The 71,053-nt window shown below is 39.1% G+C and overlaps 6 protein-coding genes and 1 pseudogene across 7 annotated transcripts; all 7 read right to left on the reverse strand.

Annotated features, from left to right (window-relative positions):
• Positions 1-14,598: 14,598 nt before the first annotated feature.
• On the reverse strand, positions 14,599-23,404 carry LOC104585711 (cysteine-rich receptor-like protein kinase 15; annotated as a pseudogene).
• Positions 23,405-27,388: 3,984 nt separating this feature from the next.
• LOC148803923 (receptor-like serine/threonine-protein kinase SD1-6) lies at positions 27,389-27,933 on the reverse strand. Its single transcript, XM_088894512.1, has 2 exons — positions 27,783-27,933; positions 27,389-27,697 (listed from the first exon to the last, which is right to left on the reverse strand). The coding sequence occupies exons 1-2, from the start codon at positions 27,924-27,926 to the stop codon at positions 27,389-27,391; spliced, it is 453 nt and encodes a 150-aa protein (XP_088750638.1). The 5' UTR covers positions 27,927-27,933.
• Positions 27,934-28,147: 214 nt separating this feature from the next.
• On the reverse strand, positions 28,148-32,505 carry LOC148803924 (antimicrobial ginkbilobin-2-like protein). Its single transcript, XM_088898486.1, has 5 exons — positions 31,728-32,505; positions 29,484-29,603; positions 29,206-29,391; positions 28,280-28,458; positions 28,148-28,186 (listed from the first exon to the last, which is right to left on the reverse strand). The coding sequence occupies exons 1-5, from the start codon at positions 32,503-32,505 to the stop codon at positions 28,148-28,150; spliced, it is 1,302 nt and encodes a 433-aa protein (XP_088754612.1).
• Positions 32,506-37,573: 5,068 nt separating this feature from the next.
• LOC148803925 (uncharacterized) lies at positions 37,574-38,080 on the reverse strand. The gene is made up of 2 exons (XM_088898493.1): positions 37,879-38,080; positions 37,574-37,794 (listed from the first exon to the last, which is right to left on the reverse strand). Exons 1-2 carry the CDS (start codon positions 38,078-38,080, stop codon positions 37,574-37,576), a joined length of 423 nt encoding a protein of 140 aa, XP_088754619.1.
• A 5,279-nt stretch (positions 38,081-43,359) lies between these two features.
• LOC104585710 (cysteine-rich receptor-like protein kinase 15) lies at positions 43,360-48,342 on the reverse strand. Its single transcript, XM_088894516.1, has 7 exons — positions 47,512-48,342; positions 46,218-46,331; positions 45,945-46,150; positions 45,309-45,519; positions 44,960-45,197; positions 44,704-44,854; positions 43,360-44,600 (listed from the first exon to the last, which is right to left on the reverse strand). Exons 1-7 carry the CDS (start codon positions 48,320-48,322, stop codon positions 44,292-44,294), a joined length of 2,040 nt encoding a protein of 679 aa, XP_088750642.1. The 5' UTR covers positions 48,323-48,342; the 3' UTR covers positions 43,360-44,291.
• Positions 48,343-64,731: 16,389 nt separating this feature from the next.
• Positions 64,732-66,165, reverse strand: LOC148803926 (cysteine-rich receptor-like protein kinase 15). 2 transcript variants are annotated; one of them, XM_088894518.1, is made up of 4 exons: positions 65,973-66,165; positions 65,576-65,813; positions 65,332-65,482; positions 64,732-65,242 (listed from the first exon to the last, which is right to left on the reverse strand). In XM_088894518.1, the coding sequence occupies exons 1-4, from the start codon at positions 66,022-66,024 to the stop codon at positions 64,931-64,933; spliced, it is 753 nt and encodes a 250-aa protein (XP_088750644.1). In that variant the 5' UTR covers positions 66,025-66,165; the 3' UTR covers positions 64,732-64,930. The 2 variants fall into 2 exon arrangements, with proteins under 2 accessions (XP_088750644.1, XP_088750645.1); XM_088894519.1 differs by having other exon boundaries at positions 65,576-65,817; positions 65,973-66,109.
• Positions 66,166-66,692: 527 nt separating this feature from the next.
• On the reverse strand, positions 66,693-67,575 carry LOC148803927 (cysteine-rich repeat secretory protein 38-like). Its single transcript, XM_088898499.1, has 2 exons — positions 66,861-67,575; positions 66,693-66,712 (listed from the first exon to the last, which is right to left on the reverse strand). The coding sequence occupies exons 1-2, from the start codon at positions 67,573-67,575 to the stop codon at positions 66,693-66,695; spliced, it is 735 nt and encodes a 244-aa protein (XP_088754625.1).
• Positions 67,576-71,053: the final 3,478 nt, after the last annotated feature.

Consider the following 71,053-nt stretch of genomic DNA (forward strand, 5'->3'; position numbering starts at 1 on the left):
ATAAGGAGTCTTAGGAACCGATTTGGTTGGAACCCGGTTCAGCACGTATAACACAGTCTCTAATGCGTATCCCCAAAAGGATGTGGGTAACTCTAAATGGGTGAGAAGTGACCGGACTATATCCAATAAGGTCCTATTCCTCCTCTCTGAAACACCGTTAAGTTGTGGTGTAGCAGGAGGAGCCAACTGTGATACTATCCCATTGTCCTTTAAGTAGTCCCTGAATTTGTCAGAGAGATACTCGCCACCTCGATCTGATCGAAGGGCCTTAATTTCTCTCCCTAACTGTTTCTCGACCTCTTGCCTGAACTCTTTGAACTTTTCAAAAGATTCAGACTTGTGTCTCATTAGGTATACGTAACCATATCATGAAAAATCATCAGTGAATGTAATGAAATACACGTGTTGGTTACGGGTCCTAACACTCAGGGGACCACATACATCAGTATGTATAAGGTCAAGCGTGCCTGTACATCTTTCAGGCTTACCGTTAAATGGCCTCTTTGTCATCTTACCCTGAAGGCAAGGCTCACAAGTGGGAAGATCTTCTACAGTTTGAAAATCCAAAGGACCATCCTTTACCAGTCTTGTGATTCGGTCAATACCAATATGGCCAAGTTGGTAATGCCACAGGCACGTGCGATTAACTGTATCACGTGCTCTTTTCTTGGGGATTTTGGCCGACGTAGTTTTGGCTATGTTAGTTTCTAGAGAAGGATGTAGAACATAGAGACCGTTCTCCAGTTCCCCATATGCGATGAACTTATTGTTTCTTTTAATAGTAATCATATTACTGAAAAAGACAGAATATCCATCCGCACATAGTTTTGAGACAGAAATCAAATTTCTTCTTAGATTTTGCACAAAAAGACAATCTTTAAGTACAATATTTCCTTCTCTAAATTTTATTTCTACGGTGCCTATTGCCGTAGCTGCAACGCTTACAGAAGTCCCCAAGTAGAGCATCACTTCTCCATCTTTTAGCCTTCTGCTTACCTTGAACCCCTGCAGTGAGTTACACGCATGAGTTGAAGCCCCAGAGTCAATACACCAGGACGCAGAAGTCACCAATAAGTTGGTTTCTATCACACAAGATTCGAAATTACCTTTCTTGGATTCCAGGTACTGAGGACAGTTCCTCTTCCAGTGGCCGGTTTGTTTGCAGAAGTGACATGCATCTGCTGTCCTGTCCTTCTTCTGCTTCTTGGGCTTGGTAGTCTTCTTCTGAGGCTTCTTTGCCTTCCTCTTTTTCTTGCCCGTTTTGTTAGCTTCAACAAGCATCACCATAGGCTCATCCTTCTTAAGTCAGTCCTTGGCCCTTTGCAACATATTGCTCAGCTCTTGGATGCTGACATTCAGCTTGTTCATATTGTAGTTTAATATGAACCCATTGAAGGAAGAGGGCAAGGAGTTCAGAATGGCATCTACTTGAGTTCCAAGATCTAGCCCGGATCCAAGGGCTTCTAGCTCGTTAATGTAACCCATCATCCGAAGATAATGGTCGTGAACTTTCTGCCCCTTGGATATCTGAGCGGTCATGAGCATCACCATAGGCTTATCCTCCCAATCTTGGAATTCTCTCCTACGGGCTTTAGAAGCCCTATCACCCGGACGTTCCGGGGCAGGAGACTTGACTACCTTGTCCAATTTTTCAAATGTTAAAACCAGCATTAGGTTACGGTACCAGTCGGCATAGTTTGGGCCCTTAAGCTTGTTGTCGTCAAGAAGCTTTGCAAATTGTCCGTTTGCCATTTTCTGATAAAACAGCAAATATCAGTCCACAACCTTATTTGATTCATGTTCAAGTCATAGATATGGATTTTAATCTATGCTCCATTCCCATTTTTCATCTCTGAGTTTTCCCTCCTGCTCAAGGACAGAGACAACGACTTGTCTCTGGAAATGTGGGAAACCACATAGGGTGCATAGAGCCAACTGTTTCAGCTGCAAAACTCCACCACCTTTCTGTGAATGATCACTTCCACTCCTCATATGAGTTTTCCCTTTGGCCTCTGCCAAACAAGGTTCAGAGCCGTTTTCAGGTAAACCTTTCTGTCCAGTGAGTGCTTACCCATCATATTCGGGAACGCCAAGGTACCGGGAGAGAGTTCCCATTTTCTGGTGAAGCCCCTCCCACATCGGTCTATGACGCCCCTATCATCTTATGAAACACTTAGACAAGCCCAACAGCAAATGGATAGCCCATTTTCTGGTGCATTTCCTCATTACTGAAGGACCCATCCTCATGCTAATGATGGAAGGCCTTTAGAAAGTTCATCATATGAATCTCCCTATCACATGCACTCATATTTACTGGAGGGAACAAGAATTATGCCCTAGTTTATTTTAGGTTAAACCAGAGTGGCTCCCACTGACTTTCATAAAGCCAGATTTCGGTGGGCCTAAATCGGCAAGGGTTCTGCACGTAACCTCTTTAGGAGGTGTGGGGCCTACCATTGAGGGAGGTCATCAAATGACCAGTAGGGACACCATGGCAATGATGTGTATTCAGCCATGGTGTGCGCAAGAGCCACTATCGAATCTGCATGGGCCAAGCACTTATGGCCCATGAACATAGCACATCACATACATCCATACATCACATGTAGGGAGGAATTGATCCAATCAATTAATTATCTGTAATAGCCCATTTGAAGCTCATTTTAATTCATAATATTAACAATTAACATCATCTAGGTATATGGGCTGAATCAGGGTTACCCTAGTTCTATCTTTAGGTCAAACCAAAGTGGCTCCCACTGACTTTCATAAAGCTAGATTTTGGTGGGCCTAAATCGGCTAGGGTTCCGCACGAGACCTCATGATGAGGTGTGGGGCCCACCACAGAGGGAGGTCATCCAATGACCAAAAGGGACACCATGGCAATGATGTGCATTCAGCCATGGTGTGCGAAAGAGCCACTGTCGATTGAGCATGGGCCAAGTACTTATGGCCCATGTACGTAGCACATCACACATCCATACATCACATGCAGGGATAAATTGATCCAATCAATTAATTATCTGTAAAGCCCATTTGAAGCCCATTTTCAATCCATAATATTAACCATTAACATTATCTAGGTATATGGGCCGAACGGTTCAACCCATATAGCTTTAAGGGTTAAGTGGGCTTTTAGCAGTTTTAACTGTTTAAAACTGGGCCTTTACAGGTTGGGCCGAATTAACCATTCAATTAAATATCAATCCTTAGGCCCATTAGTGGGAAAATTAGGGCTGACTTTCAGCCTTGATTAAACCCTAGATTTGGTCCAAACAGTTTGAACCAATCTTGGATCGAATGGATCTAGGGTTTGATTTTTAATTAAATCTTTAATTCAAGAAAATAATCTGAAATTAATTACTGATAAAAGAAAAGCAACAATCAGTAAATCAGGGCTGTTCGCATAATCCATCCTGCAAAACAAAGGTTAGATCACAGAATGCAGTTTCACAAACTGCAAATCGCAGATGGCGATTCCCCCATCTGCGAAATCTTCTTCTCTGCGAAATCTCCCTTTCTATTAATAATTACATCAGATCGAATACCTATACATTGAGTCTAGAAAATAAAAAAAAATTATTTACAGACCAAATGTAACAAATAAATCAAGAAACTGCAAATCTTGCAGGTTCCCTGCGCAAACCAAGATTTCGATCTCCTCTTGTACGAACAGCCCATAAATCAAGAAAATCATAAAGAACAATTCTAAATAATAATCAGATTTATATAAAATTAATTTCAGATTATTCGCCCATTAATTTTGGGAACAAAATTTCCCAAAACCCATATCTGCGCAAATCGGGTAGAACACCTTCTGCCCATTTGCGCAGGTTCAGATCTGAAACAAATTGGTTCAAGATTTGAACCATGGCTCTGATACCACTGAAGGGATGAGAGATCCATCCTATGGACGCCCAAAAGATTGCGGAATAAGGGGCGAATTTCAAAAATTTTTCTCTCCCTTCAACTGGGAATTGTATTCCCCATTTAGAAAATCATATTTTCAAGGATCAATTCTGAACCATAAACTGAACCAGATCTGAACCAAAAAGAAGTGGGAAGGATTATACCTGATACGGAGAAGTAATATCACCCAACAAAGGTGTTCACGCCCAAGGAAGGATCCAAAGACTGTTCCCACTGAAGATGGCGCAGTGCAGGTGGAGCAGAATCAGCAGTGTTCTTCTCTAAGAACTCTGTCCTTCGCAAGAATCAGCAAGATGGCACATGAGCACAGCTTCCTTTCAATCCTTTCTCAAAGGACTGATGTCAAGATCCAATCTTGACTTCTCCCACAAGTGGAGATCGAACTGGAAAGCAGGGCGGCAAGAACAGGGAGGCGTCAAGAGAGTATTTGCAGGGAGCAGAATTCTCTCTTCTGGATTTCAGCCCCAAAGAATCCTGATGATCTGTGTGTATTGTGTCTCTAAAGGCTGCCGCCCCCTTCTTCTTTTATAGTCTTAAAGGGATCAGCTCCTAATCAGATTAGGAGTTGCTAATCCAAATCATATTTGGTTTAGAAGTCCCTTTAAGTGATAAGGGATAATCCTTATCTTATCTGGAGATCAGATCAGCCATCTCCTAATCTGATTAGGAGGTTTCCAGATCTAAATCTTATTTAGATCTTGGACTCTCTAAGTGGATAGGGTCTAAGCCCAATCCTATTAGCTGATCCAGTTCAGATTTCGCCCCTTTATTAACTAAATAAGCAGCCCAGTTCGAAATGGGCTTTAGGCCCATTAAGCTTATGTGCTCACTTAACCCTCTTAACTGCTGCCCAGTTGGGCTTCCTTGTATGGCGTGGGACCCAAGCATTGATCTACACATCAGCCACATGGGTTCGGCCCAGCCTTTGTTACAAGGCCTGGCCGAATACACTGTTAAAGACAGTGCACCCCCTGAAACCCATCAAATGGGTTCTACGGGCCCAACATTTACCCTAAGAGGTCCCTGGGCCAACCCACCTTGTAACACCCAGGGACTGTGGGCAGATGCAAGATTAGCCCATCAGGTATTAACCTCAATGGTCTTACACTTAACCTCTCAGCCCATAATGATCATACACTGCCCGACAAGAGAGGACCTCTCCCTCGGCTGCAAGGAACAGTGTTGCACTCTCCACTTATATGGATCCCGGGAATTAAAACCTTCTTGCAAATAATTTAGAAACCATACATATATACTTTTATATCTTATATAAAATATATTTTGCAAAACAAATCTCAACGGTTGAAATCGGCTGCCAGCAGTCTTGGTTTCCATCAGTGAGAGTGCATCCCCGATCATTACCTTTGTCCGACAAAGGGGCTGATCCTGTCACTATGATCACCCACTCAGATGAATTCTCAGACTGTCCCGACATACCCAGGTTTTGACCCCCGCTAAGGATCTCACTGATTGGTACATCAAAGACAGCCCAATCCGACACCTAGTGTAGCATCATAATCGAGTCTAGGGGTCGGGTGTAACTTTCCAGTTTTGCCCATCAATCTCCAAGGTCTAGGGCAATACTGGAAATCTGGTCCAGTTCAAAGATTCAATTAATCCTACACTGTATGTGCCTAGGGTCTCACCCTAGCAGTTGAGACAGGCCACCCCAACTGACTTGGTGGCACTACAGTGTCAGCCTTGTCAGGATAGGTCTCCCCAGACCGATCCACTAGCTGTGAACATTCTAAACTAACACGAGTCTCATTAAGTGTCCAATTTAAGGGTATTACATAGAAACATACCAAGGGAACATGAATCAAATATGCACTTTTATTCATTTACAATAAACTCATAAAGTACATCATTCTTGATTGAAGCTAAGGGCATACAAAACTGTCTAACACTGAGCTGAGCAGGCGTTAACTCAGCCCAACTTGCTTCCTCCTCAGAGTACACAGACTCTTTGCTCTTTTGAAGGCTGTATTGCGGAGTCAGGATACTCCGAACTGTCTCTCCACTCCCCGAGGAAGCAACAGTCGTCGCAGTGGCAGGCCCCGAGGACGTCTCGGGTGCACAAGGTGGGACCTTCTCCGTCTCCACGTCAATCACCGGAGGCGCACGGGAAGGTTGTTCGGGCTCAAGGATGACAGGCTCTGGAGACTCACTACGAGCTCTTTTAGTAGCTCACTTCTTCTTTCCCTTCATCCGCCCAAGAAGCTTGTCCGCGCTGAGATGCATGGGAGCTACAACAAAACCTGGCGTTAGCAACATCAACAAGAATACCAACTATCAAAAATAACTCTAAACCAAAGACGACCTACCAGGACTCAAGCCGGATTGCACGAGCTTATCTTCGGCAAGGTAGTCCTTGTAGTGGAAGCCGAGCTCCACCCACGAATGGAGCGTCTCCCTTGTCTTCAGGTTTAGCCTAACATCGGAATCCTGAATAGTAGCCCTCCAATGGGTAGGGAAAGGCCACCCTGCGGGATTATGAACTACGAAATAACTTCGCTTCCAGGCTGGGATCCTATTGGGTAGTTCGTGTAAACGTTTAAAGCCTGGGCGAGGTGACAGGTAATAGGTTCGCCTATGCTTGGGAAGGACGCAGGAAGAATTTTTCTTGATCGATAAAATAGAAGAAAAAATTTCGTGGTCCAAAGGCAGACAGTACTCGTAAAAAAGGGAGATCGTTCCTACTACATTACGAATTGAGTTCGGGTGTAATTGGTCTATATTAATGTGGAAGAACTTCAGGACCTCAATGATCAAGGGATGCAAAGGTAAGCGAAGACCAGCCAGGAGCTGCTCTTCGAAGATTATGATCTCATTATGATCGTGTTCCCAGGGGAAGTTAGTTACGGGGAGACTATAGGTGTACTCATCCGGGAGGTGGTATTGACATATTAAAGCCCTAAGACTATCTACAGTCAGCGTCAAGGGATCGAACCTGTCCGGCGCCTGACCTCGAAGAGAAGTACACGTAGGGTTATTCGTGGCCTCTCGTGCCTCCCAGGATGACTCCACTTCAGGAGGACCAACCTGAGCTGAGGTACCTTCCTCGGGCTCATACAAGAGACTATCAAAACTACGTTGCGTCATAACTACGAACTAAACCAAACTGAAAAAAAAAAAGGCTAGGGGAGACTCACCAAGAAGAGAGACCGAACTGAAAGACTAACGAACAAGAAAACCCAAGCTGAGGACTTTAACCACGACCTCAAGGCGAATGCTAGTGAACTTATGGCGGAGAAAATGACTCGGGTCCCCCCATATTTATAGTCGCAAGGTCAAGGGATCAATGGTCGAGATCAAGAAGATCTGACGGTTCCTGAGAAAACTGGTTGCATGACCCTCGAGGTCGAAATCAGTTTAGCACATCTTTTGGCATCCGTATAGTCTATAGATCGCGTGACGTCCGCGCGTAAACCGCACGCGACCTGGGTTATACTTGGTTGAGCCGAGCAGCCGAACTGGTCCGACTAACAATTTATCTGACTGGACGGCCTGAACCTCGAGCCAAATCCACCCGTCACGCCGTGAACTCCTTGCACCAGGTCAGGACCCCTAGACCGGGGAATGGGGGGCAATTGATGGAGGGTGATTTGGCTCGACCTCAAAACGAGGGGACACATGGACGTGACTCGACATAAGTGACACTCAGCATAACGAGCTCGCTCCAACTCAGCGTAATGAGCTCGCTATGACCCAGCCTGACAGCTCGCCATGAATGGCAGCTCGCTACAAGATAATACTCCATTGCCCCAAGCTAAGACTCCCCCAAGTAGGGAGCACCCCGAGCTAAGATTCTTCCAAGTAGGGAGAGTCCCGAACTGAAGACACTTTGGGTTAAGCTCGTCAGCTCCCTAGCTAGAATAAGCTCGCTCCTGTCCAAACCTAAGTAGGCCACCTCGGCGACCTGCCTCAGATAGAAGCACCTTGGCATATCACCAGTAGCTCAGTGTAAGGTAGCTCGCTGCAGAGCAGCTCGGTGTATCGTAGGGGGTTTCCTACCTGACAACCGTACCTACCAATCCTGGAGACTGTGCCCACGTCTCTCGCCTGGCGGCGTCGCGCCTGCCAACCCTGGAGGCTGTTTTTTCTGGCAGGACTGTACTCTGCAGCGATCACCTTCGCCCACCAACTCAGCTCTAACAAATAACGGCCAGCCACTCCAAGCCATTATCTGACAGCAGATCGTCGCAGCAGAGATTCGGAGGCGGTTGCACCTGACATGTCGGGATACTAGTATATAAGGTCCCCGACCCCTTGAGAAGAGGGTATTGTGTGATCAACACTCTAGCTCTTTGATTTCTCTACAACTCTCTCTCTCTCTCTCTCCCAGATTTCAATCGGTTACTGACTTAACCATCGAAGTTTTCCCGCCGGGTGAGCCCCCCGGGTTCCTTCATCTTCTTCCTCATAGGTATCTCTCATCCGACGCGAGCTAGGAGTGCAGCCACTTCCAGCTAGGAGTGACCAGATCGTGCACCATCAATAATCATCATCAGGAAGTTATTCTTGATGAAGAGATCTCATGAGTAGTGAGAGATAACCCACTAATTCCAGATAATAATGTCCAGCTTAGAAGATCTACCCAAGTTTCTAGACCTATAATACATTACAGCTATGATAAAAAAGTTACTTGATGGAAGCTACAGATAGTGAGGAAGATCCTATGACTTGTATAGATGCTATGTTGGACATAGATTCCCTATAGTGGGTAGATGCCATGAAAGTTGAGATGGACTTGATGAAAACCAACGGAGTCAGGACTCTCGTAGACCCATCCCCTAGAGTGAAAGCAATCAGTTGTAAATGGATTTATAAGAGGAAGAATGACCCTAATTGAAAGGTTAAGACCTATAAAGCATGGCTTATAGTAAAAGGGTACACTCAGAAAGAATAAGTTGACTATAAGGAGACCTTTTTGCCGGTAGCCATGCTCAAATCCACAAGCATACTATTAGCTATAGCTGCACACTATGACTATAAAATTTGGCAAATGGATGTCAAAACTACATTCGTAAATGGAGATCTTACTGAAGATATTATATGTAGCAGCCACAAGGTTTGTACCCGATTGGACCTAAGTGCAAGTGAGAGTTGTTAGACAATGTATACCCTTAGCTCCAATCATATTGATGTATAGATACATTTATTATAAATGAATAAAAGTATATTATTGTTTCTTGTTGATATTGGTATGTTTTTGTGTAATTACCCCTTAAACTAGACACTTATGGGACTCATGTTAGTTTAGAATGTTCTCAGCTGTTGGATAGACTTGGGGAGTTTATCGTGTCAATGTTAACACTAATGTGCCAACAAAGATGTTGGGGCACCTTGTCTCAACACTAATGTGTTTGGATGAAACACTAAACCCGAACCATTTTCTAGTTATGCCCAAGACCTTAGAGATTGATGGGCAAAATTGAAAAGTTATACATAACCCCTAGACTTGATTATGGTACTACACTAGGTATTGGATTAGGTTGTCTTTGATATGCTAATCAGTGAGATCCATCAAGGATCACAACCTGGGTATTTTGGGGCAGTCTGAGAATTCACTTGAGTGGGGTGATCATAGTGATAGGATCAAACCCTTTATTGGACAAAGTAAATGATACGGATTATACTCTCTTTGATAGAAACCTAAACAACATGCAATGTATTTCATTTGTGCTTGAGATTTGGTTTTCGAAAAATATATATATATATATATATATATATATATAATGTTTTATGAAATATTTTTGCAAAAGGTTTTAATTTCCAGGATCCATCTGAGTAGAGAGTGTGACACTACACCTTGTAGCATGTGGAGAGGTCCTTCCCTGTCGGTAGAGGTGTAAACGGATCGAATTCAAATAAGATCAAGTAATATTCGAATTTGAATCTGATTAGAAAATCCGATATCTAAATTCGATTCGATATTTGACGGATATTGATATAAAGTACATAAATATATACAATAAATATTTTAGATAATTAATAAATATATAAAATCAATTAAGTATTTGAATATCTGATTCGATTCGAATTCGATTAATTAATTATTTTAGATAATTAATAAATATATAAAATAAATATTTTATTGATATAAAGTACATAAATATATAAATTATTTATATAACTTAATTATTATATATAAATTATAAAATATTTTATATATTATATATAAGAATTAAATAATGAATCGATCGGATATTTATCGAATCGAATCAGGTCATATCTAAATTCGAATCCGATTAACTATTCGGTAAGAATAGGATATCTGAATTCGACTGATTAGATATTTGAATTATCCAAATTCAATTCGATTATGTCAATTATCGAATTCAAAACTGGATTTTCGAATACCGTTGACACCCCTACCTGTCGGGCAGTGTTCGATCATCAGGTAAGTTGATTACCTGATGGGCTTTATCTTATTTAAGTCAATTATCCTTAGATCTTCACAAGATTACTGAATTTAAGTATCATTTAAGTGTAAATGTTGGGCCCATATTGAACCCATGATGATGTGCTTAGGGGTTCAATACATTTAGCAATGAATTCGGCCAACCCTTTTCATAGAGGTTGCACCAAACCCATGTGGACTTATGTGAGGTCATTGTGGGGTGCCACGCCATACAAGTCAGGCCTAAGTTAGCCATGCAACACCCTTGGGTTGTGAGTCTTATAGTTGATTGGGTAAATGCTCATAATTAATATGATTAATTAAGCTATCACATGACAACTTAAGTTTTCATGTGCCATGGGGTGAATCTGGGCATGGAGCACCTAATCTTATAAGAAGATAAGGTATTATTCTAATTAGAGTTTAGATCTGATTTAGATCTGGACTATCTCCTAAATAGATTAGGAGATAGCTCAATAAGAGATTATAAAAGAGGGGGGGTGGACTAGTCCAATACAATTTCATATTTTTGCAGTTTCTGGTTCTCTCTACACCCTTTTGTATCCTAGTTTTTTCTCTTATTTTTGCAAAAATTTTAGGGGATATTAGGCTCATCATCCTTAGTTCGATTCAAGTAGTTGGATCTCAGTTTTGCTAAAAACTATATTGCTGAATCAACTTCACCTATACACTATGCCATCTTCAATGGAGGCTAGTTTTAGGACTGATTTGGGCATGAACTTCCACCTTGGGATCTGTGTTTTTGTGGTATTTGTTTCAGGTACAAATCTCCCTCTTTGTTCGGTTTCAAATTTGGTCCGGTTTAGTGCAAGACCGATCCTCCGATCCTGAAAAATGTAGTTTTTCAAAACACAGGGATTTTATTTCCCAAAAGGATTAGGAAATTTTTGAAAATTTTCCAAACCATCTAGCATGGTTCGGCCATCCATATTATGGATTCTAACCCTTCAAACACCTCTTGCACCTATCGAAGTTGTTGGACCAACACTTCTACCTTGTCATAAAGGTTGACCGAGCAGGAGACCATTTACTGATTTGGGAACATCCAATTTCTTCTACAGTGTCGGATTATTTCTTGAAAAAATGTCATAAATTCAAACACATGTATTTTCTAGATTGATGAATTGGTGAAAAACAAGTACAAGAAGATTTTAACCATGTTTAAGTATATATAGTTAAATGGAAAAATCTATGATGCCCAATTGACATGATTTGGGAAAGGATATGATCAATCAAAAACAAAACCAATCATGTTGTAAAACACCCACTAAATTAAATTTTGTGCTAATTTTATTAAATTTGAAAATTTAGTGAGGCCCACAGATCATGTTCTTTTATTTTCCATGTAAATAATACAATGATTGTTTTTGACGCAGCGTGGAAGCAATGAAAACCAGGCTAGCTATGCAAGCACCGGGCGAACTCCAGCTTCTAGCGAAGTTAAACATAAATCTCTAGAGGAGAGAGAAAAGGTGACGAAAGCTGAAGTGTGTATTAGCTTGGAAAGAACAATATTTATAATACATCTTGGAAATTGTAGAATAACTAGGAAAGAACAATTGTGATAGATCTCTAATCTGCTAGGATCGAACTCTTTTTTATCTTGATCTTGATAGGATCGAACTCTTCTTGATCTTGATCTTGATAGGATCGAACACTCTTGGGCTTGATCTTCACCGTCCGATCTCCTTGGATCTTATCCATGCATGGGCTATCCTAATCTTGGTATGAATCTTGGATTATCTTGAACTCTTGGATTATCTTGGATTCTTGAATTCTTGATGGGTCTTGGATTCTTGAATTCTTGATGGATCTTGAATTTTTGAATTATGGGATAATCTTGAATTCTTGAATTATCCTTATCTTGCAAGCTTCCTTATCCTATGGACTGCCGCCCATATGGTGAGATGGGCTTCCATGATGGGATGGGCCTCCATCAGTTTTAGCTATAAAAATCCATTATTAAAAAGTGCATTTTTGTCCCATCCAAGTGTTGGCAACTTTCTCCCATATGTTATCCATCTAAGAGATGGGCATCATTGTTTACATGGGCAAGTGATACTTGAAAAAATAAATTTTCCCTCATCCCCACATACATCCCCCACTTTTAGAAATATTTACTCTCCCACTTCAATTACATTAGCAAATGATGCATAATTACAATTTTTTTTTGTTTATTTATTTATTCTTTTGGCTGAAGATAAAAAACTACAATTTATTTGTGAGATTTAATTGAGGGTAGTACAAGCACAAAATATATAACCCGTGCTAGTGAGGAATCGCCAACCATGGAAGGTAGTTTGGTCAATTTGCATCATCTCGAGGGCTAGTAACCTGATGAGATGTACAAATTGCAATTATTAGCTGTTACACACAGGTTGAGCTGATCAGGTCATTAAAGCCACGCACTTAATGCGGATTAACAGTCAGCCACATTGGCATGATGCAGTTATTATAGGCAAATTAAGAGGATGTTTGGTTCCATTGGCATTTATTGAAATAATGCTGCCACATCAGCATCACATGGGCGTTTGTGTTATTGCATATAAAACCATTGTTTGATTTTACCATTTACTAAACACTAAGAAACTGAAATGCTTGGTTTTTATGCATGGGGCATTTGGGGAAACGTCAAATTTTCATTTCCTTTAATGTCCCAGTATTTTTTGAAATGAAATCCTGATTTGGCATGCTTTTATGGGTGTAAATGTGAGGTAGAAATTAATAAACGTTTAAAGTGATGACTAAAAAAAAGACAAAGAACATTTAAAATAAAATAGCATAGATAAACATTTAAAGTAAAATAGCATAAACATTTAAAGTAAAATAGCATAGATAAACATTTAAAGTAATAAATGGCCTCTATGTGAATACCAAACATATACTAAAGGATCCATTACCTCCTCAACTAACAGCTCATCTCCCATATCTATATACAGGGTGAGCTTCCTGAAGGGAGTTCAGATCTCCTACCCACAAGAACCTTATCCATGCCTACCCACACCTCATTATGGCTTTACATTGAGAACATCTCCTCTTTTTGCATGTTACTATTCATGGGAAGATGTTTCCAATGTACAGCTATAATATCATGTGGATAGGCATGGGTAGAATTATTGTGGGGGAGATCTCAATTCTCCTAAGGCACAACTCTACACATCTCATACTCTCTACTCTTTTACTCTCTAATCACCTTGACTCACCTTCGCACCTCATCCTTCAACGACAACTCCCCAACCACATTGAAGAAGGTAACTCAACTTTGGTACTCCCAGCTCTAAATCAGCTAAATCAACTCCTGGGAACAATTCAACAAGTAGTTTACTGCACACTTCACTAGTCGCCGGTGGTGCCGAAAGAAAGTGGCAAGTTTGATGACCATTCGAGAGTAAGGCGAGATAAGTCCACTAGTCGAGGTGATCGGGGACTTCAACTAGGTAGTGGTAGTTTTAGCAATATTGAATGGCCTAAATAATTCTCTATAAAGCTTTTATTTGGCTAAGAAAAGAAATTGAGGATGAGCAACCTAACAAGTAGCAAAAGGACCAAGAAGAACAAAAGCTCAACGGGATCCAACAGAAGAAACCAACCAGATTGGGTGAATCTTGTCGAGCTCTAACCTCTTAAGGACGCCATTCCAGACATATAAGAAGTACACACCACTCAACATACAAAAAGATCCACATTCTATTGCAGGTGGAGAACTAGGATTTTCACTGCTAGGTACCTAAGATACCTAAGATGAAGGTCAACCCTAGCAAAAGAAACCAGGAGAACACCATAGATTTCAGCGCAACATGAAATACGATATAAACAAATGCTACGAAGTAAAGATAAAATTGAAGCCCTAACCAGACGAGCTAGGCTACTTAATGACCTACATCGGGATGAGTGTAAATCCAATGAAGGTTCAGATGAGCAACTAACAAACCGACTCATAGTGAGGGCCAAGTGGTTCCCCAAATAGTCCAAGCTATTTGGCCATTTCCTTCTCTTTTGTGCCTCATCCATTTTTAAATTATCAACTCTAAAATCTTTTTTTTTTTTTCTGTGGTTTGTCTGTGGCCCTTCTATTCCCCTTCAAATTGCAACAGATATTCCTAAGATGAGGCTGATAAAAATAAACTTCAATGCCTCAATGGATAGTAATGTCAAGTTTTCCATTTAATACATATGAAATGAAAAAAGTTATACTTTTATATATATAAAGTGGATAATTGCCTTGAGAGAGATAGCCTCAACTCTCAACGTGGGGAAACATCAGAAATAGTGGCCATATTGACAGAACAAATGACTGAAGAAGAGTGATTTGGTTGAAGAATGAGTGTTGCCAAGGCAAATGCTGGTTTTGTATGTTGAGGAAGAGGCACGGATTCATTTGTTAACATAAGAATTACAGATGACATGGTGGGCCTGTTAGACAGTTTTGTATGCCCTTAGCTTCAATCAGAATGATGTACTTTAGAGTTTATTGTAAATGAATAAAGATACATATTTGATTCATGTTCCCTTGGTATGTTTCTGTGTAATACCCTTAAACTGGACACTTAATGAGACTCGTGTTAGTTTAGAATGTTCACAGCCAGTGGGTCGGTCTGGGGAGACCTATCCTGACAAGGCTGACACTGTAGTGCCACCAAGTCGGTTGGGGTGGCTTGTCTCAGCTGCCAGGGTGAGACCCTAGACACATACAGTGTATGATTAATTGAATCTTTGAACTGGACCAGATTTCCAGTATTGCCCTGGACCTTGGAGATTGATGGGCAAAACTGGAAAGTTACACCCGACCCCTAGACTCGATTATGATACTACACTAGGTGTCAGATTGGGCTGTCTTTGATGTACCAATCAGTGAGATCCTTAGCGGGGGTCAAAAACTAGGTATGTTGGGACAGTCCGAGAATTCATCTGAGTGGATGATCATAGTGACAGGATCAGCCCCTTTGTCGGATAAAGGTAATGATCGGGGATGCACTCTCACTGATGAAAACCAAGACTGCCGGTAGCCGATTTCAACCGTTGAGATTTGTTTTGCAAAATATATTTTATATAAGATATAAAAGTATATATGTATGGTTTCTAAATTGTTTGCAAGAAGGTTTTAATTCCCGGGATCCATATAAGTGGAGAGTGCAACACTGTTCCTTGCAGCCGAGGGAGAGGTCCTCTCTTGTTGGGCAGTGTATGATCATTATGGGCTGAGAGGTTAAGTGTAAGACCATTGAGGATAATGCCTGATGGGCTAATCTTGCATTTGCCCATAGTCCCTGGGTGTTACAAGGTGGCTTGGCACAGGGACCACTTAGTGTAAGTGTTGGGCCCATAGAGCCCATTTGATGGGTTTCAAGGGGTGCACTATCATTAACAGTGTATTCGGCCAGGCCTTGTAACAAAGGCTGGGCCGAACCCATGTGGTTGATGTGTAGATCAATGCTTGGGTCCCACGCCATACAAGGAAGCCCAACTGGGCAGCAATTTGGAAGCCTTTTGAGTATATAACCTTAAATGGGCCTTAAGCCCATTTCGAACTGGGCTGATTTGATCAGTCATTTAAAGGGGGCGAATTCTGAAGTGGGTCAGCTAAAAGGATTGGGCTTAGACCCTATCCACTCAGAGAGTCCATGATCTAAATAAGATTTAGATCTGGAAACCTCCTAATTAGATTAGGAGACAGCTGATCTTATCTGCAGATAAGATAAGGATTATCCCTTATCACTAAGGGACTTCTAACCCAAATATGATTTGGATTAGCAGCTCCCAATCTGATTAGGAGCTTATCCCTTTTGAGATTATAAAAGGGGAAGGGGGCGGCAGCCTACTACACAACAACATCCATAGCATTCTTCTCTTTGAAGAAAGAGAGATTGAGAGATTTCCTACATACTGCGAATTCTCTCCTGCCGCCACCTTCCTGCTTTTGCCATTCTTTCAGTTCGATCTCCAGTTCTTGGGAGCAATCAAGATTGGATCTTGATTTCAATCTTTTGTGAAAAGATTGGTTGGAGCTGTACTCAAGTCGTCCAGTTGATCCTTACGAAGGATCAAGTTCTTTTGAAGAACGTTGCTGATTCTGCTCCACCCTGCACTGCGCCATCTTCAGTGGGAGCAGATTTTGGATCCTTCCTTGGGCGTGAACACCTCCATTGGGAGATAGTATTTCTCCGTATCAGGTATAATCCTCTCCCACTCCTTTTGGTTCAGATCTGGTTCAGTTTATGGTTCAAGATTGATCCTTGAAAATATGATTTTCAAAATAGGGAATACGATTCCCAGTTGAAGGGAGAGATAAAATTTTTGAAATTCGCCCCTTATTCCGCAATCTTTTGGGCGTCCATAGGATGGATCTCTCATCCCTTCAGGGCCTATCAGCTGCATCTTCTTGAACACACAAAAGCCCAATGTGGATAAATCTCATCACCTCTGCCTTCCACCTTGTATTTGTTGTATCCATTAACATTACTGCATCTGCAAATTCCAAGCATTTCCCCTCAACCCATAGTCTCCATGCCTGTCATTTCACATTTTTTTTTCCATCGATTGTCATTAATTAGATAGTTGATGATGATATCCATCTATATCTTCATGTACTCCAATTAAAAATTAAGCAAGTAAAGAGACTTACGAAAGCAAGAAGGGTTTGCGCATGCTCTGTACGGTAGAAGCCACTGTTTCTTTTCCCACTTATAATCTCAAGCAATATAACACCAAAGCTGAAAACATCCGATTTCACCGAAAATAACCCCTCCATTGCATACTCTGGAGCCATGTATCCACTGTTTATCATTTATTGGAAGTTTCAAAACCAGATATGAGTAATTGAAATTCGAGATGGTTGTGAGAGTATCAAATATCAACCTCAGTCGTAAAAGAACAAAAGCAATAACTTGAAAATATGACCAATCTACCCAGTTTGATCGATTCTCAGTGTACCTATCATTCATTTATCTACATGGACTGCAGTGGTCACTGGTCAGGGTGTTCCTTGGAATTAAAAAATTAAGAAATTTGGGTTGCCACCCCAAATATTTGTTCGATTTAACTGCTGGTTTTTATGAATGTGGGATTTGGGCTCAGACCTTACTCTCCCACCTTCCAAAGTCTAAACCAACCTACCGAAAGTGTTCATTTCTGATTTTATGTTAAATGGACTGGGCTGGGCTCTGCTTTGTGGGTTGGGGTTGTGTTGTCAGACCACAAAATGAAAATGGGACAAAATATAGAAATGGGGATGGGTCTGCTTTAAGTCTCTTTTCAATTCATGCATCTGAGGAAAAACAAATCATCGAGTAATGAAAAAAAAAAATGTACAAACTTACTATGTCCCAACAACTCTTCTAGTATTAGCTGCATTTTGATTTTCACAAAAGATCCTGCCATCCCAAAGTCTGAGATCTTTGCGGTCATGTCGTGGTCCAACAATACATTGCTAGGCTTGAGATCTCTGTGAATGATTTTGAGTCGAGAGTCTTCATGAAGGTAAAGAAGACCCCGTGCAATCCCACCAATAATACTAAAGTATGTTCGCCAGTCAAGTTGGGAGCGTCGTATTGGATCTGAAATTAAGAAAATGCTTTCAAGTTTATTGTTTTATGTAGTAGTGGTAAAGGTAAACTAATTAATGAGAAAAACAAAGCAAAGGATGAAAGGGAACACACCAAAGATAAAGGAATCAAGGCTAATGTTAGGCATGAAGTCATAAACCAGTAGTTTCTCATCTCCCTGGATGCCACAACCCAAAAGCCTTACAAGATTCCTATGTTGAAGTTTTGCGATTAGTATTATCTCATTCTTGAATTCTTCTACACCTTGCCATGATTTTCTCGATAGCCTTTTTACAGCTACTTCTTTTCCATTTGGTAATATGCCCTGAAACAATGAAATTCTTTCTTAATTGAAGGGAAAATAAATAAATAAATAAAAAGAAGCGGAGATCATCAAGGGTAGTAGTACTGTTATAAGTGTTCAGCACTTTAAATGTGTTATTACCTTGTACACAGTGCCAAACCCACCTTGTCCAAGCTTATTCGAATCTGAAAAGTTGTCTGTAGCTACTTTTATAGCATCAAAATCCATTAGGGGAAGTTCTGAAGAACTCATTTGGTTTCCATCTTGCATATCTTTTTCTGGAAAATCAAAGCTTGTTGAAACTCCAATGATCTGTTGTAATGGAATATCATCGATTCTTTGTTCATCTGAAAAAACATATGACTATGTGATTGCTAGTAATTTTGAAGTTATTGTTTCATAATATTACCTCTAGCTAGCTACTTACCTGTTGGTGTTTCCCTTCCCTTCCTCCCCCGTATGTAATAAGCATAGAAGCCGCTGAGAAATAATAGTACACATATTGGTACACTGATAAATATAGCAACCGTCCATGCTTTCCTTTCACTCACTGCTTGCAACAAATTTATGCATTTCAATTAACATAAATCATATGCATTTACTGTAATTCTATTTTTAGTTCAAATTCTTTAAGAGAAATGTTAGAAAGTTAAAAGACATGACATCCGAAAAAATACTTTCATAAAAGATGTTTTTATAAAAATGCTTTCGTAAAAGTATTTTCATAAAAATACTTTCTTAAAAGTGCTTCCATAAAAATATTTTTATAAAAATACATTTGTAAAAGTACTTTCATAAAAGTACTTTTATTAAATTCAACTAGGGATAATTTTATAAGTGGTATTTTAAAATTCAAATAGAGATAATTTTAGAAGAAAAAAATTGAATAAGTGCTTATACAATAAGTACTTAAAAAAGCTGAAATTTTGGGCTTAAAAAAATAAACCCTTATTTTTAAAACAAACACTTATTTGGGACTTATTTTTCAAATACTAATTAACTCTTAATGGATCAAATAAACACTTATTTTGAATAAACACTTATTTTTAAGCACTCCAAAATATGGCCCTTAGTAAAGATGGAAATGTCTACGTCAAGCTAAACACTTATTTGGGACTTATTTTTCAAATATTAATAAACTCTTAATGGATCAAATAAACACTTATTTTGAATAAACACTTATTTTTAAGCACTCCAAAATATGGCCCTTAGTGAAGATGGAAATGTCTACGTCAAGCTAGCTTATAAACTTCATTGGTTATAGCGGTCAGAAATTGAACCACATTTCGAAATACCCATGATTGTATAGGGTCAATTTTTTTATGTGGCTTTCATCTAGGAAAACTCCGTACGGCTTCTCTCCTGCAAAGGATGCTCAACATTTATTTACCCAATATATGTACCATGGTTCGTTCTCTGTGGGCTATCCATCCCTTAGACTCTCCTCCATTGATTGTCTATTGGAATGGGTTCAATATATGCTATCTGTGTTAGACAGAGAAGGGCAATCCTTGGTTTGTTATACCTTATGGGTCCTTTTGGAAGGCTTGGAATGAGTTTTTCAGCAATACTCGTATACTGCCTAGTGACCAACAAATATGGATACGAAGCAAAACTTTTTATCAATTATTTCTCAATTCTAATCAAATTTTGAGTGTCAACGTTAGGGTTTGGAAATCTCAACAAGGATGGATTAAGGTTAATATTGATGAATCCGCAGAGGGTCAACCTGGTAAAGCCTATGCAGTAGGTCTATTTCGTGACTTGGGAAGATGGAAAGGCGATTATTCTCTCTACATCGGAATCGCAATGAGCTTTAGGCTGTTTATAAAGGAGAATTGTGTCAGGCTAGAAATCTAGGGTATCGACATATTATTGTTGAATTGGATTCTCTTTCTACAATACTAGCCATACGCTCTCGCAAATGTCCTAAATGAAAAGCTGAAAGATGCTTTGGATATTTGGATATCATGGACCGATGCACGTCCATTAATTTCTTACATTCCTACCGAGAAACCATTAGATGTGATGATTGCTTAACTATGATGACTCACAGTATGATATCTAGAATTATGTATTTTGATAATCGTGCTGCTTTTTGTCATTCAGATTCTTTGGGAGGATAGTTCTGGCTTAGGAGTATGGTTTTGTTCTAGTGTCCTCTAATTTTTGTTTGTTATCTTTTGAATAAAAAAAGTGAAAATTCCATATTAGTATATTGTATTTTGGGTTTAGTATCATTTTTTTCTCAAATTTTAAAATATGGTAATTTAGTACCTAAATTTTCAAAACAAGCCAATAGTATTTTCCATTAAGCAGCTCGCTAGCCAAATGTTAAGTGCCATTTGAAAATATATAAATACCCTTCGAGTGTTATCTAATTCTCTTTATCAACCATCCAAACATTGACAAAAAATCATGGTTTTTAAAATTGAATCGGTGACTGAACCAATCAGGGGGCTGGTTAACGGTTCGAATAGTCCGACCGTTTGACCTGAACGGTTGGCCAATACTGACAAAAAAAATAAAAAAATTTGAAAAACAGTCAAAACCGTTCAAATGGTTAACTAGCCGATTCAGCGGTTTGCTGACCAAAATCAACGATTTTGGGGAAAAAAACGGTTTTGGGGAAAAATGGAACCGGTCAAGTGACTAGTTCCCGGTTTTTCTGGTCCGATCATTCGGTCTGGTCCGGTTTTGAAAATCATGCAAAAAATGAACAATCTCAAATCCTTGCCTCTTTTTGTTCAAAAAAGTTGGGGTCACTAGAATGCCCACTGAGACGTAACTCCAACTTTATTGAATAGAAGAGGCAAAGATTTGAGACTGTTCATTTTTATCAACATATGGATGGTTGATGAAAATTAAATGACACTTAGAGGGCATTTGTATTTTTTCAAACGTCACTTAATGGCTGGTTAACAGATTGATTAATGACAGATACTGGATTAACACATTTTAAAAGTTTGAATACTGAATTATTGCATTTTATAATATGGAAAGCAAAATGGCACTAGACCCAAAGTATAAGGCACTAATCAGAAATTTTCCCTAAAAAAAGATTATTTTCACTTGTTAAATTTAACACAATCATCCTTTAAAAATAAAGCACTAGTACTGTAATTTGGGTGAATCTAACTAGGTGCAACTTGACCTAATTTAACTTTTTGTATAATTTAAGTTTTTGCATGGATGGGGCTTGAGTCAAAAAATTGAATAATATATATATATGTACATATTTTCAATCGATTCTACTCTTAAAGTTAGGATTATAAAATCTATCAATCTGCATGCCTAACCCAACCTGAGTGCAAACCCAGCTCAAATTGTGTTGATTAAGCCCAAGCTGCACCCCTATTTCAACACATTCAATTGAGGGTCACCAACTCGATTGAAGGTTAGTTGGACGAAAAAACTCGGGTATTTAATGTAATGCTGGTTGTGTGCATAAATAACATGTATCGAAATATGCTCTTTATCTATAAAAAATAAAAGAAAAAAGAAAAAGAAAAAGAATGTTCTATCTATCTATCTAGAAGAAAAAGGGAAAAGAAGAAAAAGAAATAAGCTCGTGTCCAAACTTCAACTTCAAGTGAATTTTCCAATTAAACAGATACGAAAAATGGGGGTAGCCTTGGGCTAAAATCACGTCCCTTGATTAAGTGCCCCACCTTGCATTGGATGAACGATTAAGTAACATTAAAGTGGAGCCACACAATAGATCGACGGCCATGATTTCACGGTTGGCTAAACCTATGGGTAGCGGATTTCTCTTCCTAAACGTGGGGAGGGTTGTCACAAAATCTATTTTTTGAAAAAACTTTTAATTTAAAATTTTTATGAATTCGGGTCTCCAATTGGAAAGCTCCAAATGCTCTAAATGCTTTAATACGATGCATAACATATCTGGTCTAAGGATCGATCGAGGAAGACTGAAACTTTTTGGGAACACATCAATACTCAACATTAAGATTTTACGTGGGTCTCACCGAGTTCTATATATGACGTTTTTATTTTTTTCCTTTTTTCCTGCACCGTAGTAGGACCCAGGTTTGTCTTGGAATGGATTGCAATCTAAAGAGAACACAGGGAAGACGTGAAGTAGTTACCGTTGGGAGTTGGGGAAGCACTTGAACCATTATAGAAGAGGTATGGTTCATACCTCAAATTACAACTCGTGCCGAGAACCATTCCGCCACGACGAGAAAAGGGACCTCTTTGGATATCTCCCACTCCGTTCCTTAGGCAATTTCCGCATTCATCCCTAATTATGTCCCTTGTGCACTGCATCAGACCATATATCTTCTCTGTTTTTGAAATGCTGATGACCTCTCCGGTGGCGAACATACGCCTATCAGATTCCGTCTGGGAAATGAGGTTTCTCATCAAATTATCCCAGATATTAGAGTACTCATCTGGATTTGTTACATTCTGCTCCCTTTCATTCCACTTGGGAAACTTTCCGGCATACACCATCATAGAGAAGAATTTCCAGTAGGAGTAGCGTAGTTGACAAAACTCATACCATATAATTGCTTCTTGCTTGTTTTGGCACTCTTGCAGGATCCCTTGACTTGCAGTGTTGACACAGTTCTGACAAACATCAGCAGTGACATCGCCTCTGCAAAGGGCAAGACCATAGACTTGATCGGAATCGGAGCCTACAGAGGTGTTATAGAAACCATCTGAGGCCGCAGTGTTGGATGCTAGAGATATGAGAAGACGGTTGAGATTTGCTGCGAAACTGCTATTTGAATCGTATACGATTGTATTTTCTGGGCAAAAAAAATCGAGAGGTTGTGCACTGTTGGGTCTACATAGGATGATTATGGAAGCAAACAAGAAGAGCATAGTTGAGGGTGCATCTCTGACCATCTTCCGACTCCGGAGAGACATCTGTGACTAGATCATCAAAGAAATCGATACACGTTCAGAGAAAAGAATATAGGCACTCTGTTGGCTTGACTTTTCTTTTCCATCTTTTGGTTTTTATTGTTCAGTCCACCCCCAATAAATCTGAGGTGGAGTGCAGTTTATTTATCCTTTTTTCTTTTTCTTGTAACATTTTTTCTACTTATCCCTTGGATGGCTTGAATTTTTAATTTATCTTTGATTCGAAGATTTCTTCCCTTAGAAGATTGGGACGGCCCGAACCGGCATCTCTTATCTTCGCGGGTTTGAGCTGGATAGGCCAAAGAGGGTTTGTCTTGGAAGCTCGGATCTCATGGGGAGATGTTCCCAAATTCATACCTACAAACTGAAACTGCTCCCGCAGCCATACCCAGAAGAGACTATAGGCACACATGGGGAATATCTTCTATCATTCATTGGGAGATGGTTCCCTATACATGGAGGTAGTGCCTTGTGGGTGTGAATGTGGGAACAGTTTGTAGACAGGAGATTGGAAGTGTGTTTCTGGTGGGGAAGACCCATTCCCGGACCTGTTCCTTTTCCATACCCTCCTTGTTTTTTTAATATTTCATTCAAGCTTATTATGGGGACTCAAACTGCAATAGTAGATTGCAGATTGTGCATCCCAAATCCAATCTACGTACTATTTGCTTTTGCTTTAGATGCTGTTTGGCATCGATGCTGTTTTCTGAGAAAACGGCATCACATCGGTTTCATGTCAAAACAGTGCTTCAGAAAACGGTCTCTTATTTAGTATCCCTTCCAAAAAAAATGATGCTTCAGACTATAACTTGGAAATCGGGAAAGCATGGTGTGAAGAAACGCCAAGTTCAATGTTTTATCAGAAAATAGCCTGTTGCGACAGCAGTGCAATGATGTGGCATCATCTTGGGCGTTGGATGATGTAGACCAATGCTGAATATGGATAAACAGCACTTGTTCCAAATAAAACCAGTACTGTTTTTCCAGAAAACAGCTTATGTGGCAGCACCAATGCCAAATATAAAAAAGCAGTTTTTTGAGAAAACGGTGCAACAGACCCTCATGCATACAACACCGTTTTCTCAGGAAACACCTTTGAAGCAACGACATCAATGCCAAATACCTACTTAATTGTAAAAATCTCAAGTTTGGAATCCCAAGTGGGTAGTAGAATTGATTTAATTATGCAATGAGAACCCGAATAGAGAAAAAACTCTGCAAATGCTCTAAAGGCACATTTGGTTCACCGCCGGAATCGAAATCGGAATCAGAATGGTCTATTCCCATAGTCTATTTGGTTTAGACATTAATGGGAATGAGAATTGAAATTAGCAGGAATAAGATGCCATACCCAAGGGAGGGGTGGAAAATGGCCATTTCCTCAAATGGGGGAATGCCATTCTAACAGGAATGGAAATGGGATTCCGATTCAGCTCAACCAAACAATTGGAATTGGAATAGCCCATTCCGGTCCCAATTCCAAACCCCTATTCCAACGAATCAAAGGGGGCTAAATTTATAAGCATTTAGCTGCATATCGATACCATTTCCCTATGAATTTGACATATATGTATTAGAAACATTCTCAATACCCTGCTGGATGCCATTCTCTCATAATTTTGTTTTCAAGAGATCTGGAGTCACCGGAAGGAAGTGAACTAGTGAAGTTGCATATTATATAGGATTTGTTCATGCCTCGGATCAATGTTTCCCAACCCTAGAAAGGTTTTGAAATTACATGAATTGAGAAACCTAAAATTCCATGAAGACATATTTGATAAAAAATAGATTTACATGAGCCACAAATTCGACTTTCAGGATAATTTCTTTAAAATAGGTCAGACAATGCAGCTCAATCCATACAGAAGTCTTCCTAAACAAGCCTTAAGTCAAAGGTGGAACGGAATGAGCTAAAAAGCGAAAGGTGTGTGCAATGGGCTATGGAGTCAAACAGGATACTGGACTGATCGGATGGTCAAACTGATTGACTCAAAAATGGATAGGCAATTGATTCCATAAATCATTGATTTGGTCAGCGGGTTTTTGACTGTTTTTTATTTTTCGAAATAACCAGAGAATTGAACTATTCAACCCGGGAGGTCCCCAAAACAATTCCGTGTCTAATCCGCGTTTTAAAACCTTGCAGGGGAAATGCCGTTTTCATTGAATTAGTCGGGATATACTACAAAGTACAAACAAAGTCAGGAGAACGCAGGCGACGTAATTCAATCAAAAGTGAACAATTCAGTCACTCTCGACTGGGATTACCTAGCCCATTCTACACGCTGGGTTTGGGACCTCACTGGAACTGGATAGGGTTGATATACCCTCATTTTGTTTCTTTGATAGATAATGAAATTTCTATTTATTGTGGATGGGATGGGGCTAAGGAAATTTCTCTCCTTGTTCCGGGCAAGGCAAGTAACGACAATTTAAAATTGGTGGTCTTGATCATGGTTTTTAAAACCGATTTGGTGATCGAATAGATTAGGAGTCCGGTTACCGGGTTGAACAATTCGATCGTTTGAATCGAACGTTCGGCATGTTCTGACAAAAAAAATAAAAAGTGATTAAAATCGTTCAAACGGTTCAAATGGTTAATCGTCCGGTTCAGTGGTTTGTTAACCAAAATCAACGGATTTGGGGGGAAATTTGGTTTTTGGGAAAACGAAATCAATCACTTGACCGGTTCTCGGTTTTTCCGATCTGACTGTCCAGTCTAATATGGTTTTGAAAACCATGGTCTTGATTGTCTATTGACCGTAAGTTAGTGATAATGTCAACGACGTGTTTTAAAAATTCTTAAAAGGATTTCCTTCAACTTTATCTCGTTTTTCCTATCAAATCAATTAGATTTTATGTAAAATAAATACAAAATACTTATTCTATTCAATAAATAGTATATAATTATTTTTATATTCTACATATAATATATGCATTATTTAATATTTAATTTATATTTCTAATTTTTTATTTATAAAAAAGTGTTAAAATATGAGATTTGATATCAGAAAAGGTTTTTCTTTTTTTTTTTCGTTGCAAAAATAACAGGGGATACATAGACCTCAAAAAGTTACCCAAAATTTAAAAAGAAAAAGGATATCACCCCAATTAAACATCTAAGGCTATGGTTTGAAGGAAAAGGCAGGTAAAGAAAAGGAAAGGTAGGAAAACTCATACAAGGTTTGTAGAGGTTTTCCCATCTTTCCCTTCCTTTCCCTATTTTTTCCTTCAAACCAAACACAATCTAAGTGCAAATTTATGGCATTCGAAAATTTGCACATAAATATAATATACATGTTAGTGTGCAACCCATGACTCAATGACCGGGTCGAATGGATAAATGGTTTAACCACCCGGGTTGGATGGTTTTTTATCAGATCAACAGCTTTTGACCAAAAGGAGGGTTTTATGAGAACTGAACCCAAAGTGACTGATCATATGATTCAACCGGCTGGGCCAATGGTGGGATTGAAAACACTGGTGGAGCATATACACTATGGCTGATGTGAGGCATTTACAAAGCCCATAAAATGGTGTCATTTATATTAAAGTAAAACGGATATTAAAGAGAGGTGAAATAATTATAAAAGGGAAGAATTGTGCTGCTGACGTGCTGTAATGTGCTAGAAAAGATAAAAAACTAATTAGGACCCCTATGGGGTTCAGGCGTGCATTCAAAACCAAATTAGATAAGTAGACTGCAATCCACCTTAGAAATCTGGAATTCCCTTTCTAGTCTATTAGTAGCCCCTCCTAGCCATAAATCCCACTTATACAGTGGGGCTTAGATTTCTAAGGTGGAGTGAACTATGAAAACGCCAAAAAAATAATAATTCAAGTTTTGTCATTCTGGTATTGAAAAACATTGTTAGGCTATAAACTTTGCAAAAATATTCTAATATAAAATCATTTTTTTTAGTGTTTTTTTTGTCTAACAAAAAAATTACTGTTTTTTTTCGAAGAATTGTTTTTTAATGGTTAAGTAATTAGAGGAATAGTCCTTGATATAAATTGAAGTATGATCCTTGATATAAATTTTCTAATCCATGCTATTCATTTAATAGAATTTTATATAAAATTAATAATTTCATTTATGTAATTTGTAAGCGGATAAAGTGATGAACTAATGTTTTCTTTCATCAACAAATGTAGTTAATGACACATGGGATGTCGACATTAACATTAGGATATATAGATTAAATTCCAACTTTGTTGTTGTATCCTTTATTCTAGCTATTTCTAGCTAATGAAGGCACTGCTAGGATGTAACCCTGCAACCATTCACAATGTCTCTCATCTCGGAAGAACAGCGGAAACAGTTAATCCATTGATTGAAAGATCACCAGGACTCCTCAAAGAATGGCCAGACTGCATCGCAATCCTCCCAACAGAGAATGCAGGTTGTTGTGGTTCTTGAAGAGATACTGTTTCACTTCTAAGCATGACAACTACCGATGACATGGTAGGTCTATCCATCGGGTCTTCTTGCACACACAATAATCCAACTTGGATACATCTTTCAAACTCAATTTTACAACATGACTCTGTTAACAATGGATCCATCGACTCTAACTCTTTCCCTTCTCTCCATAATCTCCATACCTACATTCATCATAGGTGGGGCTAGACGTTATAACAGATGTGACTGCAGCAAAACACAAAGTGGTATAAAGATAGAGTGACTTACATATGCTAACAGACTAGGAGCGTGTTTGGACAGATGGAAGCCAGCATTCCTTCTTCCAATTATGATCTCAAGCATGAGAACTCCAAAGCTGAAAACATCTGACTTTATAGAATACAACCCCTCCATAGCATATTCTGGAGCCATGTATCCACTATTTGGAGTGATAGGAGAAAAATAAAATAAAAGTTGTGAATTGTATTAGAGAATTAATTGGATCTAACAATTACAAATAAAACCCATGTTAGCTTTTCAGTTTATGCAGGCAGAGTAAAAGAGTAGTAAATAAGTCCTAATTAAAACTTAAGAAAAAGTAAAAAATATGGTTGTTTGTGGATACTATTCGTATTGTTTTAATGTCGTTTGTTCTAAATAAGAGCATTTCCTACACCACTATAAGCTCTTATCTGCAACAGAAGATTTTAAAAGGAAAGTACTTACTAAGTTCCAACTATTCTAGCAGTGTTAGCTTCACTATGATTTCTTTCAAGGATCCTTGCCATGCCAAAATCTGAAATCTTTGGGTTCATGTGCTGATCCAATAACACATTGCTAGCTTTTAAGTCTCTATGAATGATTCTAAGTCGAGAGTCCTCGTGAAGATAAAGAATTCCACGAGCAATTCCAACAATAAGGTTAAATCGTTTTTTCCAATCGAGTAGTGCTCGTCTTCTCTCATCTGCCCAAACAAGACATGGAATAATGTGCATTAGATCTTATTTGAAATATGCAGGGAAAAAAGACTTTCGGTACCTAAGCTACCTGATTCCAATTTATGTTGTGTTCATTCAATGTCCAAGTAAATTCAAAATAGTAAGAAAATAGTGCAAACCAAAGAGAACAGCATCAAGGCTTCCATTGGGCATATATTCGTAGACGAGTAGCTTTTCTTCTCCTTCCACACAACCTCCCAAGAGCCTCACAAGACTTTTGTGTTGAAGTTTCATTATTCATTCATGAATTCATCTGAACCTTGCTCTGAACTTACTAGCCTCTTAACTGCTACTTCAGTTTCATCAGGTAGAGTTGCCTGAATATAAAACCCTCTTAGTATTTTTTTTTTTTAATTCAGAGCTTGAATAGGCATTTATTAGACAAGTATTTCTAAATTTGTTTTAGTTTTGCCTTAATTAGCATTCTCTCACAAGTTGTTGTGCATTGAAAGGTTGAGAAAGTAACAACAACAGATGATGACATTAAAAAAGTGTTTTGGTTTGATAGAAAACGAGAGTGAAACAGATTAAGTCAAGGGGAAATTCTTCACAAAATTTGTGAAATTCCTGAAGAACTTACCCTCAACTTTTTGTTTCAGCGTTATTTTCCATCAAACCAAACAGTACGACCTAGAAGTCAGGGAAACATTTATTTGTGAATTAATTGCAATTCTAGAGATCCTATTATACCTTGTAAACTGGACCGAAACCACCTTGTCCAATCTTATTTAAATCAGAGAAGCCATTTGTAGCTTCATGTATAGTAGCTAAACTAACCATGGGAAAAACCTGAGATTCCCTCTGATCCATTCCTAGAACGTTTTGGTATGAAAAATCTGTCCTAATTGGACGATGGGTATCCTGTAAAGGAGGTTCTTCAAGCATAATTTTGTTCTTCTCTGCAACAAACCAGGAAAAGAGGTTAATTTGCAATAGAATCTAAAGAATTTTTATAATGTGAAGTATTATATTTTATTTTAAGAATATCTACCTTTTCTTGATCCTTTATTTCTCCTAACAAGGCAGTAGATCCATGAGCTTAAAAGAGCTACCATAATACATGCCAGTATGTTAACAGCAATTAGAATCTTTGATGGCTTAATTTCATTACCTGCTTTAAAAGGCAAGCATGTGCACACTTTCAATTCAAATTTACAACTATGGGAAATATATAGCATATATTATACCACTCATAGGGATGAGAGATCCATCCTATGGACGCCCAAAGATTGCGGAATAAGGGGCGAATTTTAAAAAATTTATCTCTCCCTTCAACTGGGAATCGTATTCCCTATTTAGAAAATCATATTTTCAAGGATCAATCTTGAACCATAAACTGAACCAGATCTGAACCAAAAGGAGTGGGAGAGGATTATACCTGATACGGAGAAATACTATCTCCCAATGGAGGTGTTCACGCCCAAGGAAGGATCCAAAATCTGCTCCCACTGAAGATGGCGCAGTGAAGGATGGAGCAGAATCAGCAATGCTCTTCAAAAGAACTTGACCCTTCGCAAGAATCAACTGGACGGTTTGTGACTACAGCTCCAATCAATCTTTTCCCAAAAGATTGAAATCAAGATCCAATCTTGATTGCTCCCAAGAACAGGAGATCGAACTGAAGGAATGGCAATGGCAGGAAGGTGGCGGCAGAAGAGAATTCGCAGTATGCAGGAAATCTCTCAATCTCTCTTTCTTAAAGAGAAGAATGCTATTGATGCTATTGTATATGCTAAGGCTGCCGCCCCCTTCCCCTTTTTATAATCTTAAAGGGATCAGCTCCTTATCAGATTAGGAGTTGCTAATCCAAATCATATTTGGGTTAGAAGTCCCTTAGTGATAAGGGATAATCCTTATCTTATCTGCAAATCAGATCAGCTATCTCCTAATCTAATTAGGAGGTTTCCAGATCTAAATCTTATTTAAATCTTGGACTCTCTGAGTGGATAGAGTCTAAGCCCAATCCTTTTAGCTGACCCACTTCAGAATTCGCCCCCTTTAAATGACTGATCAAATCAGCCCAGTTTGAAATGGACTTAAGGCCCATTTAAGGTTATGTACTCAAAAACCTTCCAAATTGCTGCCCAGTTGGGCTTCCTTGTATGGCGTGGGACCCAAGCATTGATCTACACATCAGCCACATGGGTTCAGCCCAGCCTTTGTTACAAGGCCTGGCCGAATGCACTACTAAAGACAGTGTACCGCCTGAAACCCATCAAATGAGCTCTATGGGCCCAACACTTACACTAAGTGGTCCCTGGGCCAAGCCACCTTGTAACACCCAGGGACTGTGGGCAGATGCAAAATTAGCCCATCAGGCATTATCCTCAATGGTCTTACACTTAACCTCTCAGCCCATAATGATCATACACTGCCCGACAAGAGAAGACCTCTCCCTCGGCTGCAAGGAACAGTGTTGCACTCTCCACTCATATGGATCCCGGGAATTAAAACCTTCTTGCAAACATTTTAGAAACCATATATATACTTTTATATCTTATAAAATATATTTTGCAAAACAAATTTCAACGGTTGAAATCGGCTGCCGGCAGTCTTGGTTTCCATCAGTGAGAGTGCATCCCCGATCATTACCTTTGTCCGACAAAGGGGCTGATCCTGTCACTATGATCACCCACTCAGATGAATTCTCGGACTGTCCCAACATACCTAGGTTTTGACCCCCGCTAAGGATCCCACTGATTGGTACATCAAAGATAGCCCAATCCGACACCTAGTGCAGTATCATAATTGAGTCTAGGGGTCGGGTGTAACTTTTCAGTTTTGCCCATCAATCTCCAAGGTCCAGGGCAATACTGGAAATCTAGTCCAGTTCAAAGATTCAATTAATCCTACACTGTGTGTGCCTAGGGTCTCACCCTGGCAGCTGAGACAGGCCACCCCAACCGACTTGGTGGCAACACAGTGTCAGCCTTGTCAGGATAGGTCTCCCCAGACCGACCCACTGGCTGTGAACATTCTAAACTAACACGAGTCTCATTAAGTGTCCAGTTTAAGGGTATTACACAGAAACATACCAAGGGAATATGAATCAAATATGTATCTTTACTCATTTACAATAAACTCATAAAGTACATCATTCTGATTGAAGCTAAGGGCATACAAAACTGTCTAACATATAACATATATTATACCACTCATAGAGCTGGTATCTGTCATGTTCATATGAAAAAACTAATCAAAAGAATACAGTAAATTGAAAGTCTGATCTACTCACCGGAATTGGTAGGCGGAGTTGGAGCAGTGGCATTATTATAGAAATCATACAACTCATACCTTAAGTCGCAATTCCTATTAAGTACTCTTGCTCCTCTATAGAAAAAGCAGCAACCTAGAATTTCATCTGTAGAATTTTGGAGACACTGATAACAATCATCTGCAGATAAGTCGTTGGTGCACTGCACAAGACCATATATCTTATCATGGTTGGTAAAATTAACATCTCCAATGGCATACGTTCTGTTTGAGGTATTGATTGTAGCCTCCTTAGAAAGGTTAGCTAGTAGGCTTCTCACAACCGGAGTGAACTGATCTGGGTTTGTTAAGTTATTGGGGTTCATCAGATGAATATTTCTATCTTGAACTTGGCCAAAGAAACTTTGGTTCGAGTAGCCCAATTGACAGTATTCCTCCCAAACGGTTGCTTCTTTTTGGTTTGGACACAGTCGGTTGATGTCCTGAATTGCACTTTCTACACAAGCCTTACAAATGTCAAGAGAAACAAAATTTATACACATGAAGAGGCCATACACACTATCTGAATTGTTGCCAACGGTAGCCTTATTGAAGACTGAGAGAGAAGCTTTGGCGGATAAATTCTGGAGAAGGAGATTGAGATTATATTGAAACGTGCTATTGATCATGTAACTATATGCGCTTGAACAGAGTTGGTAAGGAGGGTCAGCACGACAAGGTCTATGAAGCACGGCAAGTAAGAGAGAATAGAACCATAGCATCCGAAAGGTTTTTGAAGCAGAGAAGAAGAAAGGACTCATTTCCAACATTTGCAAGTATTACACAAAATAATTCTCACTGTTGCTACAGCCACCAGTGGAACCTCTAGATTGTTTTGGCTGGGAGTAGACGAGGTTAACTACAAATATAAACCGAGTTGATTGGTACCTGTTTCCAGACTCCAGAGTAAAGAGGTTAGTACTTGCCACTCAATTCTTTGAAGGATCATTGCCACAAAAATTGCACCAAACCATCAAATACATAGTGATAGAGAGGTTAAGCTAACCTAACTCAACAAGCAGTTTTTGATAGTTGCTTCAATGGGTTAAATTTGGGGCATTATGGGTCAAGGTTCACCCTGAAGTAGGTTTGAATAAGGGCTTACTGTGGGCCTGAAAGGGTCAGCAGGCCCAAATAAAGTTTATTTGGGAATTGGGAGTGGCCAGCTGATAGTTTATTCGGGTTGGCATGGCTTTAGTCGGGTCAGGTGATTCGTAATCTTAAATGTGTAATTGTAGAGAGTTAACCTACTGTTATTATACTCGGTAAAACTTCATAACCGGTTTTGGAGGGCTTTTACGCTTTTACCTTGATTGAACTGCAGTTGGCCGTTTAGCTCCGTCACTATGTTGATTTTGCAGTTTCTATAAACCTATTTCCGACTTTTTAGGTTTTTACCAAACACGATTTCAGCATGCTTACCTCTCAAACAGCTCCTGGTTGAGAGGGTTTTTGGAATGTGATTTCTCTGGGACCACACGGAAACATAAAGGGGTGGAATGAACAATAAAAACCCAAACATAAAGACTGTATGTTGTCTGTATTTGATGAAAATTCAGAAACCCAAATCAATGTTACTTGCGCCACTCTGACGAGTTCAAATCAGCCCCCCACAACGTCTCACAGCACATCTCCGCTTTGCATTAAAAACATTTCTCAATGATAATATCAAAAATGATGATCATCATGGGAAAATATTCTCAATACACGGTAGGAATATGGTGTGCGACGTTAGAGGGGCTGAGTCGGTCTCCACTCTGACGAAACACGGATGCATGAGCCGCTTCTTATTAGCAGCAGCCCTACCTAACGGATACAAAAGCGTGTCGAAGCACAAGTCTACAGCTCATTGGCAATTCCATGCATCCATTCTGTTATCTTGGCCAACAATCCTAAACCCATCAAATACGTTTTAGACTTTTAGTACTACACCGGATTCCAAATCTGATGGTTTTGCCTCTTTCAGCATTTCAGGCTTTCGGCAGCGATTAGAGTCAGTTCATTTGTGAATCATACGCAACGCAGATTAACCAACCAATAAGGATCAAAGAGTAAGCAAAGAAATCAGGGCAGGATACGGTTTATAGGGGGTTACTTGATAAACTGAGACACTCCAGTTTGAAGGGAAAGATTTTCTTTCTCTGTTGCCTTTCAATCGAACATTACAAGATATATATAGAGGTAGAGTTAGCTCCCTCTTGTGATTAGGATACAAACTCCTACATGAACAAGAAAGCTCAAAACAAAGAACAACTAAGATTCATACACCCAATAGGACTCATATAGTGAGAAGGATCCGCTAATACCCCCCCTCAAGTTGGAGCATGTAAACGGGAAATGCCCAACTTGGCAAGAAGATGCTCGAATGGTTGCCTGCCCAGGACCTTCGTAAACATATCAGCAAGTTGCTCGGAACTCCTGACGTGGGAAGGCCGTATATTCCCATTCTGAATTTCATTGCGGACAAAGTGACAGTCTACTTCAATGTGTTTAGTCTTCTCATGGAAGACCGGATTCGCAGCGATATGCAAGGCTACTTGACTATCACAGTGTAAAAGCATAGGATCAGGATGACCGACTCCTAATGAATGCAACAACCCTTTTAACCATTTCAATTCACAAGCAGCTATTGCCATGGACCTATATTCCGCCTCTACCGATGATCTGGATACTGTAAGTTGCTTCTTTGTCTTCCATGAGATAGGTGTTTGTCCCAATAACACAAAGTATCCAGTGAGAGAGCGTCGTGTCAGTGGACACCCGGCCCAGTCAGAATCATAGTAAGCATTCAACCGAAGATCACTGTCAGCCGGAAGGAAAATTCCCTGTCCTAGGTTGCCTTTCAAATATCGCACCACACGTAAAGCCGCCTCCTAGTGTTCTTCACGGGGGTTCTGCATAAATTGAGCAAGCACATATACACAGTAGGACAATTCAGGACGGGTAATAGTTAAGTAAATTAAACGACCCACAAGCCTCCTGTAACTCTCTGGTTTCATCATCAGAGGACCATCTGCCAGAGCTAGTTTATGATTTTGTTCCAGGGGAAGTCCAGCTAGCTTAGATCCTAGCAATCCAATTTCTAATATGATATCTAAAGCATACTTCCGCTGACAAAGAGCAATACCTTTCTGGCTTTTGGCGACCTCCACTCCCAAAAAATACTTCAAAGCTTCCAAATCTTTCATGTGGAAGCATTGACTCAAATACTCCTTGAATCTTCGTATAGCATTGCCATTATTTCCAGAGATAACAAGATCATCCACATACACCAAGATGTTCAACTGTTCCTGCTTCTATCGAAGTGCAAACAAGGAGTAATCAGATTGTGACTGGATAAACCCATACTGTTTTAAGGCTGTCGTTAGTTTAGCAAACCAGCAACGAGGGGCCTGCTTTAAACCATAAAGGGACTTGTGGAGCTTGCACACCTTCCCAGGTCATCTTGAAGCAAATCCAGGGGACATCTTCATATATACTTTTTCTTGCAGGTCTCCGTGAAGGAACGCGTTTTGCACATCCATCTGATGCAGTTCCCAGTTTTTAGCCACAGCTACTGCAAGGAATGTGCGGACTATAACCATCTTTGCCATAGGTGCAAATGTTTCATTGTAGTCTATCCCTTCAACCTGTTTGTTTCCGAATATCACCAAACGTGCCTTGTGCCGCTCTATTGTGCCATCTGAGTGGTACTTTATCTTGTATACCCATTTACTTCCGATAGCCTTTTTCCCTGGCGGTAAGTCCACCACTATCCAGGTTTTGTTGTTTTCTAAGGCTTCAATTTCCTTTCTCATTGCTTCTCTCCAACGAGAGTCCTTGACAGCCTCTGAATACCTCTGGGGTTCATGATTAGTTGTGACAGCTGCTAAGAAAGAGCGGTGTTGCAAAGAGAATTTATCACAATTCACATAATGTGTTATAGGATAGGGAGTACCTGAGAAGGGAAATTGGCGAGATGAACTGGCAGAAGGGCTCGGACTGCGATCGGAACACCATGTGGTGTGTATGACGTAATCCTTGAGACGAATGGAAGGATGCTTCACTCTATGGCCCCGTCCAAGTTGCTCATTCCCAGTATTCATTTCTTCCATAGAACCCCCCCCCCCTTACTTCATGCTCCCCTCCATTATTTTCATTCTTGTCGTCCTGATCTGTCTCTCTTATGATCTCACGAGTACCATTACCCCTTCCTCTCTCACTATCATTTTCGCCATACTCTTCAGTTTCCTCCTGGTCATAAGCAAGATTACCATCATCGGGTTTGTGTTTGACTCATTTTTCTTCAATATCACAAGGAAATTCAGTTTCTGAGAACACCACATCCCTAGAAACAAAGTATTCATTATTTTCTAAGTCATAAACTCTCCATCTCTTCTTGCCAAAGGGGTATCCCAAAAAGACACAACGTCTGGCTCTATTGGCAAACTTGTCCCTGGTCCGATTTAGGTTTCGTGCATAACACAAACATCCAAATGTGCGTATATGTTTGTAGCTTGGTTTCTCCCCATACAACATCTCATACGGTGTTTTACCCAAAAGGAGAGTGGAGGGGGTCCTGTTGATCAGATAACCGGCTGTCATAACACATTCTCCCCAAAACTCAAGAGGGAGATTGGCCTGAAATCTAAGTGCTCTAGCAACATTCAGTATATGTCTATGCTTTCTCTCGACACGTCCATTCTGCTGCAGTGTTTCAACACATGAGATCTGCTGTATAATGCCTTGCTCAGAGAAATATTCCTTCAAGCAAGTAAATTCAGTACCATTGTCGCTTCTAACTATCTTCACCAATTTTCTATATTGGCGTTTTACCATAGTGAAGAAGTTCCGCAGTGTTTTTCCTACTTCACTTTTGTCATTAAGTAAGAATACCCAAATGGCTCTTGAGAAGTCATCGACCACGGTCAAAAAATACGAGGCACCACAAGATGCCCGTATCGAGTACGGACCCCATAAATCACAATGAATCAAATCGAAAGTCCCTTTTGCATTATTTTCACTAGAATCAAACGCACTTCTTGTTTGTTTGGCTTTTGAACAAACACCACATAACCTATTTCTACTATCACATCTAATGTTTAAATCAGGAAGAAGTTTAATTACTTTCTCAAAGGGATGACCCATTCTCCTATGCCATAACTCGTATGATGCTTCAACCTTTGCTTTGTGAACTTTGCTTGAGTGCGCACCTTTGAAGCAGTAGAGCCCTCCACGTAGTTCACCCGCACCAATCACCATCCTCGAAGTGCTGTCCTGTATAACACAAAATTTATTAGTGAATTGGATATTACAATTTGAATCTTCTAATAATTGCGACACAGATATCAGGTTACAATTTAAACGAGGAACATAAAGCACATCTGTAAGCTTCATGTGCGCATTCAAAATGGCGATCCCTTTCTTTATTGCCATGACATGCTTTCCATCGGGCAATCCAACCTGGAAACCGGTCACGGTCTCGGTATTACGCAAGAGGTTCAGGTTTCCTATCATATGGTGTGAAGCTCCTGTATCAATTATCCAATTCATACCTGTCAACTTCTCGGTTGTGCTGGGTTTGCAAGAATTTAACAGATTAAGGAAAGTGGACTATTCATTAGTCAATCCACCGAATGCAGTGCAATCTCCCTCTGTCGCGTGGGTCGGTTCTGAAGCTTGCCCTACCGCTTGTGCAGCATTCGCTCTCTGTCCGCCTCCACGTCCGCGACCAGATTTACCTTGTGTTCCTCGGCCTCATGCTTTCCCACTCCCAGTAGATCTCAGCCGGTCTCCCCACCAGTCCGGGTAGCCGATAAGTTGGAAGCAACTCTCGACCTCATGTTCTGTTCATCCGCAGTTGGTGCACACTCCAGATTTCTCTTTTGTATCGTGTCCCGTTCTTTTTGTGCCACCTTGTGCTTGCACAGCAAAGCTCATTGCCTCTTTTCTTTCTTCTTTGCTCCGGGTCATGGTTCTCAGCCGCTCTTCTTGTATCACCATAGCATAGGCCTTGTTCAAGTTTGGCAGCGGATCAGTGCCCAGAATATAGGAACGCACTATTCCATATACTGAGTCATCCAAGCCCATTAGAAACTGATGAACTCCCTCTTCTTCTCATCTCTTCTCCAGTTTTGTGGCGATGTTGCAGTTACAGCCTGCACAGACGCATGTCAGAATTTGCACATAGTTAGCAAGTTCTTCCCAGATTTGCTTCAATTTGCCATAATATGTCACAATTGGGAGACCAGCCTGTTTGCTGGTCGCAAGATCTGCCTTGAGTTGTTGTATTCTTGGTTCATTGCCCACTGAGAACCGTTCTTTGATGTTGTCCCACAGGTCCTTCGCAGCCTCCATGTATGTGACTGTAGAGCGTAGGGTTGGTTCTATTGTGTTGAGGATCCATGAGACCAGCATCGAGTTCACAGTCCACTAGTCTTCCAACTCCAGTGAATCGTCCGCGGGCTGAGATATGGTTCCATCGAGAAATTCGATTTTCTTCTTGGCTCGGAGCGTCGCATTGCTCGAGCCCATTCCTCGTAGTTATTTCCTTTCAATTGGACTTGGGTAATTATATTACCCGGATTGTCATTGGCCACCAAGTAGTACGGTGAGATTACCTTTCTGCTTCTGCCCTCACCTTCATACTGCCTCTCTCTTCCATCCGCCATGATCGATCGGTCAAAGCAAGGTGTTTCCTTCCTAGTTCTAGCGAAGAACAACTACCGGCTTTGACCGACTGTTTAGCGAAGAACAACTACCGGCTTTGACCGACTGTTGAAAAGAGATCCCTGAAGAATCCTCAGAGAAGGAAGTCGAAGGGCTTAAATAGGACAGGAGTCCGTCCCCTCTCTTTCTCTCTCTCTAACCGAGCTAGTGAAGCAGCGGCAGCGGCTCAGAAACCTTAATCGGAATCGTCTCTCCAAGTCTTCTCCATCGTCGTCGTGGAATTTAAAGATTGGGAACAAAAAAAACGGAGCGGGAGGGAACCGTCACCGGCTTTGCATCTTCCAACGACAACTCCTATTTCCTCTAAGAGAGTTTGCTTCACGAGCAACGATCGAAAAGGAACAAATACCGCCGCCTCCAGTCTTGACGATCGGAAGGAGGTAGAGTCTTGCTAATTCTTCAGCGATCTGCTCCACGAACAGAGGTTAGAGAAGATCGAATGAGCAAGTTCAGAAGGCGGTGCAAAAGTCGAACGGACCGCGCTTTGATACCATGATAAACTGAGACACTCCAGTTTGAAGAGAAAGATTTTCTTTCTCTGTTGCCTTTCAACCGAACATTACAAGATATATATAGAGGTAGAGTTAGCTCCCTCTTGTGATTAGGATACAAACTCCTACATGAACAAGAAAGCTCAAAACAAAGAACAACTAAGATTCATACACCCAATAGGACTCATACAGTGAGAAAGATCTGCTAATATTACTAGTAGATTAGGAGGGGACTGCAATTTCAGATTTTTGAGATAGATTGCAGTCCACTTATTAAAGATGGGAGTTACTCTTTTCATTGGCTTCTGCTCTTCGCCTTAAGATAATACCATATACAGTTAGGAGTACTGAAAATGGCTACAAGGTACGTAGGGATCTCTTTGCTTCTCCTTTTCTATTAAACATGGGAGTTACCAGACCATTCTTGATACATCTGACTGATGGTGATGTTTGAGGCTTGGAGAGGACCTATGTGGGATAAGATAATAAGTGGATTGCAATCCACCTCAAAAATCTGAAATTGCTGTCCTCTCTTAGTCTACTAGTAGACCCCTATAAACCGCATCTTGCCCATAAATTTGGCATCAATCCACGATCAAGATTCAGTCTACCCTTAAAAATCTTAACTCCACCTAAAGAGTGGACTGAATATTAAAATCCCCTTTAATTTTTCTCCCTGGGTAAGCCGCCAGTAGGCAGTGATAAATAGGTAAGGTTGCTACTTGCTACTAGCTTTGGAGTTTTACATTTTTATATAAAGGTATAGAATAAGATCGAGGAGACTATATATTATGTTCCTTCCACATCAAAGAAATTGCCTCACTTTTATCCAACGTTTTATTATATTTATCTCAAAGTATTTTTTTCTTTTCTTTTATCTATTTATTGTTAGTCAAGTGAAGAGAAGTTGCCAAGAGGAGCAAACATGGAAAGTTCTGTTTGTGAATTAATTCTGACTCTCCTGTGAGTTAAATAGAAGTTCACTGAAACTATGGCCAGATGGCGACCAAGTTGAAAACCTTGCTTTTGAGAACAAAATAAAAAAATAAATAAAAAAAAAATGATGATTTGGTCAGTGGGTTGGAAGAAAGAATTCGAATGGATGCTTAGAGCGCACTGTATAATACATCCCAATCATATATTGGAAACATCTCGCCATGATAAGTCAAGCATGAAAGATGTTTTGGATGAGATATGCATATGGGATACTTTGTGGTAGAGGTGTCAATTGAACTAGATTTGGTCAAACCCGATCCAGTCCAATGTGAGTCCACTTACAAATGGACTGGATCCAATCCAGTCCAAATCCAATACAAATTAAATCTAATCCAATCTATTAAAATGTAAATGGACTGGATTGGATCCAATTCAAACCGAATGAAATATCAAATATTATATAAAAAACAGAGCATATAAAAATTATAAAAATATATTAAAATGAAGAAATCTGAAAATTACAAAAATATATCCTTTAGGCATTGAAAAAGCACTTTTGTAAAAGTGCTTTCATAAAAGTACTTTCATAAAATTGCTTTTATAAAAGTACTTTCATAATAGAAGTGCTTTTATAAAAGTATGTTTGCATAAGTGCTTTTGTAAAAATACTTAAGTACTTCCATAGAAGTGCTTTTGTGAAAATGCTTTTATAAAAGTACTTTTGTATAACTGCTTTTATAAAAGTACTTTCGTAAATGTTATTTCATAAAAGTGCTTTTGTGAAAATGCTTTTCTAAAAGTACTTTCGTAAAAGTGCTTTCGTATAAATACTTTTATAAAAGTACTTCCATAAAAGTAATTTCGTATAAATACTTTTATAAAAGTACTTCAGTAAAAGTGCTTTTGTAAAAGTACTTTTAAAAAAGTACTTCCATAAAAGTTCTTTTGTAAAAGTGCTTTTGTGCAAATGTACTTTGGTAAAAGTGCTTTTATGAAATTGTTTCTGTAAAAGTGCTTTTAGAAAAGCACTTTTGTGAAAGTGCTTTTGTAAAAGTTCTTTCGTAAAAGTTATATTCATAAAATTATTTTTACAAAAGTGCTTTCATAAAAGTGCTTTTATAAAAGTACTTTCATAAAAGTGCTTTCATAAAAGTACTTTTGTATAACTGCTTTTATAAAAGTACTTTCGTAAAAGTTATTTCATGTGTTTTTGTAAAAATGCTTTTCTAAAAGTACTTTCGTAAAAGTGCTTTCGTATAAATACTTTTATAAAAGTACTTCCATAAAAGTGATTTCATATAAATACTTTTATATTCCATAAAAGTGCTTTTGTAAAAGTACTTTTAAAAAAAAAATTCTTTTGTAAAAGTGCTTTTGTGCAAATGTACTTTTGTAAAAGTGCTTTTATGAAATTGTTTCTGTAAAAGTGCTTTTAGAAAATCACTTTTGTGAAAGTGTAAAAGTTCTTTCATAAAAGTACTTTTATAAAATTATTTTTACAAAAGCACTTTCATAAAAGTACTTTCATAAAAGTGATTTTTTGTGGGCTTCAATTTTAATTGGTTTCAAATTGGACATAAATTTGGCCTCATGATTGGATTATTAAAAATTTGGTTTAAATCCAATTAAGACCAATAAGAATATGAACCAATTTATTTTAGATTAATCCAGTCCAATAATTATATGGACAGTTCGAATTCAATTTAATAAGGTTTGGACCAAATTAGATTCAACCCAAAACCGACTGATTGACACCCCTACTTTGTGGGGCACTGATCTCAACTAGGGGAGAAGTGCTCTACGGTGAATGTCTTTCGTGGAGTGGAGTGGTCCTTGTTAAACAAGTTGTAATCAGACTCTAAAGTTTTCAGACCGTAGACTTGACCCCCACTCGCAACCAATTACCCTATTAGAATTTTCTAGGATAGAGACTTGTTGGCCTTCTTTCCCACTTTTCCTTTTTCACATGGATATAATGTTTGGTTATCATAGATTTGGATTTAGATTTTTTCTTAATTTTCCCTTTCTTTGGATTTTTAAATTTTGAGATAATACATGACCTTTCACAATTTATACAGTCACGTTCTATTAGTTATACTAATGCATGGCTGTTACGTTCTATTGGCCGGTCAAAATTCACCATGAATTTTGATAAATGACACCTGATTGGTTATCGTGTTTATGATACAAGTTGATTGGTCAAAATTGTTTAAGATATCATATTTTTTCATATCATATATAGTGGAAACCCTTCTACTAATCTAGTAATTCTGTATCTATCTTTGAGTCCGGATTTAGTCTCAACATAGGGTCCCAACAATCAATCCCAATAAACATTGCAGTTGTATATCGAGAATATCTCGCTATAAAGGACAAGGGATCCCAAGGTTTCAAAAGTCCATTGCAGGGTCTAACAGAACATTGAAGATGCACATTAAAAACATCTCCCTTATCATTAGACCTACTCATGGGCCAACTTCCGCTTGACATTTGCCAAATTTTAATGGGCTTGACCCAAAACCCGGTCCCTAGGTCTATTTGTCATTCATGGGAGGAAGTATTTCCGATATACTACATTCATGGCTAGATGGAACGAGTCCAGATGTCCTATTCATTTTTTTCTACCCACTTTCTACTTGTCCTGAATTATAACCATATATCTTTTAATTCATAATAGAAATGTATGACTGCAATTCACGGCAGATAGAGAATGGATATGAAAAGTGAGTAGGAAATCCTGAGTGAGCTGGAACAGTGTCGTGACCGTTGTTATTGGTAGCAGATCTTCAACTCTGCCAATTCTCCCTTTGTTTTTGGTTCTTTACCCCACGTGTCAGTAAGTTGGTAGAACCATTTAACCGTAAAATTCTCCTGTTGGTAATAAGGATACGGAGAACACTTGTATATAAATAAGAAAAAACTTTAATTAAATGAAGAAGAAATAAATAGGTGTAATATGCATATGTGGAATAATTAAAAGAGGAAATTTTTCTTTTCTTTTTTTTTTCTGCAATAGTTACTCTAAGATGAGTTACAATTTATGAAAGATCTTCTACTGAAAACTTGAATCATGAAACCAACGATAATGAAGCATAGATTATGGAAGGAAAATCATTAATGACAACTAATAAGATCAAATAAATACTAATCTTTATACAGAGGCTGCAGGTATTGAATTGGCTCGAACAATGGGTTTTACAAAACTGTTGATCGAGACTGATTCGAAAATTCTTCATGATATAGTGACTAGACATTGTAGAACTCCTTGATAGCTTTGGTATTGGATGGATTTCATGGAGAACTCTCCTGCAGTTATAAACTTGCACATTGTACATAGTTACAGAGAAGTGGATCAAGTCGCAGATAACCTTTCTAAGATAGGTAGCGCTTCTTCTAACAACTTGATTTATAAGTCCATCGAGGAACTACCACGTGACACTAATGATAGTCTATGGGGAGTAAAGTTTGAGGCTTAAAAAATGATCAAACAAGTACTTTAAATATTTAATAAATCATTTGGATCAGATTGCCCGAAACCCATCCCAAAGTTACATCAGGTTCATACATTTTAACCCTAATTTATACCTTAACCTGATCATCAATCTGACCCAATTCAATCCGATTTTTTTGTTTGTTTTTTTTTTTTCACACTAACCCAACTCAAATTGCAGCCCTACTAAAGAACAATTAATCTCTGGTCCAAGGGGTCTGATTAACATCAGCTGCAAAATTAAACGGGCCAGTGGCATTGGCTGCTAAAGAAGGAAGAAAACCCAAAAATGCCTTCAACTGCTTGTTGAACTGTCCTTGTGAGTGTAATTTGACAAGTTAAAGGCACCCGCCATAGAAAACTTGAATGAGTCATCGGCTGAGAAGAAAAGGCCATTGTTCCAGGGAGAATAAGGTGCAGCAACCGTACCATATGCACGGTTAGCTGCCCTCATTTTGGGACATTGCTTGACCATCTCATGCCTTGACAACACTACAGCATCAGTACTTATGGCACATGGTGGCATTGATTCTATCCTATAGACTTGATTTGGGCTTAGGCCCACTGAGTAATTAACTACCCATATGACGGTATTTGGAGCAAAGGGAAAGAACAACCTTGAGTTTGGATGGACTTGAGCATCCCATTAATTAGCAATGTCGTTGTCTCTATCTGATGAGCATTCGCAGTGGACAGGCTCCTCACTGCAACAGCTATGGAGCATGACAAGCAAGGAAGAAAATAAGCGCATTAAACCTAATAAACTTTTTATCTTAAAAGCATGGATGTAGGATGCTTTTCTGTTTTGGGTGGTAGTTGTCTGGATCCACCTTGCGCCTTTCCTCGTTTTTCTCTGGTAGATTTTTATGCTGTTTTACCCATAAATTTGGAGTACAAAATAGCAAAGGTGGAAAGTGTTTGATCATCTAGGTGCAACATTTGAAATGGTTACATCGTTGATGGATCCATCTTCAGCATTGGATGAAGATTGTTCTGAATTCATAATAAAACGCTCGACTGAAAATGCTGGTCGCTTGGGTTGAGGAAGAGCTATGGACTCACTACCCAGCATGACAACAACATTTGACATTGTGGGTCTGTCTGCTGCTGCTTCTTGAACACACAGTAACCCAATGTGGATGCATCTCAACCCTTGACTTGTTGGGCATGAGTCAATTATGGAAGGATCTAAGAAATCCAAGCCTTTGCCTTCAGACCATAGTCGCCATGCCTGCAATTAATTTTTTTTATTAGTTAAGTTATACTTAGAATGAGCCTTATATGGAACAAATTAAACTAAACTATGATAAGGATCAATGATCGGAGAAGCCTACATGTGTTAGGAGACTCAGAGAAAGCTCAGATAATCGGAGTCCATTGTTCCTTTTACCACTTATGATCTCTAGTAGCAGAACCCCAAAGCTAAAAACATCTGACTTCACTGAAAATAACCCTGCCATAGCATACTCTGGAGCCATGTACCCACTATATCAAATCAAATTAAGTTGAATCAACACTAAATGTGTTCTGTGTTTCTATATGCAAACGCAAGATCAAGAAGAAGAAAAAGAAAATAAAGGATGATCTTACTATGTCCCCACGACTCTCCTGGTTTTAGCTTGATTTTCGTTGCCAGCCAAGATCCTAGCCATGCCGAAGTCAGATATTCTTGGATTCATTTCCTCATCCAATAAAACATTGCTAGCTTTTAAGTCCCTATGAATGATTTTGAGTCGAGAATCCTCATGAAGATATAAGAGGCCTCTTGCAATTCCATTAATAATACTGAGGCGCCTGCTCCAATCCAACTGATCATGTCTTTGTCGATCTGACTAGGAAAAGAATTACTCTTTATTACACAGGTTCAGAAATGCAAACAAAATTAACAGGGGAGCTCATGAAGTCGTAGAGATATAAAAGTGAAGTCAAGGTTACTAACCAAAGAGAAAGACATCAAGGCTGCTATTCGGCATGAATTCATAGATCAGCATCTTTTCTTTTCTCTCAATGCAACAACCCAAGAGCCTTACCAGATTTTTGTGTTGAAGTCTCGCAATTAAGGTAACCTCATTCTTGAATTCTTCAGAACCTTGCACTGAGCTTGTGGAAAGCCTTTTTACAGCTATTTTCTTGCCATTTGGCAATTCACCCTAATAATATAGCATCCAAACCATTAATAAAATTAGTGTCCGTTTGATTTGCAAATTGGAATTAGAACCAAAATCCTCCAAATTCGGAATCTGAGTGGTCTATTCTCATAGTCTGTTTGATTCAGACAGGAATGGGAATTGCAATCAGCAAGAATAGGATTTCATTCCCAAGGGAGGGACAGAGAATAGCCATTTCCTCAAATGGGGGAATGTCATTCCAGCAGGAATGAAAATGGGATTCAGATTCCACTCAACCAAACAGTTGGAATCGGAATAGTCCATTCCAATTCCAATTCCAATTCCAGACCCTTATTCCCGCAAACCCAATGGAACCTTATATATATTGATAAGAAGCCTATTCAAACTTATTGAGTGTTGAACTGATGAAAATCAATAAATGCCCAAATTAAAGCCCCAGACCAGACCTTGTAAACAGGACCAAATCCACCCTCTCCAGGTTTATTCTCCGAAGAGAAGTTACTTGTAGCAACTTGGAGAGTAGCTAAGTCGATCAACGGCATTTCTTGAGAATTAACTTGTTTTCCCGTTTGTATATTATTGCCAGAGAAGTTGGTACTATTTCTTGCCTCCAGATAATTCAATAGGGTAGGCTGCCCCTTTTCCTTTCTCTCTGCAAAAAAGAACATGCATAACTAGCAAAATTACTAAGTATTAAAATGGCAACCAAAGGTTCTTACCTCTAAGTTTTCCTTTCCTTCTCCAGATGTAGTAGAAACACAACCCAAAGACCGGTAGCGATAGACTTGCTAGAACAGTAGCCACAACGATTTTGGTTCTTTTACTTCCATCCCCTGCTTTTAGAATCATATACTCTCCCACTTCAATTGTAACAGTAAATATTGATTCATAATGACAATTTTTCTTTGTTTCTTTATTTATTTATTTTTTGTCTGAAAATCAAAATCTACAATTTAATTTATTTGTGAGATTTGCCAAGGACGTTACATGTTCATGCACAATAAGAGCCATTATTTTCTAACTGTAGAAGATAGAAATGTTGCAAAGTATTTGAGCTCAAAGACAAAAAGAGTAGACCATCAGCTCAAGTTCCAAATGGTATTACATAGAGAGATACGCGGGGAATCACTGAATCAAGGGTGGAGAGAACAGAATACACTTGATGTGCCCACTGGTCATGTCATGGTGAGCCTGCAGTTTCACATCTTTGATCCAACATCTCCAACTTCTTTTCCTAATAACATCACCCACACCTTGTTTTTTTTTGTTTGGTCGTTATGTGTTTGATGGGATTGATTTGGGCACATCCAATTTCTTCTACAATATTGGATTATTTCTTGAAAAAACACAATACATTCAAACACAGGTAGCTTCGAGATGGATGAATTAGAAAAAAGCAATGTAGAAGAAGACTTTAACCACGTTTAAACTTACACAGTTCAATGGAAAATCTATGACGCCGGCCGGAATGGAATAATTTGGGAAAAGGATATGATCAATCAAAACCCCGTGAATTTTGATAAAAATCCACCTGATGTCGCATGCAGTTGCTTTTATTTTTAAAAGCAAAATCAATCATGTTGTCTTTGTGCTAATTTTATTAAACTTGAAAATTCAAATAGGAGGGAGGCCCATCGGTCATGTACTAAAAAAAAAGCATTTGGACTGAATTTCTATTAAAGAAACAAAAAGATTGTTGACTGAATTGCTTCGAAGAAGCTATCAAAACTAGTTTTACTAAACAGTCGATTTCTCAGAATTTTCTCAGACATAACTTCACGGCTTTCCATATAAGGCCTACATTGGCCAGAAGCGGCTGAATGAAAGACCTCCTATACAGGCAGTTGCCCCTTTTTTAGAGAGGGAGGCATAGCCATTAGCCACAGGTACGTAAGCGTAAGGGTTTTATTTATTTATCGTGCATTGATTGACCAAATGAGACATATTTTCAAATTTATTATATCTATCTAAGAATAAGCATAAACAAAATTTGAAAATTGAAGCCATACAAACCCTGTGAAGTGGTGTTTGTCAACGGAGGAGACTGTGTTGCACCTGATTCTTCATAAAACTGGTAGAATTCAATCCTCCATAAACAACTGGACCTTAGAATTATCGCTCCTCGATTAAAATAGCAGCATCCTTCATAATCTTTCATGGCGACCTTTAAGCAATTGTAACAGTCATTCCTTGATAAATCTCTGGTGCACTGCATCAGACCATAAACCGTGTCCCCCATAAATTTTTGCTTCTTCACCGCAAACATGCTATCAGAAGGATCAAAGGCCGTCTGGAATGAAAGGTTACCCATGAAATCTTTCACGAAAGGAAGAAATCGATCGGGATCCGTTAAGTTCACCGGAGTTTGAAAGTTTATTGTTCCCAGTTCCTCCGTTGAAGAGAAGAATCTGTTGTCAGAGAAGCGTAGAAAGCACATCACAAACCATACTGTTGCACCTCTCCTGTTAGGACACAGTTGTTTGACGACGTCGTGAATGATTGTTTCCAGACAATTCCGACAAACTTCAGGGGTGGCATCACCTCTGCAGAGAGCGAGCCCATATACCTGGTCTGGATATTGGCCCACAGAGGTGTTGTAGAAGCCAGTGTTAATAGCATTAGAAGAAAGAGAAGGAAGAAGGATGTCAAGATTGGTTTCAAAGGGGCTATTAGGAGTGTAACTGGTTGTGTTTGAGCAGATATTGTAGAGGAGTTGGGCATAACGAGGGCTTATATTGATCAGTAGGAAGGAAGAAAATAAGAGTAGCAAACAGCAAGGCCTCATTTCCTTTACACAGGTTTGGGGGAATAGTCCAAACTTCATGCTATAGGCTTTTGCCTAGGCAAGTTTATAAAGACGGCTATGGCCGGGATAGAACAGTATTCCCCAACTTAATTTCAAACCTAAATTTTCAACCCATACACTTATTACAATTATTTTCAGACTTCAGATACGTATTACAATTATTTTACTCAATTTTTTCAGAGTGCATTAAAGCATTGGGGATCTGCTGAATGCTAAAGACGTGTAAAGGCATCCGGCCGCACATCAAGAAGAATATCTCACCATGAATTTATCAAAGTGTGTGTGTGTGAGATGTAACTGATGTGTGGCCGGATGTAATGTTCTCAGGGTGCTCCTATGCTTTTTGCTCTCGTGCATTAAAGAAACTGTTGAGGTTTGCGAAATTCAACGGCCACAATAAATGACCTAGTTTGGTGTGGCTGCTAGATTTCAACAGCCACAATAATTGTTCTACCATTTTGACTCCACCAAAACTGCCCATTTAATTTATTCCTCAAATTCTGCCTCTCCATCTTTTCGCCAAAATTCAAGGGGGCATGTTCCCTTTTTTCTTCTATAAAAAGGGTGCCTCCCGGGGGTAGTGGGTGTATGGAGTGAGAGCATTAGAAAGCTGAAGGGATTGGGAGAACTCCATCATCATCTTCCGGCAAGATCTGCTCTTATTCTGTTTGGGATTGTTTTTCTTCTTCACTGCTGCCATTAAGGGTTCTCTCACACCAGATCAAAGCAGTCATCTATGCTTTTGAGTGCTTCAAGGCTTTGTTAAAGGCATTTTGGCACTAGTAAGGTCGTCAGTTTGTAGTTTTTTCATCAAGGACATGAATAAACAAGTTTTCTTTCTTCTCCCGTGGATGTAGGTCTCTTTGACTGAACCACGTAAATATGGTGCCATCTTTACCTTTCTTTTGCTCTTATTATTTGTTTTATAATTCACATATTTCTCAATTATTTTCTTGTTTGCCATACTAATTAATCAGTAATTCAGAGTTTAAATCCTAACAAACTGGTATCAGAGCATTGTTTTGGGATTATTTACCGTTTAATTTTGCTACTAATGGCATCAATGAAGTTTGACATTGAGAAATTTGATAGATCTGTGAATTTTGGTCTATGGAAGCTCAAGATGAGAGTGATTCTGATTTAGAATGGCTTGGAGAAAGCCTTGGCGGGGCAAAAGAAAAAGCCTGAATCCATGTCCGATGAAAAGTGGGAGGAGATTGATACGAAAGCCATGTCGGCTATTCATTTGTGCTTATCGAACGAGGTTCTTCGTGAAGTTGCTAAAAAACCTCTACAATAGAATCGTGGCTCAAGTTGGAGTCACTCTATATGACAAAGAGCGTGACCAATCGACTTCTGCTGAAAAGTAGACTTAAGGACCTTCGTCTTTGTGAAGGTAACTCAATTAAAACTCACCTTGATGAGTTTTTCTCGATTGTAATTGATGATGAAGATCTGGCTAACACTCTTTTATGTTCTTTACCCGCATCATATAAGCATTTTAGAGAGACCTTATTGTATGGGTGTGAGGAGATTACAGTTGAAGATGTAAAGAATGCATTGTTACAACGCGAACTAATTGATAATCAACTGACCAATAACCCAAGTAACTAATTGATAATCAACGCGAGCAAGTGTTGCGACGAATGAGTCAGAGAATGATCTTCTGCTAATTGCAGATGCAGTTGCAAGGAAAGGTTCAGAATGGATTATGGACTCAGGATGTTCTTACCACATGTGTCCCGATAAAAGTGCATTCTCCACATATGAGAATTTTGATGGTGAAGTTGTTTTGATGAGCAACAACGCAGCTTGCAAGTTTGTCAATAAAGGGACCGTCCGGGTGCGTATGCATGATGGTATTGTGAGGACATTAAATGAAGTCCGTCATGTTCCTGATCTAAAGAAGAACCTAATTTCTTTGGGTACACTTGACTCTAGGGGTTGCAGATATTCAACTGAAGGTGGAGTTCTTAAGGTAACCAAAGGTGCTTTGGTAGTTATGAAAGCTAACAAGGTTGGTAGATTATATGTATTGCAGGGAAGTACTGTGATAGAATCTTCTGCTTTGGTCTCGTCATCCATGTCCGAGGAAGATCTTACAAAGATGTGGCATATAAGGCTCGGACATATGAGCGAGAAAGGGATGACTTCTTTGAGCAAGCGGGGCTTACTTTGTGGGCATGTCACAGGTACTCTTGAATTATGTGAACATTGTGTGTTTGGTAAACACAAAATGGTTAGCATTGCCAAAGGGATACATAGGACCAAAGGTACACTTGATTACATCCATTCAGATTTATGGGGCCCTTCTCGTGTTTCTTCGAAGGGTGGAGCAAATTATCTTTTGACATTCATCGATGATTTCTCCAGAAAGGTATGGGTGTATTTTCTCAAAAATAAAAATGATGTGTTTGGAGTCTTCTTGTAGTGGAAAACTATGATCGAGAAGCAGACAGGGAGGCAGATTAAAAGGTTGATGACTGATAATGGGCTCGAGTTTTGTGAGTCTGACTTTACAAATTATTGTTTGAAGGAAGGTATCGTTAGACACCGCGACTGTGTTGGTCGACCTCAACAGAACGGTGTCGCAGAGCGGATGAACCGCACACTCTTGGAAAGGGCCCGTTGCATGTTGTCCAATGCAAGTTTGGATAAGTCCTTTTGGACCGAAGCAGTTTCCACGACAGCCTATTTGGTGAACCGATCTCTGCATTCAGCTCTCGAGGCTAAGACTCCATTTGAGATTTGGTCAGGTACTCCTACTGACTATTCATCTTTAAGAATTTTTGGTTGTCCTGCTTATACTCATGTTAACGATGAAAAGTTAGAACCTAGAGCCAAGAAATGTATTTTTGTGGGTTATGGCTCCGGTGTAAAGGGATACAAGTTGTATTTCCCTTCAAGCAAAAAAATTATTATCAATCGTGATGTTATATTTGATGAATCGCACATGTTATCTCCAAGGAAGGGGGATTCTGTTGCTGGTGATTCAGGTACATCACAGGATGACCGGATGCAGGTGGAGGTGGAGCCCAGTCCATCTTCACAGCCTTCTCAGTCTATTTCAGATGATCCAATCACATCAGATGATGTTCAGCCCAGTCAGGAGTCGCATACTATTGCCAAAGATAGACCGAGGCGACAGATAAGACCACCAAGCAGATTTAATGATTGTGTGTCTTATGCATTGACCGTCGCTTATGAGGTAGATAGCACTACCGATCCGACCACTTACGATGAAGCTATATCTAGTCCAAACAGTGGTAAGTGGTTAGTTTCCATGGAAGAGGAGATTGCATCTCTCGAAAAGAATGGCACATGGGAGCTTGTATCACCACCACCAAAGAAGAAAATTGTTGGGTGCAAGTGGGTCAACAAGACTAAGGAGGGTATTCCTGGTGTTGAGGATGCTCGACACAAAGCAAGGTTAGTGGCATAGGGTTTCAGTCAAGTTTCAGGTATTGACTATACCGAAGTCTTCTCCCTTGTTGTTAAACATTCTTCTATTCGTACCTTGCTTGCTTTAGTAGCTATGCATGACATGGAATTAGAGCAGTTAGACGTTAAAATTGCATTCTTGCATGGTAATTTGAAAGAGAAGATTTATATGAAACAACCAGATGGTTTTGTTGTGGAAGGAAAGGAATACCACATTTTCTTGTTGAAGAAGTCTCTGTATGGACTTAAGCAGTCTCCAAGACAGTGGTATAAGCGCTTTGACGCTTTTATGACTTCTAGTGGTTATTCCAGGAGTGCCTTTGACAGTTGCGTTTATTTCAAGAAGCTCTCTAATGATTCCTTCATTTATTTGTTATTATTTGTCGACGACATGCTCATTGCCTCTAAGAATAAGTCTGAAATTGTGAAGTTGAAGTCTTTTTTGAACAGTGAGTTTGAGATGAAGAATCTGGGTCTAGCGAAGAAAATTCTGGGTATGGAGATTATTCGTCATCGTGAGCACGGGAAACTATTTCTTAGTCAGCAGAACTATATTGAGAAAGTTCTTGATCATTTTGGCATGTCAGATGTCAAACCTGTCTCCACTCCTCTTGCAGCTCATTCAAGTTGTCAGCAGAGCAGTCACTGAAGTCTAATGAGGAAAAGGTATATATGGCTCGTGTGCCTTACTCTAGTGCTGTTGGTAGCATCATGTATGCTATGGTATGTTAGCGTCTAGATATTGCTTAGGTAGTCAGTGTTGTAAGCCATTATATGTTCTGTCTGGGGAATGCTCATTGGGAAGCCGTAAAATGGATACTTAGGTATTTGAGAGGTACATCTGATTTCTGCCTTGAGTTTGGAAGATCCACAGAGAAGCTTGTCGGTTGTTGTGATTCTGATTATACTGGAGATCTTGATCGGAGGAGATCTCTCACTGGCTATTGTTTCACTTTGGGTAGTACCTCAGTTAGTTGGAAAGCTTCACTTCAGTCGACTGTTGCCTTGTCTACGACTGAAGTAGAGTATATGGTGGTGGTTGATGCCGCTAAGGAAGCTTTATGGTTACAAAATCTGGTTGGTGAACTCACAGGTAGACAGAAGGCTACAGAGATCTATTGTGACCGTCAGAGTGCCATATATCTGACTCATGACCAGATGTTTCATGAGAAGACCAAGCACATTGATGTGCGTTATCACTTTGTTCGTGATATTGTTGAGAATGGTCGTGTTTTGGTCAACAAAATAGCTTCCGCTGAGAATCCTGCAGATATGTTGATAGCCATTACCACCATCCAAGTTTGATGCTTGCATTGACTTGGTGGGTCTTGTCTCATTTGATGCTTGATGCCCTCGGGGCATTTGGAGGGGAAGATTTGTTGTTTGAATTCTCGCCAAGATGGAGATTGTTGACATTTGGTGTGGCTGCGAAATTCAACAACCACAATAAATGACGTCGTTTGGTGTGGCTGCTGAGATTTCAACAACCACAATAAATGTTCTACCATTTCGAATCCACCAAAACTGCACATTTAATTTGACTCCTCAAATTTTGCCTCTCCATCTAGGGGGCATGTTCCCTTTTTTCTTCTATAAAAGGGGTGCCTCCGGGGGGTAGTAGGTGTATGGAGTGAGAGCATTAGAAAGCTGAAGAGATTAGGAGAACTTCATCGCCATCTTCCGGCAAGATTTGCTCCTATTCTGTTTGGGATCGTTTTTCTTCTTCACTGCTGCCATTAAGGGTTCTCTCACACCAGATCAAAGCAATCATCTATGCTTTTGAGTGCTTTAAGGCTTTGTTAAAGGCATTTCGGCACTAGTAAGGTGGTCAGTTTGTAGTTCTCTCATCAAGGACATGAATAAACAAGTTTTCTTTTTCTCCCGTGGATGTAGGTCTCTTTGACCGAATCATGTAAATCTGGTGCCATCTTTACCTTTCTTTTGCTATTATTATTTGCTTTATAATTCACATATTTCTCAATTATTTTCTTGTTTGCCATACTAATTAATCGGTAATTCAGAGTTTAAATCCTAACATAAACAAAATATATGAAGTGCAGATTTTCCATAAAATATGCCACCAACAGCCAAAGTGATACTAACTGTTGAAAAAACTTTTAGCAAACGGTTCTTTCCAGCTGCTGGATGATGTAGCTCTTACTTTACGTCATCCAGGTCCAGCAGCCGTGAATGGAACCGTCCACTAAAAGTTTTTTCGAACTATTGGTATCGCTGTTGGTGGCAGATTTTAAGCTAGGACTTTAGTTCAACCCAAGCCCAACCTTAACAATTGGGCCTGAAGCTTGGTTCGTGCATGAGGTCAATAAACCCGAATTATTCAACTTAAGCCAAGTTCATCATTAAAATTTGATGCATTCTGATTGGGCTCAAGGTTGATCAATCAGTTCATACTAAAATTTGATTTAGCTTGTGTAACATTGCGGGATGGGTTGGTTTGAACTTGGATTATATTGAGCCTCCCAAGTTGCACCCCAAACTTTTACCATGTACTATAGCAAGCAAACCCATGCAATTGCATGGGGTTGAATAGAAATTTGGAGAGGTTTGGGATGGTAAATTTAAGTTTTGACATCAAATTGGTCATAGGTCAAGGTCCATGTTCAAGGTTGCCCTAGGTTGGCCCTTAACCCCACCCCACCCATCTAATTTATATCCATGTTTTATTAGAGAGGGTCAAAAGAGTTTCAAAAATACTTGGTAGGAAGTAAGAGATTTAATGGGGCGAGAGGAGATGTTACAAGCTCTCCCCATAGCAAGCCAACAAAAAATTCAATTTCTCCAAAAGTTTGCCACAGCCGGTTACTTTATCTTGGAAGTGAGAAACAACAGATATTCAATCAAATTGAAGCAAGTCCTGACCTGGTCATCTAATCTAGCGTATTCAAGCCGATTTGGATACTTGGGCAGCATCACAAACAAGGTAACAAGCAATACTAGATTTAAATAAACTGATGGACTTTGTTGGGATAACATTCAATACAACATTTAAATCTCCTCAATGGATTCTGGTCCTAATTAGGGGAAGTGTCACCCACCACAGTTTTGGAACCATTCTAAAAATAAATAGAAGAAGCAGAAGAGGTGGAAAGTTTATAAAATGAATGTTGCTGCCTGTCGCCTATTTGTCTATTGCTAGACATTGGTTGCCTGATCCAACCAATAGACCCACTATTAATTGAAGAGCCCTATTAGTTTTGTCTCTTTAGTGTTTTTAGGCGATGTGTTCAAAGAGTATTGGAGGGTATACATTTCCTATGAACCGAATGATCCATAGGACTTAAATTCACTAAATCCAAGCCTCTTTTTACCCAAGGTGAGTGGAAACAAGAGCTTTTATAGAATATAGAACAATAAATCTCAGAACTGGATACAAGCTAAAAGCTAGCGTCAGGAGCGGGCGAGAAATGGTGCCTGTTCTAAATTTATCAATCCTGATCAATGACTATTGAACCCGCTCTAAAGCCAAATTCGAAGCAGGTTTTGGTTTAGAAAGAAGACTCAACTAAAGAATCCAAGATGATCATTAGTAGGGAAACTCATAATGAATCAAAAAGCCACGAGAACAATGTGGTGGGTGATATAGAGGATGATGGGGAAGATGGATGTGATGTCGATGGAGTAGATGATGAGAATGCTCTAGATGAGGAATGGGAAGGTTAGGACATGCAAACTGAATGTGCCTCTTTCGTTGAGAATGATGATCACATTGGGGATGAACTGGATGAGAATGGTGACTAGAATGAAACAGTCATTAAAGACAATATAGGTTTGGGGAATCATGTCAATAGCAAATGAAGATTTTGTGTTGGAATGTTAAGGGGCTGGCAGATCCCTTCTAAGGTGCCAAGTCTGTTTTTGTCAAAAAGTTACAACCTTGATATTTGTTTCTTAATGGAAATTAGGGTAGGTCCTGATAGAGTTAAGCGAATTGTCAAGTCTCTTCCTTCTGATGATTTTGTCATTATAGAATCCATTGGATTTTTTAGTGGATTCTGTGTCATGTGGAAAAAGAGTCAATGCAATTTAAATGTTATTTTTACTAATGACAAAAATGGTTCATGCATTGATTATTGATTTAGCCCATAATCAGTCATGGTTTTGTAATTTGTATACACCTCCCTAATAAACTTGAACAAAGAACTATATGGAATTGGCTAAATAACATTGTTGAGGATATGAATCAGCCTTGGTATGTTGTTGGTGACTTTAATGCTTATAGATATGGGGATAAAAAGTTGGGTGGTAAGGAAGTCGTAGTTAGCCAAATTAAGGACTTTAATGACTGCATTTCTTAATGTGGATTAATTGAGATGAAAATGATAGGTATGCAATTTACATGGGGGAATAAAAATGTAAGAGAATGAATGGATTGGGTTTTTTCTAATGTAATTTGGAATAACTATTTCCCTAAGGCTACCCTTACAAATCTTCATTTCTTAGCTTCAGACCACTCTCATCTTCTCCTTCAAACTAAGGAGTCCTCGAATTTGAGTCCAAAGCCTTTTTCGGTTTGAAGCCATGTGGTGACTTGACTCTGATTTGGAAAATATAGTCCAAAGAGTGTGGAATACGGACTTTGTAGGCTCCAAGGCTATTCAATTCATCAAGAAAAGAAATACTCTATTCAAGATTTGAAGAACTAGAACAGAAGGAAATTTGACTATATCTTTCAACTAAAAGAAAGCATATTGAAACAAATCAGAGATGTTCAGAATAAGATTCTTGAGGATCCTACCAACGCATCTTTGATTAACTTAGAAATGGCCCTTCAAAGGAACCTAAATAATGCCTTAAATTGGGGAAGGTGTACTACTCTTAAAAGTCAATGATTGATTGGATCAAATTGGGTGATAGAAATAATACTTTCTTTCACACCTCTACTACAATCAAGAGAAGTCAAAATAGGATTTATAGAATTAAAAATGATGAAGAGGACATGATCATTGATCAAATGGATATCTCAGATTTTGTTAGGAATAAATTTGAGGACAGATTCAAAGCTGAACGTGTTGAGGGAATTGAGGAATTTATTGATCCTATTAGCCCTTACATCTCTAGGGATCAAAATTGTGCTACTATTCAAGAAGTGACTGATGAAGAGATCAAATCCACCATTTTCTCCATGAAAGATCAAAAAGCCCCTAGCCCTGATGGACTTAATGTCCTATTTTTTAAAAAACTTTGGCCCATAATTGGTCACTCCTTCTGAAATGTGGTTAAAGCATTTTTCCACTCAAGGAATATTAATAGAATTCTAAATAAAACTTTCATCATGCTAATCCCAAAATCTGAGAACCCTGACTCAGTTAACAATTATAGGCCTATAAGCCTCTACAACGTTATTTACAAAATTATTACTAGAAATTTTGGTGAATAAAATTAAACAATAGTTAGTTGATATAATATCCCCATTTCAAAGTGCCTTTATTCCCGAGAAGCAAATTACTGATAATGTCCAAATTGCTCATGAAATTTTCCATTTAATGAAGAAAAAGAATAGCAAGTCTAGAGTTATGGCCTGCAAGATTGATATGGAGAAGGCCTATGATAGACTTGATTGGAATTTTATTGAGAGTACTCTCAAGAGGTATGGTTTCCACCCTAAATGGATTGGTTGGGTGATGGAATGTGTTAAGACAGTAACCTATCAAATATTGATGAATGGTGTTCCAACTAGAGAAATTTCTCCTTCTAGGGGTATAAGGCAAGGTGGCCCTCTGTCCCCTTACTTATTTGTCCTATGTGTTGAGACTTTAATCAGGAATCTCTAGAGACTTATGTCCACTCAAGGAAGCCTGATTGGATGTAAAGCCTTAAGATACTGCAATTTGTTTATGACTGTCTAATCTTTGCCAAAGCTAATATTCAAGCTTGCTAGGCAATTAAAGATGTTTTGGATAATTTTGCCAAGGCATCTGCCCAGGCTCCTAATTTTTCCAAATCAAGTAATGTTGTGTCTAAAAATATTCATCCTACAATTCAGAGGATTCTAGCCAAAATTCTAAAGATTCCTTTGGGTACCAGGGGTGAGTTGTACTTAGGGACCCCTGTTTTTACTACTAAATATTGCAAAAAAATGTTTAATTTCTTAAATGAGAAAATTGAGAGAAAATTAGCCAATTGAAAAAGAAATACTTTGTCTTTAGTAGGAAAAAATCACTCTCCTTAAGTCATCTGCCAGCATGATTCCTTAATACATCATGAAGTCTTTTAAAATCCTTAAGAATACCCTAGATGAAGTGGAGAGGAAGAAAATGAATTTTCTGTGGTCTAAGAATAATGACAAAAAGCCTCTTCACCTTGTCAATTGGTGCAGAGTTTGTACCACCAAGCACTATGGAGATTTAGGTATTAAAAATTAGCAATGGTCTAATCAGGAAAATCTAGCCAAATTGGGATGGAGAATTCTGAATGAAAAGGATAATCTTTGGGTTCAAGTGGTGAGTCAAAAATACTTAAGGAATAAAAATTTCTTGGATATGGCCAGCCAGAAATGATACTCTTGGGCTTGGAAAGGCATTCTTTCCTCTAAGGTGTTAATTAAGAGAGGGTCTGGAGTTGTTATTGGTAATGGCTACTCTACTAGGTTCTGCCTGGATAATTGGGTGGATGGTAAGCCCCTTATCAGTTCAGTTGATGAAAATTTAGTCTCAAATATTGATTTCAAAGTGAGTGAGGTGATTGACAAAGAGAGACTCACTTGGGATGCTCCAAAAATTAGAAACCTTGTTCCCTCGTTAGTGTGGAACAAGATCAAGCCCATTTTTATCGCTTCAAGTAATGTTGAAGATAAATGAATCAAGAGGCCTAATCCATGTGGGGGATTCTCCATTAAATTTGCATATAATGAGGCACGTTTAATGCATGGACATGACTTGATATCTATGGATGGAACAAATAAAATATGGGGCATGAAAGCCCCTTCATAATACAAGTATTTCCTTTACCTGCTTCTCAATAACAAACTTTCCACTAAGAAAACACAAACCATATCTTGATGGATATTGATGGATCTTGTGAGATTTGTGGGAATGAAGAAGACACGGACCATATCTTTATAAACTGCCCAGTTGCCAAACAAGTTTGGTTGGATACTAGAGACTCAGTTAAGGTTCCTAGTAATGAAGGTGGGGGTTTAATTACTAGCCCTTATACAAAGGAAAAATTTATGTTACTTCTCTGGCAACTCTGGAAAAACTGTAATGATAAGGTTTTTAACAAAATAAATGTGGCTCCTCCCATTATTATTCAAAGAGCATGAAATTCCTGGTTGAGATCCAAGTTAGTGAGGAAAGGGATGTGATTAATCAGAGGAGAAGAGAAAGTATTCCTATTAGACGGTCAAGTCTTGGATTAGAGGTCATTAAAGTCAACTTTGATGCCTCTTGTATTAATGGTAGTTGTTTGATAGCTTGAATAGCTAGAGACCATATGAGTCGAATATTGGACTTCAAGGCTTAAAATTAGGTATTTCTACTGTCAATGTGGTAGAGGCTTGGGTTGTGTGGGAAGCCCACAATGTTGCTCTTAATTTTCCTCATAGGTCCATTATCATTGAGGGTGATTCTAAGCTAGTGGTCGACTATCTGAAGAGTGCTACCAACAACCCGTGGAGAGTAGAGCCGATTATTGAAGGTTGTAGGGTGCTATTTGAAAGGTTTGAAGGAAAGGTGGATTATCGTCATGTCTTCAGAGAGGGGAATATGGTTGCAGATTGGCTTGCCAATCATGTGCATTCTAATGAAGTCTACAATAGTTCCACTCCTAGGGATTTAGTTGTTATCTGCTGTTTTGATTTTTGGGAACATTCTACCCCCCATTCTGTGTAGCCCTTTTTGCTTCTATAAAAAAAAATTAGCTTTTTCTTTAAGGGAAAATTCCACTTTAGTACCCTGAACTTTGGAGGTAGTGTCAAGTTAGTACCCAAAATTTCAAATGTGTTATTACAATACCTAAACTTTCAAAAAGTGTCAAGTTGGTCCCTACTGTTAACTGACCATCAATTATCTATTGAAAATGTCAAAACTACCCTTCAAGAGAAGACACTATTCATTGTCTTCTACTTTGAGACTGAGCAGTTATCTGCAAAAAAAAAGAAAAAGAAAACATAAGAAGCAAACTATGTACTTTTCAGAGGAAGGCTAACGAAGGCTGGGCAAAGACTATGTGTAGGCTTAATGGGGGTGAGGGAGGTGTTTAGTGGGAGAGACGCAAGACAATAAGGTATGCGAATCAACTTTATAGACGTGGCTATAACTTTTAGGCTATGGGCAGAGTAGGGTGTTTTTTAGATTTCCTACTAGAGGCATATTTTTATTGATGCTAGACCCACTACTCAGACGTGGAGGCCATTAGGCTTATAGGATAGAGCCCTTTCCGGTGTAATGGTGTAAATCTAGTGCTCCATAGATGGTCCCTGGAGCTGGAAAGAGGTAGAGTGATGGACAGTTTCCAAAGGTGGAAGGTCTGCTGCTTCGGCGTGTCTTTACATGCTTGGAGTTGGAGGACATTTAAAGAGTTGGGGGATATGCTTATGTGGCTTCGAAGATGTAGCGTAGGAAAATCTACCACGGAAAGAAGTCTAAGTCCATGCTCGTTCAATCCTGCTGAAGTCGATTTCGGTCCAAGTTCTGGGTAAGGATATGATTTTTCAGTGAGGGTACTGGTGGAGGGTCCAAAAGTGATAGCGGTGGATTCTCTAAGAGGATACAAGATGATAGTTGTGGACCGATCTAAAACTATGGAGAATCAGAAGCCAAAGTTAGTATCTCCGATGGAGGTTTCAACTTTCAAGTTCAAAGTAGGCAGGCAAGAGATCGGTTCCTGGCAAACGTCAAATGAATTTGGGTTTTCTTGTGAGTAGGGGAAGCCAGAGGAGGAGGAGAATGCATTTCGTGCTCGTAGGATAGAGAAGTCGGAATCTGATCTGTAACAGAGTTCAGTTGGAACTTTGCTTCGTAGGCGGAGACCACTCCGATAGAGAGGCATTTGGGAGGTTCGAGAGGGAGAGCCAAGAGGAAAGAAGAGCTGAATGGTCAAGATCAGACTTGGAGTTAGAAGAGGCTGAGAACTTATTCACTTTAGATAAAGCAGACAAAGCTTTCTAAGTTGGGGGGTTGCAGTTGTCGCCTGGAAGCCAAGCATTGAGAAGGTTATTGTGGATTTTGTGGTCAATAAGGTGGATAAGGAAAGTAGAGACAAGAAGAAGAAATCATCCAAGGCAGGGCAAAAAGGGAAGAAGAGGTGGAGCCAAACTAGGCTTATGACTTTTTTCTTTGTCCGTGAAAGTCTATTCTTGGGGTGACATGGAAGGAGCAAGCCAAGCCAAGGTGTGGCTTGGTTGGATGATGGTTGAGCTTTTTTGTTTTTTGGGAGGTTCAATTTCAATGTAGAAGACAATGAATAGTGTCTACTTTTGAAAGGTAGTTTTGACATTTTCAATAGATAACTGACCATCAGCTATAGGAACCAACTTGATACTTTTTGAAAGTTTAGGTACTATAGTGACACATATGAAAGTCCCCGTATTAATTTGACACTACCCCCAAAGTTCAGGGTACTAAAGTGGAACTTTCCCTTCCTTTAAATACTTGGGCTGCATTCTGTAAGTCTTTCTATGTGGCCTTTTTAGCTTCTGAAAGCCCCCTAGCTTGATTTCCTATCTATTTTCGTTTAGCAATTCATAGTTCTTTTACATAAAAGCTCCCGTCTATAAAAGACTCGCGAAGCTCGAAACCAACATTTTTCTTCCCTCCCCCCATGTCTTCCTCGAATGTGTGCCATAAGCACACACTTGAGACACTCTTGGATAAATCCTCCCATCCTCATCTCCACTTCTTCTTCTCCTTATTGGAGTCCTGACACCCCTGAAATCGAAATTGCAATAAGTCCTCCCATTCTCATCTCCACCTCTTCAACATTTGGTTTGCCATTTACGGTACTTCACAAACATCTAACGTTCTTCTTCTTCTTCTTTTTCTCAGACCTAATGTTATCATGTTTTATAGGAAATCAATCTAGGGTAATTGCTACATCAATCGAACAATGGATATTTCTTAGCATGACGGTACAGTCCCCATCCGATCATTGTTCATTTGTTCTTGTTTTTTTCTTTAATGGGTAATTGTTCTTCAATGGGTCATCATAATCAGTATTACTGTTTGATGGAATTTTATGAAAAAAAGCACCCAACTTGGCTACTTATTTCATTCTATAAAGCACCCAACTTGGCTACTAAGAACAAATGGCCTAATTTTGCCATTTAATTGCTTAATTTTATGTTAAACTGCTGCATTTATTGCAAGTAGTTTTGTTGGTTGGAGTTTTATTTATATCTCCTAGTAATGAAAAAATGGTCTTAATAATATGAACTGAATGGGGATGACTAGGATTTGTACCTTTGCAAGTTATGAGGTGACAAGGTTAGATTTGAGGTATCTAACCTCAACTACAAGTTGCCATAGCTAGCAAAGTAGTTAACTACAAGTTCTCTTACCTGCATACATGGCATATCTAGTAGACATGGAACTTTTCAAAAGATTCTAAAGCATTTAATTTGAATTTCATTCTCAGTGCAAAGTCTTATGGATTTTACGTAGGGCCCCATTTGGCATGTCTTTTTATGAGAGCTGTCGTTGTTTAGAAGCTTGGCAGCCTACATTTTGATCTTTTCCTATTTGGTTGGGAAAAGATCTAGCTGCCAAATGATGTCTCATTGAAGTTCGTTTTGGGCTATTTTTGGGAAGCTCCAAATTAATCTTTTCAACTTTTTTCACTGTGTCTTTGCACAGAAAGACGAGCAGGAAGATGTGCCGGTCTTAATATAAAAGCTTACAATGTCTTTTGGCTATTAGGTCTGCCGAAACATCTTTCAAAAAAGACTTTCCAAACGACACCTACTTAAGTATTGCATTTGACATGATTTTCTTCTAAATTTTAGATCTAAGTAGCTTGTTGGACTTAAGGTTATATTACTAGTTCAGGTCAAGTAATTTCTTTTTGTTGAGGTCAAGTAATTGGCCCTTAGGTTGTATGAGTTGTTTTGTGTGTTGCATCTTGATAATTATGTGCTTTGCCACTTTAAGAAAATCATTGACATCAAATGTATTCAAGTACCAAGTGTTGCTTCTACCTATACATGATTGAACAATGTCTGAAATAGTGAAGTTTCATTAAGCCAAATGCTCTAATTGGTGCCGAGAAAAGTTTTGCTTACATGAGCTCCTAGCTTATTCAGAGCTATCCACCTAAGGATTTCTTATAGTTGAGCTTCCAATTGGTTCTCCATGAAAAATAGGACAAAGTGTTTAAGCCGTCTTGTGTATTGGTTAGGGAAGGTTGAAAGTGGTAGCATTGGTGGTCAGGATGATGAAACATACTGGTTTAGGGTTTACAAGAACACACCATTCTAATTTTTCCATGGCAGCAACGTTGTAGATAGTAGCATCAATGATACCACTATCATTGTTTCTAAAGTATAGCATCTGTCGTAATTTCATGTAGGGGCGGCCATGAGCCGAGCTTCTCACAAGGTATTCGAGCTTAACTCATGAAAAGCTCAGCTCGACTCAGTATAAATCAAGTTTTGAGCTGAGCTTGAGCCCGATATATAAGCTCGTTTGCTAATCGAACCTAGTATAATAAATAAATAATTTTTATTATACATACATACATATGTACATATAAATATATATATAATAAATATTTTTTATTATATATAATAATAATTTTTATAATTCTTAATTTCTTTTATGTAAAATAAAAAAAATTATTTTTATATGTATACTTTTTATTTTTTAGAAAAAGCTTGGCTTGCATTCAAGCTCGAGCTCGAGCTTGAGCCTAACACTATTTCTACAAGTCGAGCTCAAATAACCAAGTATTTGGTTCGACTCGGCACGAATCCACCCCTAATTATATGTGGAGCCCACAACTATGATATGCACCTATAAACATGTAAGCGGGTCCCTTGTGTGTTAAATGAAAGGTTAGTTGGCCCACACACAAGACATTTCATGTATATGAATACATATTTTATTCACATTATAAAAGAGTTTTCTATCTTTTATGGTTTTTCATATGATCTATGAAAAACATTTCAACCAAACAATCCTTGGTCTTTCAAGATCTACCTGCAAAAGCTCATGTCTTTTAACTATCAGATCGTGCAACAAATCTTCTAAAAAAGACTTGACAAATGGGTACTTAGTTTTTTAGTTGGGTCATTTATTAAAGCCTATCCCATAGTTTGCATTTTACTAAAACACCTCTATAGTTTGCAATCAATTTACTTAATTGACCTTCCATTAGATGAAAGTGGAAAATGATAATTTTGACCCTAACATCTATTCAAATAAATTTAATCAAAAGAAGATAAAAATGAAAATGTCATTTATGCCCCTGGTAAGACATGAGGAACCACTCTATTTGCCTATTTGGTCAAATTTGTTTTCTATAAAAAAAGTGTTAGGGGTACTTTTGGAATAAACAACAACAAGCCCATGACCTTGAACATTTTCCGTTTAGTTTAGGTGATCATGTTACTATTTTTAGATAGCAAAACAAATAATTCTTAACCAAACATCATTTAAGTAAATAGGCTGCAAACTATAGGGGGTGTTTTAATAAAATGAAAACTATAAGATAGGTTTAAGTAAATCTATAAAACTATTGGGGGTGTTCTAATAAATGACTCTTTTTATTTTGAGAAAGCAAACTACAAAAAGAAACACTATCCTCTACCGACAGTTGACAACTAATGGATCATAGAGAGAGAGAGAGGAAAGAGAAGTGGAAATTGAAATAAGGTGGAAGATAAGGGAGATCAAAGAGCAATGCTGGAGTTTGGTTAAGAGCAGGGAATTCGCATCAGCGCCCCACAGCCCATCCCAGCCATGTATTGGGAACATATCCTGAGGGGAAGTGGGGGAGAGAGAGAAATGAACGGGCATGGGAGTGGAGAGAGAAATGGGCGGTAAGTTTGTAATGAACGAAATCCTTTTTTTTTTGTTTGTGTTTTTTTTTTTTTTTCTTTTTTGCGGGTGGTATTTGTCTTGTTGCATCTCGTGGCTTTGCCCTGTGTTCTGGTAAATTTGTACTTGACCTAGAAACAGAAAAGAAGAAAAACAATTCTGAATATGATATAGCAAATGTGAATGTGAACGTTCATCTAGATGCAGCGTTTGACATGGTTACAACATTGATGAATCCAACTTTAGCAGTGGATGAGCAGGATTGATCTGATTTAATATTAAAATGCCCAACTGCAAATGCTGGCTGCTTGGGCTGAGGAAGAGCTATGGATTCACTACGCAGCATGACAACAACATTTGACATTGTGGGTCTATCTGCTGCTGCTTCCTGAACACACAACAACCCAATATGGATGCATCTCAACCCTTGATTTGTTGGGCTTGAATTAATAATGGAAGGATCTAAGAAATCCAAGCCTTTGCCTTCAGACCATAATCGCCATGCCTGCAATTTTATTTAGATTGTCATATATACCTTATATAGAACAAATTAAATTAAATTGTGATAAGGATCAATGACCAGAGAAAGCATACATGTGTGAGGAGGCTCAGAGAAAACTCAACTAGTTGGAGTCCATTGTTCCTCTTACCACTTAAAATCTCTAGCAGCAGAACCCCAAAGCTAAAAACATCTGACTTCACTGAAAATAACCCTGCCATAGCATACTCTGGAGCCATGTACCCACTATACCAAATCACATTAAACTCAATCAACACTACGCTCATGCAGGAAGAAGAGCAAGAAGAAGAAAAGAAGACATAGTAAGCGTAATCTTACAATGTCCCCACTACTTTACTGGTTTTGGCTTGACTTTCATTACCAGCCAAGATCCTAGCCATTCCAAAGTCAGATATTCTAGCATTCATTTCCTCATCCAATAAAACATTGCTAGCCTTTAAGTCCCTATGAATGATTTTGAGTCGAGAATCCTCATGAAGATATAAAAGGTCTCTTGCAATTCCATTAATAATACTGAGGCGCCTACTCCAATCTAACTGAACTTGTCTTTGTGGATCTGACTAGGAACAGAATCTGTGCTATCAGATGTTCTAATGAAAATTTTGTATTTACATGCTCAGAAATGCACACAGACTTAAAAGAGGTAGTTCATGCAGTTGTGGACTTGTAGAGATCAAATCATCAAACTACAAGTAGTGAAGTCAAGGTTACTAACCAAAGAGAAAGACATCAAGGCTGCTATTTGGCATGAATTCATAGATCAGCATCTTTTCTTCTCTCTCAATGCAACAACCCAAGAGCCTTACCAGATTTTTGTGTTGAAGTCTCGCAATTAAGGTAACCTCATTCTTGAATTCTTCAGAACCTTGCACTGAGCTTGTTGAAAGCCTTTTTACAGCTATTTTCTTGCCATTTGGCAATTCACCCTAATAATATAGCATCCGAACCATTAATAAAATTAGTGTCCGTTTGATTTGCAAATTGGAATTAGAACCAAAATCCTCCAAATTCGGAATCTGAGTGGTCTATTCTCATAGTCTGTTTGATTCAGACAGGAATGGGAATTGCAATCAGCAAGAATAGGATTTCATTCCCAAGGGAGGGACAGAGAATAGCCATTTCCTCAAATGGGGGAATGTCATTCCAGCAGGAATGAAGTTCTGCTGTCCTTAGATTAATAATGATTTAAACCAAGTAACTTTATTTCTTTGGGACAGTAGAATTGTAGTAGTAGACTCCAAAGATGGTCTATAGATCATATAGTAAAAAGAATCCAATGACGCTGATAACTCTTGAGAACGATCAATTAAAGTTAATGTTGGATCTTGATAGACAGTTGTAATTTATTTTGAATCTATTATTGTTCAAAGCTGTGGTTGAAGGTTGGCAATTTTAGCTCCAATTCTTGCAAAATTGATGGAGATTAGATTCTAATTTATTTTGGATCTTGACAACCTGTTTCAAAGGTTGTCAAATTGTTGAAACAGAGATATGACGCACATGAATTAGAAAAACGAAAAGGTGGATTAATTTGGAGACATATTTTCGAATTTATTATCATGAATAAGCATAACTAAAATTTGAAAATTAAAACTATACATACCCTCTGACGTCAAAGAAGGAGACTGTGTTCCACCTGAATCTTGATTAAAAGGGAAAAGTTCAATTCTCCATAAACAACTAACCCTCAGAATCATCGCTCCTCGACTAAAATAGCAGCATCTTTCATAGTGTTTAATGTCAGCCTTTAAGCATCCGTAACATTCATCCTTTGATAAATCTCTGGTGCATTGCATGAGACCATAAACCGTATCCGCCAGAAAACCTTGCTTCTTCACCGCAAACATGGTATTAGTAGGACCAAAAGCTGTCTGGAATGAAAGGTTACCCATGAAATCTTCCATTAAAGGAAGAAATCGATCCAGATCTGTAATATTCACCGGAGATTGATAGTTTACGGTTCCCAGCTCCTCAGTTGAAGAGAAGAATCTGTGGTCGGAGTAGCGCAGAAAGCACAACACAGACCATACAGTTGCACCTCTCCAGTTAGGACAAAGTTGTTTGACGTCGTGAATAATTGCTTCCAAACAATCCTGACAATCTTCAGGGGTGGTATCACCTCTGCAAAGAACAAGTCCATATACTTGGTCTGGATATTCGCCCACAGAGGTGTTGTAGAAACCGGTGTTAATTGCGTTAGAAGAAAGAGAAGGAAGAAGAATGTCAAGATTGGTTTCAAAGTGGCTATTAGGAGTGTAACTGCTTGTGTTTGAACAGGCATTGTAGAGGAGTTGGGCATAACAAGGGTTTATATTCATCACCAGCAAGGAAGAAATCAAGAGAAGTAAATAGCAAGGCCACATTTCATTTACACAAGTTTGGGAGGATAATTCAAGCTGTAGACAAGTTAAAAATAAAAGACGGCATATACTCCCCATATTTTCAAACCTAAATCTTCAGCCGATAGACTTGACAAATTTTTAATTAGGTCATTGTCAACATCATCTTCTCCTTGTTTCAAAGGAAAGTACTTTCTTTTTTGGTAAAATGGGAATTTTATTAATGATAATATGAGAAATTATGGAGGATACATCATCCCATAATCAGAGGAGTGAACATCTAGAAACCATATGTTATGTTTTTTACCTTCAACTTTTTTGTTGAGACCAATTCCTAGCTGGTCCAACCCACAACCCCCTTATATAGTGAAGAACCAAGGGAAATTTTCATTGAGGTCTGTGGTGGTTGTGATATGGACCCCATTCGTATCAGTTTGTAGAATCAACATGTTATATTATGTTCTTAAGGGTTTTTTTCATGCCTATAAATACTATTTTGTATTTTGCCCCCCAATTAAGCTTGCTTGAGAAGTAGGTGAGAGCTTAGGAGACTTTCAGGTTGGGAGTGTATTGGAACAAGTTTTCCGTGAGGCCTTATAAGAGTGAGACTTCTTGAATGTTTAGGAAGTTATTCATCTTTGTATCTCTAACATTTGTTGATAATAGTGGATTATCTGCTCTGTTATCACCAGTGGACATAGGCTAAAAGAGCCGAACCACATAAATCATGTGTATTTTGTGGTGTGATCTGATTTACTTCCTTTCTTTATTTCATTCTAAGTATTTTCTCTTGAGGATCTCTAGGTTGTTATTAACAGGGGCGGAGCCAAGAAATTTTTATAAGGGGGCCAAAACCTGAAGTGGATTGGTTGGGTGTGGGAAGAGGAAGAAAATTTAGGATATATTTGGTTCGCAGGAATAGAAACCCAGAACCGAAATCAATTCAGTGTAATTGGAATCGAATTCCCCCTCTGGACGGAATGGCATTTCCCTATTCCCATTCCATGCGATTAAAACATGAAAAATGAAAATGACAAAAAAAACCTTCAAACCCCTGATTCCAAGCCCAACCTTCTTTCTCATCTCTCGTCACTCCTTCCTTCAAACCCTTCAACAGTTTGGCGGCCAATCTCTAAGATCCAACCTGAACTACTCCGGCCAAGTAATTAATCAAGGATCTCTCTCTTTTTCTCGAAAATGAAAAAGTAAAAACCCTATTATAGGTGGGCGTTGCTTTCATTTCTGTGTCTTGAGTCAAGCTTGGAATTGAGCTGTCATGGCGACGACGGCAGGAGGGTACGAAGGAGGAGCAGGTGGAAAATTTCGGAAGAAGCCGTTTTGGAGAGTCGCATCAACGCCTAATGATAGGCTAGCGATCGTTGTCTGGAACCGCATAGACGCGAGGAGAAGAGGATGGCTATTGAAGCTTGTCAATCCAGCTTCCAGGATTATCACGATAAGTGTGCAATTTTTCTTTTCATCTGTGTTCCGCAAGGGTCTTCCTGCTCTACCGCCCGTTTCTGGTTCAATTCGTCCCGCATTTATTTGATCACTTGTTTGTTCTCCTTTGTTTCTGATGTTTTTGCATGATTCAGTGGTTTCATACTTATCGTTTGGGAGTGTTTAGAGGTGTAAATCGGGCTATGCCGCCCATGGCCCGGTCTAATACAACACAACACGATGGCACGTGGGTCGTGTTAGGCCCGGCACGATGGTATGTGCCATTTTGGGCCAGGAGTTTTAGGTCCGCGGGTCAGGTCGTGCCACTCGCGGCCTGCGTGCCAGCATGGCCTAGCTCGCAGCTCAACCTAGGCCAAGGCTTGGCCCACAGATCAGCTCGGCCCGTGGCATAGCATGGCATGGCACGGGCTTGGGCCGTTGGCCGTGCCGGGCCAATCCCCCAAGTTATCCCAGGGGAGGGCGGCACGACTCACAGACTGCCACGGCACGGCTTGCACTTTGCATGGGCTGCCCCCAGGCAGTGTCGTGCCGGCCTAGGCCAACCCGTTTTACACCTATAGGAGTGTTTGGATTGGATTAATTGGATCCAATCTGATCCATTTAATTAAATGGATTGGTTTTGTTTTGTTTTGTACTAGGTTTGGATTTGGATTATAAATAGACACAAGTTGGATTGGATTGGACCAAACCCAATTTAATTGATAGCCCTATCTATCTCTTTACATATTAATTGGATTGTATTGGACTTGGAATTTTTATAGAATTTTTACTTCTTTATATGTTTTTTATTAGGGTAAAAATTGGAAATCATAATTGATTCTGATTCCAGCCTCTTCATGAACCCAGCAGCATCAATTGGAATCCGATTCTGATTCCTGTCTTAACCAAACAAATAGGGAGAATAAACCATTCCGATTCCGATTCCAAAAAATTCCCATTCCGATTCTGATCACGAACCAAACGGACCCTTACAAAAAATACCATATTACTTGGAGGTTTTGGCGTGACACATACAAACAGCTTGGCTCCACATATAAAGTAGAGAGAGCAGATGTATCTTATCCAATAACACAAATTAAATTACCTGTATGATCTCGAACAATGTATTCAATGGCAGCTTCAAATGTAATTGGGTTAGAAGCAACTTCACAATTGCACTAAAGTGGGGCGACCAGGAGTTAAGCACTTATTAGAATAAGGGTAAATTATTTAAATATACCCATCAGTAAGGCATGTACCTCAACTTCAACAGCTTCAGCCTCTCTAATGGGTCCACTATAAGCTAAACTTGAGTGCTTAATGAAGTGAGAATTCTGCCACCTATACTTGCCTAACCTCTGTGGTTAAGTCTACTTAAGCAATTGCCATCAAACTGGAGAATGAAGTCTATAGGGGGTCTAGGGATCACAAGAACTATGTGAACTCTTTCAAAACTTGAAGAACTAAAAACCAGCCCCAAATTTCTTTCTAGGTCTCCCATTTAAATGCCTATGAACATACTAGAAACCTTCATCCAGGAGTTAATCCAAAAAATCACCCTTCCTTTTAACTCATCCAGGGAGGAGTATTTATCTTCAAAGATTCTTTTGTTGTGTTCCTCTCTAATGCACCAACAAACTGCATGGATGATCGCCTTTCATAGAGAGCACCTCTTTTACTTGAGGTACACGCAAGCCATTGTAAAAGGTCACACACTAAGTTAGGAGGGGTCAAGTGAAAACTGCCTTTGTAGAAGGTGTCCTAAAAGAATTGCCAAAGGCTTTTGGATACTTCACAATTTATCAAAAGGTGGCCATAAGACTCCCCATCTTTCATGCACATAACACAGATATGAGGAGAAACATAAATGTATCACTTTCTTTTTCTTAAAATCATATCACAAGTATTAATACTACCACAACAAGCCTCCCAAACAAAGAAGCAAATTCTAGGGGGGATAGCAGAAAGCCAAATCTTTCTATGTGGGTAAGGGGAGTTAGTTGTCCTAGAAGTCAAC

This window comes from Nelumbo nucifera, chromosome 1, assembly GCF_055504915.1.
Source record: "Nelumbo nucifera cultivar China Antique chromosome 1, China Antique-T2T, whole genome shotgun sequence".
NCBI lineage: Eukaryota > Viridiplantae > Streptophyta > Magnoliopsida > Proteales > Nelumbonaceae > Nelumbo > Nelumbo nucifera.

Bases quoted from the DNA above. Each gene is read 5' to 3' on its own strand.
- LOC148803923 (XM_088894512.1), bottom strand. From the start codon at position 27,926: ATGGCTCCAGAATATGCTATGGAGGGGTTGTATTCTATAAAGTCAGAT. The intron at 27,698-27,782 runs GTAAGTCACTCT...TGATGAATGTAG, and splicing joins CTCCTAGTCTGTTAGCATAT to GTATGGAGATTATGGAGAGA.
- LOC148803924 (XM_088898486.1), bottom strand. From the start codon at position 32,505: ATGAGTCCTTTCTTCTTCTCTGCTTCAAAAACCTTTCGGATGCTATGG. The intron at 29,604-31,727 runs GTGAGTAGATCA...CTTTTAAAGCAG, and splicing joins AACTCCGCCTACCAATTCCG to GTAATGAAATTAAGCCATCA. The intron at 29,392-29,483 runs GTAGATATTCTT...GGTTTGTTGCAG, and splicing joins AAATAAAGGATCAAGAAAAG to AGAAGAACAAAATTATGCTT.
- LOC148803925 (XM_088898493.1), bottom strand. From the start codon at position 38,080: ATGGAGGCTGCGAAGGACCTGTGGGACAACATCAAAGAACGGTTCTCA. The intron at 37,795-37,878 runs GTAACTGCAACA...TGGATGACTCAG, and splicing joins GACATGCGTCTGTGCAGGCT to TATATGGAATAGTGCGTTCC.
- LOC104585710 (XM_088894516.1), bottom strand. From the start codon at position 48,322: ATGAAGTTTGGACTATTCCCCCAAACCTGTGTAAAGGAAATGAGGCCT. The intron at 46,151-46,217 runs GTAAGAACCTTT...TCTTTTTTGCAG, and splicing joins AAGGAAAGGAAAACTTAGAG to AGAGAAAGGAAAAGGGGCAG. The intron at 44,601-44,703 runs GTAGGCTTCTCC...AATTAATTGCAG, and splicing joins CTCTGAGTCTCCTAACACAT to GCATGGCGACTATGGTCTGA.
- LOC148803926 (XM_088894518.1), bottom strand. From the start codon at position 66,024: ATGCTGATCTATGAATTCATGCCAAATAGCAGCCTTGATGTCTTTCTC. The intron at 65,483-65,575 runs GTAAGATTACGC...GATTTGGTATAG, and splicing joins AGTAAAGTAGTGGGGACATT to TGGGTACATGGCTCCAGAGT. The intron at 65,243-65,331 runs GTATGCTTTCTC...ATAAAATTGCAG, and splicing joins CTCTGAGCCTCCTCACACAT to GCATGGCGATTATGGTCTGA.
- LOC148803927 (XM_088898499.1), bottom strand. From the start codon at position 67,575: ATGAATATAAACCCTTGTTATGCCCAACTCCTCTACAATGCCTGTTCA. The intron at 66,713-66,860 runs GTATGTATAGTT...CCTTTGAAACAG, and splicing joins TCCTTCTTTGACGTCAGAGG to GTTGTCAAGATCCAAAATAA.